Below are 65,962 nucleotides of genomic sequence, written 5' to 3'. Positions count from 1 at the left end.
GTTGGCCCCTGGACCCCTCATCCCTGCTGTGTCCCTAGCTGGTAAGGAGCTGCCCCTTCCTCTGGCCCCAGGGTGGCGTTTTACACGCAAGGTGGCACACCAGTCGTGTAGAGGTGAAGGGCAAAGGCCTGGGTGTGTGGCCTCAGACTTGCAGCCAGTCCCCTCGTCCACCGATGAGAATGACGACCACGGCGCTCTGTCACCAGGTGTGGGGTTATGAGCCACACGGACACAGAACAGCGCCTGGCACAGAGGAAGTGCGATGGCTCTGCTGGGGACGGGGAGAGGCAAGCTTTCCTGAGAAGAGCAGATAGCACCTGTCTTCAGCTTGGCTGCTGTGTGACCTGTGCTGTGACAGCCACAGCCCATCCTGCCTTCGATAAGCAATTGCATTTAAACACAGATGGAGGGCCAGCCTGTGGGTTGGGGCTCTCCGGGAGTGAGGACAGTGGCGATGGGGGCGGGAGGAGGGAGCGCACTTGGGCGCTTCTTGGGAGCGCAGATCCACTGGTCCACGTCCAGCCCGCTGGATCGGAGCTCGGGGTGGGCCCCGGTGTCTGTTTAACACACTCCGGTGGCAGGTCATCAGTGGGGGGACAAGCCCAGATGGGACCCTGCGTCCCACGCCACACTGGCCTGCACGGGAAGGCACTAGGCACTGGGGTGGAAGGAGAGGAGGACGCCAGAGGCTGGAACAGAGCCCAAGACCACGCAGTGCTGAAGCAGACCCCAAAGGTCACTTCTGTCTTGGAAACTTTCTCTCTTGGCCTTTCCTGTCATTTCAAGACTCCTCCTCCGCTGAAGCACCTCACTGGCTCCCCAGTCCCCACTGAACCCCCGAAGGCGGGCGTTGCAGTGCCTGACCCATCTGGGCCCCCGGCACTCTCGCAGGCATCCCGGCTGGGGCCAGGGGCCCCCCTCTGCACACCTGCTCTCCTCCCCCTTCTTCCTCCCTCCTGTCTGGTTCTGGGTCCCAGCCCAGAGGCAGCCTCTCGGCCCGGTGGGGCCTCTCCAGAAAGGTCTCGCCCTCCTTCACCGGGGAAGCCCCTGTGGTTGGGGGGACGGTCTCCTGTCTTCCTTCTCCCCTTAGGTCGTGTTGTTTTTCTCCAAGAACTAGCAGCTCGTCTCCGGCGCGGGCCCCACGGGTCAGCCTTGCTGCTGGTACACAGAGGAGGAGGGCAGGTGGGAGTGGCTGAGCTCGGGAGAGCTGGGGTCCAGGCCGAGCGCAAGCCGGGCAGGGGGCCGCAAGGCCTTAGGCCGGTTCCGGGAAGGCGCCTCCTTCTACCTGTAAAGTGAGGGTGGGGGTCTGCCTCTCAGGATGCTGAGAGGAAGTACAGGAAGCTCTCAGCAGAACCTGGGAACACGGAGGTGGGGCAGGGGTCAGGGCCAAGTGCCAGGCCAGCCCAGCAAGGCTGCCGAAGCGGGCGCAGGGCAGGCGGTCAGGAGTGGAGAGCAGGGCACCCAGAGGCTGGCTAAGCTTGGGGTGAAGCCGAGGTGGAGCTGGGGAGGAACACTGCCCTAACCTGGGCGTGGCACCGTCCAGCAGGGAGCGACCCACTGAAGGTCACATGGGTAGGAGATGGGGCCGAGCTGTCAGAGCTGAGCTGCAAGCTGGCTGACCCTGGACTGTGTGCTGCGTGGGTGTCAGGGAGACCTAATCCTTTCCGCATTTTAGCAACGATCAAACTTCCTAGTTACAAAGGCTGCACCACCCAGGGAGGGAAAAGAGAGAGGCTCGAGGGGTGTGGACACTGTGCACTGTGGGGTCATCTCTGGGCAACGGGATTAAAGGGATTTTAACTTCAGAACTAGATTTCTATATTTTCCAAATTGTCTATGATAGCCACGTATTAATTTTGTAATCAGAAAAGGGTGTTACTGTAAATCAAGTTAAGGAGACCACAAACCACAAACCAAAAACCTACGGACCCACCCCCATCCGCTGGCTCTCTCTCTAGATAGGGGAGGGCTAAAAGGAGGAAAAGGAACAGAGCTGGAAGGAGGGCGCCAGGCTGCGGGGCTCCCCGGAGTGCCACGGGCCAGGGCCACTGCGTCTCTTAGCCCGCGGAGTCAAGTGGAAATCGCGACCCGGGTAACCTCCCGCCCGGCCTCATCCTCTCGCCCCTCCCTCACCACTTCCTCCCGATCACCCCCCCCTCCCCCGCGACCACACTGAGGACGTATTATTTTACCCCAAGAGTTTCCCAGTGCGGCAACTGCACAACCCCAAATAGTTTGCCAGACCTTCCTGTCGCATTGCTGGGCGCAGACGGGCGGTACCCGCTAACCCCGTGGTCGCCGCGCGCAGAGGCGCACAGGTTGGGCCCGGGCTGCGCTGTCCCAGAGCCAAGCGGGAGGCACGCGTGCCCGATTCCCAGAAATTCCTCCTGTTTGGGGGATGCTCAGACGACAAACGGCCCCGCAGAGACCCAAACCGATCATCTTTAACCCCAACGCCGGCCTCATTCTCCCAATCCGTAGCCGGTGGACGGAGCACACTCGACCGCGAGGCCGGCGCAGGCCCCAGCCGCACGCCCTGGAGTCTGGCGCCTCCTTCCCGGAGCCGCTTCCTTAGGGGTCCTCGGGGCGCGCCCGCAGAAGCGCAGAGGGTGGGGAGCCGCCTCCGCCCCCATCGCCCCGGGGCAGCAGGGCGGGGCAGGAAGGTCCTCACATCGAGGACTTTTCTTTGCCCCTGCCCGGCTCACACGCCCCAAGGCCCGCGCGCCGAACCTCCGCCTGCCGCGGGGCACCCTGCCTGGTGCTGACGCTGACACCCCGACGGCCCGCCCCTGAGCCGCCAGACTGCCGGGTTTGCTTCCCTACCGACTTGCTGCCACTGGAATCTGAGCACCGGCTGCCCGCAGGGGCTTCCTGGTGCTTTACCTGACAGTCCTCAAAAAACCCCTGCGGCAACCCAGTGTAGAGATGGGGAAACTGAGGCTCCTACCTTGCCCAAGTCACCTCCAAGCCTGGCCATCTCGCTGGGGGCGCGTGAACCGGGCCTCCTCTCCGGGGAGAGGCCCCGGGGGCTCCCGAGACCTAGACTCAGGCCCGGCAGGGGCTGAGGGGAGAGGAGTGTGGCCAGGGAGGGGGCTGATAGGACGCCTTCCTGGGGCTGAGGAGGGCTAAGGAAGGCTTATCCGGGGCCAGGTTCACCGGGCTGGGCGCTGTACGCGGGAGGCTGCTGCAGCCCCAGGACCACCCCAGGAAGGAAGTCCTGACAGTGGGCACATGGAGATGCGTGGGGTCAGGGCATTGGCCCAGGGTTAGTCAGGGCTGGGATGCAGTGGGCCCTGGGGCTCCACGTCCCAGCCCGGTCACTGGCCAGGGCGGCGCCCACGCCGCAAGGAGCCGCGGGCGCTGGGAGGAGCAGCGGGTCAGAACCGGGGGTCTGCAGCCCCGCTATTCGCAGGTGCTGTGCGCTCTAACGCGCAGCCTGGTGGGGTTTGGGAAACCCGAGAGCAGAGAGCGGGGGCGTCATCCGGAAGTCCTTGCGGAGGGTCCCGAAGGGCCGGGTGGACTGGGATGGGCGGCCGGGTGTTTGCCCCGAGGCTCTCCCGGAAGCCATCCTTCCACGACTTCCTGGGACCACCGGACCCGCGAGGAGGTCCGCGCCCTGCGGAGGCTGAAGGCGCTCGGGGTCCGGGGAAAGGCCCGCGCTGGCATCCCCAGCACGCCCGCGCCTGCGCCTGCGGCGCCCAGCGCCTCCAGAGAAAGCCACGCGGGCCGCGGGCGCCCTCCCGCGACAGAAGAATTAACTCGCGCCTCCAGCACGGGGGGCGTGGCCTGTCCAGAGACCACCAAGGCCGCGAGGTCCCGCAGGGAGGCGGACGGCACATGGGACAGAGGAGACACGGCTGAGCGCTGGGAAGGACAGAGCGGCTGAGGGAGGGGTCCTCCCCTGGAGGCCAAAGCCAGGGGTAGCCTTTCCAGGGCGATCATGGCCGTGGCCCCTCTGGGGAGGTAAGGGCCTCCAGTGAGGAGGCCAGGGCAGGAGCCCAGGTGGGGCTGGAATTTGGGGGGAGTGATAAAGGGGCTCTTGGGTTGGATGTGACAGGGAGAGGGGACGCTAGCCAAGGTGACGCCTCGGTTTGGGGCTTGGGCGGCTGTGTGAGTGCCCGTGCCATTTCTTCTGAAGGGGAATATACTGCCCGGGTAGTGGGGGCAGGTTGGGATGGGAACCAAGAATTCCACTGTAAGATTCTGTGAATTTCAGGGGAGACCCAGAGAGAGGTCGGGGCTGCAGATGAAAGTGTCAGGGTAGCAGGGTGTGGCCTGGTCACGCAGAGGGATGAAGGGAAAGAGAGGGAACGGGCCCCAGGATTTAAAAAACTCATAACAGATCCATTTTGCAGCAGTTGGACGTTCTTTTCCTTCTATTGAGAAAGCATGGGCTGTACAGAAAATGCAAAAAGCAGACCCTGAAATGGAGGCCGCCCAGCAGGCCTTTGGCTGCATGCACCCTGGCAGCACGTGCACCCGGCAGTCATTACCTCTGTGTTCTCCTTAGGTCTGGCGGAACCAGAGAATGACTCGTGACACCCCTTAAGGAAGTTGTAGGTGCCACCAGATGAGTGGGGACACGAGTGGGTGGTGGGCTTGGCCTTCTCCATGCTCCAGAAAGTCTCCCCAGAAGTTCCACTAGTCTGGGTCACAGCCAGGGAACAGGTTCTAGCCAAAGGAAGCTGCTCTGGCAGACGCTGGTCAGAACCAACCTGGCCCTGGGCAGGCAGTGGTGACAGCAGGGCCACTGGCAGAGTCGGGGTGCCGGGTCTGAGAGCTGGCTTCTGGGGTTTCTTCCAGGGACATTTCTCTCTGGCCCCAGCCCAGATCCGTTCTGTGAAGTCGCCCCTATAAATCCTGGCCTGATGCCTCTGAGGTGTTTTACTAAGTATGGGGTTTCCTTTAGGGGTTCCCCAGTCCTCCGATTCTCTTCCTCCCCGCAGGGCGTTTTTGACAGGCACAAGCAAGCACACTCGTGTATTTCAACAACCTTGATCCCCTCCAGCGCTGTAACCATCATTCTCCAGATCCCAGGGAGGCTGCGTGATTCCAGCAATTAGCCACACCTGCCCCGGGAGGCGGGGCGGAGCCCAAGGCGGGACGAGGAGCGCGACCCCGCCCCCACACCGCAGCCCCGCCCCTCTGCGGCCCCGCTTTCCTCCTCTCTGGCGCTTCGCGGCCGGCGCGGGCAGGATGGCGGACTCCAGCCACAACTGTTCTTGTTTCCACCGGGCCGCCAGAGCTAAGGACCGGCTTCCGGCAGCTTGTGCCGCGTGTGCTCTTCGGCTTCCGGCCGGTTGTGGGTCTCCGCCGCGGACATGGGGAAAGTGAGGGGCCTGCGGTCCCGGGTGCACAAGGCTGCCGTGAGGCCCACGGGGGAGGCCGCGCCCGGCCCCACGCCCCCCGCCCGGGAGGCGGCCTCTCTGCAGGCCTCGGCTGGCGGAGTCGGGGGGAAGGTAAGCTGGGGACACCGCGGGCCGTGGGAGTGGGGAAGGGCTGCGGGTGGGGGAAGGGGGCCGCGGGCCGGGGTCGGGGCTCCACACTTTGCGGCCTCGGGAGTCCCGGGCCGGCTCCAGCCCCGCGTGCTTTGTGGGCGCCCCTCTGTCGCCCCCGAAGGGTCCCCGCGACCCCAGGACCGCCCTGGGACTCGGCGGAGTTTACCGCGCGGCCAGCGGGCCTTCCCGGTCCGCGAAGTGTCGTGGCCTCCGTGGGCCCCGAGGCTCGGCTGCTCAAGTGCGCGACGGCCTGGGAGGCGTTGACTTGCTCCGCGTTTGGAGTTCTGCGAGGGAGGACCAGAAACCTCCCATCCCCACGTGTAGAAATGCTGCGCGAAAATGGCAAAAATGCCTGTGCATCGTAGCTGTGCTCCGAGGAAAGGAAAGGGAATTCCCAGGATTAACGGAAAAAACGAAGAGCAAACTGAAGAGACCCTGTACCCTGTAGCAGTCCCCCCCGTCCCCCCATCTTACCTAGCCCTAAGCAACCACTGATCTTTCTGCCTCTGTTCGGTGCATTTCCTATGGATGGAGTCGTGGCCTTTGCGTTTGGCTTCTTGGACTTAGCATAGCGTTTTCAGCGCTCTTGCGGGTTGTATGATGTATATCAGTGCCTCATTCCTTTTTGTGGTGGAACGGTGTTCCACTGTTCGGTTAGACCATGTTTTGTTTATCCAGGTGCTGACCCTGGAGCCTCCTGGAAGCATTTACTGGTGTTTGTAACCAAGGGGCTAGCACCCGGACAGTGGACAAAATCTTGCTGGTTTGTGGGGACTGTGGCTTTGGATCAGTAATGCCCAAGAGAGCAGCCGTGTTTGTTAAGCACTTGCTGTGTGCCAGGCACTTTACTTCTTCATAACAGCCCCAAGCCTCATTTTGCTGAAATGAGGAAAAAGCTGAGAGTTTCAATAAATTACCAAGGACATTCAGCTGCTCGTGGAGGAGCGGATGTTTGAACCCAGGATCTGCATCAGTGCCCTGGTTTTCATAAAAACTTTACTGGGGTAGAATTCATGTCATAAAACTCACCCATTTAAAGTGTACAATTTAATGGGATTTTTTTTTTCTTAGTATATTCACAGATTTGCACAACCATCACTACAGACTTCAGAATATTTTCATCACCCTAAAAGGAAACCCCATACTTATTATCAGTCATTCTGGCAACTGTGAATCTGCTTTCTGTATATATATGCCTCTTCTGGATGTTTCATACAAATGGAATTATACGATACGTGGCCTTTTGTGTCAGGGTTCTTTCACTGGGCATGCTTTTGCAGTTCATCCTTATAGTACTATTTTTGTAGCATCCATTTCTTTGTTGTCTTTATTCTTTTCATGGCTGAAAAATATTCCATTGTATGGGTATACCAGACTATGTCACATTTTATTTATCCATTCATAAGTTGGATAGTTAGGTTGCTTCAAAGTTTTGGCTGTCATGATAATACTGCTGTGTACAGATTTTTCTGTGGATGCATGGAGTGGAATTGCTAGGATGTATGGAACTCTATGTTGAACTTTTTGAGGAATTGCCAGATTACTTTCCACAATGGCTGCACCATCTTAGAGTCCCACCAGCAGTAAATGAGGGTTCCAGTTTCTCCACATCCTCACCAACACTTGTTATCGTCTGTCTTTTTGATTATAGCCATCCTGCTGGATGTGAGGTGATATTTCATTGTTTTGATTTGCATTTCCCAAAGGGCTAATGAATAATGTTGAGGATTTTTTTCATGGGCTTGTTGCCTGTATATCTTTGGAGAAATGTCTATTCAAGTCCTTTGCCCATTTAAAAATTATGTTGTCTTTTTGTTGAATTGTCAGAGTTCTTTATATATTCTAGATAGTAAGCCCTTATCAGATATATATGGTTTGCACATGTTTTTTTCACTTCTATGGGTTGTCCTTTTACTTTCTTGATATTGTCCTTGGAAGCACAAAGTTTTTACTTTTGATGAGGTCCAGTTTGTCTTGTTTTCTCTTGTTGCTTGTGCTTTTGGTGTTGTGAAAAGTCAAGGTTTAGTTGAAAAGCTCAGGGGAGTCTGAGCAGAGTTTGGTCATGGAGAGACTTTTTGTCAGTGGGTGTCCTTTGCTGGTTGACATGGGGCTCACGATGTACATCAGTATTTACATCTTAATTCAAGTGAAAGACAGAATCTTCACTACTGTTTAACTCTATTCCCTCTTATCCCCTTGTGCTGTTATTGTTATGTATGCAAGCTGGTATCATTTGCTTTCAGCCTAAAAAACTTTATTAGTATTTCTTATAAGGCAGGTCTACTAGCAAGAGATTCTCTCAGCTTTAGTTTATCTGGGACTGTCTATTTTACCTTCATCTTTGAAGGATAGTTTTGCTGGATATAAAATTCTTGGTTGACTATAGTCTTTCACCACTTTTATGTTATCCCACTGCCTTCTGGCCTCCATTGCTTCTCATGAGAAGTCAGCTGTTAATCTTATTGGGGTTCCCTTGTATGTGATGAGTCATTTTTTGCTGCTTTCAAGATTTTCTCTTTGCCTTTAAACGTTTTGACTATGATGTGTCTTGGTGTAGATCTCTGTGCTTGTTCTGTTTGGAGTTTGTTTATCCTACTTGAAGTTCATTGAGTTTGGATGTATAGGTTAGGGTTTTCCATCAGCTTTGGCAAGTGTTCAGACATAATTTCTTCGAATACTTTTTCTGCCCTGTTCTGTCTCTCTTCTTCTGGTGCTTCCGTTACATGTACGTAGGTTGGCACGCTGAATGGTGCTCTGAGGCTCTATTTGTTCTTCTGCAAGGCTGTTGTGTAAGGTTATTTCTATTCATTTTTTTCTGTGAAGCTCTATTCTTTTTCCGTCTTTTCTTCACATGGTACAATTTCTATTGATCTTTCTTCATATTCACTGATTGTTTTCCTCTGCCAGCTTAGATTTACTTTTGAATCTCTGTAGTGAAATTCTTCGTTTTGATTAATGTACTTTTTTACTCCAGAATTTTATTTACTTATATATATATTATTAAAATATGTATTATAAGAAACGTATATGTATTTTGTTACGGTATGCAGTAGGAGTTGAGAATCATTTTTTTCCCCATATAAATATCATTTTGTTTCCACATAATTTATTGGAGTTCTCCATTAAATTATCTTGGAACTTTTGTCAAAAATCAATTGACCACATATGTGTGGGTCCATTTATGGACTCTAATATGTTCTGTTGATCTGTTTGTATATCCTTATGCCAATGCCACACTGAATTGATTGCTGTAATTTTATTTATTTTTTTCTGTTTTTAAAAAATTGAGGTATAGTTGCTGTACAATGTTATATAGGTTACAGGTGTACAGCATAGTGATTCACAATTTTTAAAGGCTATATTCCATTTATAGTTACTATAAAACATTGGCTGTATCCCGTGTTGTGCAGTATACCCTGGTAGCATATTTAAGACTTCTGTTTTTGAATGGTTTCTGTCTTTTCCTGACGTTCTCTGTTTGGTGAGATGTTGTCAGCATACTTTCCTGTGGTTCGTTGGACAGGGTCTCTCAGTCCTCAGCACATTTACAGTGGCCGCTCTGAGGCTCTTGGCCCCTCAGAAGCAGCTTCTGTCGCCTGGGTCTCGCTCCCCGGTTTCTTTGCGCAGGCCCGCTCTGTTGCTGAAGACCGCATGTCTTAGGCAGCGCGTGGCGGCGCTGCGGGCGCTCGATGCTGCGTACCTGGCAGTTACTTGCTAATGGGCCTGGCTCCGGGCTGCCGTGTGACTCGGGCTCCGCGCTCTGCCAGTGCGCGGCCTCCCATCTCCCTGCTCCTGTTTCTTGTCTTTATCTTTCAGCCTGGCAGCCTGGGTCAGCACAAGCCTCTTACTGGTCCGACTGTGCTTAAGCCCCCGTGGCCACAGAGATCTCTGCCCTTTACCGCTGGATACGTGTGTGTGGCTGGGAGGCTGCTCTCATAGTTCAGGGAGCTGACGTTTTGACCCGCCTTCGCAGGGACTAGTGGCTTTGCCGTTCTGTCTGGCCACTCCTGAGCCAGTGCAGCCTTCCGCTCACACCACCTCCAGCCTGCCATGGCGCCGCTTCCTGGAAGCTGCCCCCGGGCCAGGGCGGCCTGCTGCCCGGCCAGTGTCTGCTCAGAGGTTGTGCCTACGCCTCGTGTTATTGACGCCCCTTCCAAGGCCCCTGTCCTGGAGCTTGGACCCGAATGAGCCGGCCAGGCCTGGGAGATGGGGTCTGGGTTAGCACAGTGTGATGGGCAGGGTGACCTGGAGGATTTTGAAATCTTGATGTGGGATGAATGGGGCTGGGAGACAGTGAGATTGCTGAGATGGAACAGTGGCTGTGAAACGGGAGGGACAGTAGGAAGGTGGGAGGTTTGGGGGGAAACCTGGTTCCTCTCACAAGGGCTTCTGAGTGTTGAGGGTGTAATTCATAATCATTACTGATCCTGCATCTGGTCTCAAAGGGTCCCGCAACCAGGATCCAGGCCTGGGTGGTGAACTGAGGCTGCAGAAAGGATGTGGCTTGAGAGCTCTGGGGTCTGAGCTGGGGTGGCCTCGGGCTCCTCTCCAGCTCCCGCTCTGGAAAAGCCGGGGTCCGGCCCTCGCCGAGGGGTCTCTGAAGCCACTCTGAAGCAGGTCTTAGGTCTCCTCTGTTTCCATTTCAGGAGTGGGCCTTCATGAATGCCAGTGTGTTTGCTGGGACCACGATAGACCCCAGCGCCTTGGTGCAGAAGCTGGACGTGGACGCGAGGAGCAGCGCCTCCGTCAGGAGAGGTGAGAGCAGGCAGGACGGACCTCAGGGGTGGGCGCCAGGCCCGCTTCCACGTGCTCGCGGGCACGGGTCAGAGCAGACTGCAGGTGCACCTGTGCACTTCAAAGATATTTGTTTTATTAGTGGAAAATTTTAAGGATGTACTAAGCAGAAGTTGGTATAAGACAGTCCATGTGCCCATCCTCTGTTTTCAGCACACACAGTACTGGGTTATTTTGAAACAAACAGCATTTCCCTCAAGAATTCTTTAGTAAGTATTTTTAAGAGCTCTTAGAAGAAAAGACGTAAACACGCCTACAAGGCCATTATCACACCTCAACAGATCAGCGGTAATTCCTTATTTCAGATAAACGAAGTAAAAGAGTCTCCCATCCTCGTACTTGCCTCAGTCAGAACCAGGGGGGAACAAGGGTGCGTGGCAGCCCCCGCTCCCCTTTTCCTTCACGTGCTCATCACGTGGGGGAGGTCTCTTTTCCTCCTGCACCTACCCCACTTGGGGCTTTGTGGTGTTCCTAGCTCCAGCGTCCCTGCTCCTGGAGGAGAGGAGCGGCTCTCCTGCCCTGGGTGGCCACACCGCCACCACTTCCTGGAGAGAAGCTTCATGCCGCACACGTGAGCTGCACATTTACAGATGAGCCATTGAGAATAGAAGCGTCTGTAGCCCTGTGGGGAGCACCCTGGCCTCCGGGGCAGGGCTTCTAGGGTTTCCATCTAAGTTTGTAAACAGCTGTTGCGGTTGTAAGCTGTAGTTATCTCACAGGTATGGCTTACATCAGGCATCTCTCATGAGGTCATGTTGTTTGCATCACTGCTTTGGATTTTTTTTTATTTCACTGGGGAGATTATCGGAATCTCCTTGCCATTCCTTGTATGTTGAAGCTGTAGGGAGGGAAGCCTTCTCCACTCTACCCTCCTAGGTTCTTGGCTAGGACCCTGCAAGTTAGACTAACAGAGAGAGAGTAACAAGAGAAAAACAAACTACTACTGTGTGCAGGTCACATCACATGGGAGAAACCTCAGTGATGAGTAACTCAAAGTGGTGGTGAGGACTTGGGCCTCTGTAGCATCTTAGCGAAGAGCAGTGATGCTGTGGGCTTCCGAGGGCAAACTTCGGGGGGGTGGTGAATACATAGAGGAAGGTTCACGCAGGCCCATGTGGCGCCGGCTCTGGTGTCCTCGTGGCCATGAGACTTCCTCGGAAGAGGGGATGTGTGGTGGCCCTCATTTCAGAATTTTCTGTTTTTGGTCAGATAGGGCAGTTCTGGATGGCTTCTTTCTGCACCTGCGGATTCTGTTTGCCTCCAGCCCACAGTAATGCTGACATCCAAAGGGGTATGTGTGGGTGCCGTATTCCCGGCCTCAGGCTCGCCTGCTGTTTCTGGGGATGATTCCGCAGAGCACATTGCTGCTCTGGCTGCGTGACCTGCCTGAGTGCTTTCCCATGGCGGGTGCCGCAGGGACTTGCCGTCGTTTGGGCGGGCAGGGTGTGCCTGGGGGGGCCGGAGCCATGGCCTCTCAGGTCCCTTTGGGGACCCACATGATCAAACAACTTTCTGTGTGTTCGTTGGTCCTCTTACGGTTTGTGTACCGGGATGTTTTGATGGCTTTTCTGGCCAGCACCAGCATCCCTGGGGTCCCATCCCAGACGTGCGGAACCTTGTTTTCACACCCCCTCCAGGGGTCTCTGATGCTGCCAGGTTCAGGACACTGGCCCAGGGCCTAGTGGGTCCTGCCTCGCGGCTGCAGGAGCATAGAAGCCCCCATCTCCTCTCGGTCCTGAGCTGTGATGGGCTGTCATCCAGATCTCCTGATCAGCCCTTGCGGTCCTGATCTGCGGGACTGTCTCAGTGTGCGGCAGGCAGACCTCAGTTACCCCTGAGCCTTCGTGCTAAATCTGAGGGGTTTTACAAAATTCCAGGCCGCCTCCCACAGCATTGGCTGCCCGGAGAGCATGGCCAGCCAGAAAGGGCAGATGTCACTTCCCGTCAGAGGGGGCACTTAAAATCTGGGTGGTGTGGCCTGAAAAGCACAGGGTGTGGAGGGGGACAGGGAGAGGAGGAAGGAAGGGTTTATTTTCTTCTCTGAGGTGGTCTGTGGGCTGTGACCAGGAGAGAGAGCAGCTCAGGAAGAGGCTCATCAAAGCCCGCAGAAGGCAGTCTCTCTGCAGCCAGAAAGGTGTTTTGTTTTGTTTTTATTAAGGATGTCAGAGTGTCATAATACACAGAAAATTAAAGACGATTTACAGAAGGAGAGGGCCCGGGCTCCGGGGCGCAGAGCGCTGGCTGCTGTGAGCTCTGCGGCCTTGCGGCTGGCAGAGTCCCCGGGGACTGGAGGAAGTGGGTGGGCCATGGTGGTTGTGGGGCGTGTGCTCCGGAGCCGCAGCTGGGGGCTTGGGCGGGGCACTTGGCTCTCTGGCCCCTGGCCGCTCACCTGTAACGGGGTGATACTGGTCCTTGCGTCCTCAGTGCCGCCTGCTTTGGGGTTCAGATGAGTCAGTAAACGTGGAAAGTGGGGAACGGCACCTGGGCCTGGCTTCCATAAGTGCCCGGTGATGCTGGAGGAGTAATCGGCCACGTGTCCCGTTGAGCGAGGCCCTCTGCTGGCTGAGGTGCCCTGGTTCCCGGTGGCAGGTGTCTTTCACCATACCCACGCCGCCCTCTCCAGCTGCTCTTGCGTTTTGGGGTTCCTCAGACCTGCCTCCTGATTGGCCAGTGCCCTGGATCTCTTGGGCTATGGACCTTGTGACTCCCCCGGGTTTGAGCTGGGACCGGTGGCCCGGGGCAGAGGCAGGTCATGTGGAAAGTGGCATCCGGTGACTCGGCTCTGCTCAGTGACCTGCTGGGCCGTGACGGCGAGGGCGCTGTCTGCCTGGATGAGCACGTCCTTGCCCTGGGCTGAGACGCAAATAGCACTGCTCCCCGCGTCCCTGGCCACTGTGCCTGTGTGGTCCATGTGGTCCCAGAGGAGCCTGGTTGTGGGTCTCCCCCGCTCCCCGCCCCGGGGTGGACGCATGTCTGCTGGACTCCCCTCCCAGTGCAGACCGGCGCTCACACCCTGCCCTGCAGCCTGGACGCAGTGGGGCCTGGTTGACCCCGGGGCGGGGGGGCGGGAGGGTGGGGCTTGCTGGTGGCATCTCTTTAGCTTCCTCCGGGAGCCTTTGGGACCAGGTCTGCCCCCCAGTTTTCCTTCTGATTCCAGGCAGGGGCTCTGAGTTTCCTGTGGGGGGACCACTGGGCTCTGCAGTGATGGGCCTCCCCGCCCCCCACCAGCAGCAGAACTCAGCTTCGCCCTGAGCCTTGGGCCCGCGGCCCACAGATCTGCACCTGCAAGGGAGCAGCCTCAGCTCCTCTGCATCCGGACTGGAGGGCAGGTGGAGGGCGGGCGGCCCCCCCCGCCCCCCCCGGGCTCCCGCATCCTGCCCCGCACAGAGCACCGCCCTCCAGTTCTGTGTTCTCTGTGCTGTGGTGCTGCGGGAAACAAGCCCACTCCGTGCTCAGGTAAAGCACCTGCGCTGTTGCCAGTCGTTCGCCTGTACCCTGGCCTGGGCAGTCCTGGCCCCTGGACTCAAACGGGGACGTGAGTGGGTGGAGGACGGACTTGGTTAGGGACACAGGAGCAGAAGGACAGGAGGGAGGACATGGCAGTGGCAGCGCGTCTGCGGGGGCTCTGGGTGGAAGAGGTTGGGGAGGAGACCGTGGTGAGTGGACAAGCAGGCCTCGAGGCCCCAGTGGAGGGACTTGGCCTTGGGGTCACCCGCCTTCATGTCCTGTGGGCTGCGCTGCTGAGACGCCCCCTTCCCCCACCCAGGCAGAGAGCTCTGCCCTGACCTTCCCTTTCCCTGCGGCCTGAGCTTTCCCCCGTTGGCCAACCGCTGCGGTTTCCTCCAGAATTCGGTTTCCTCCGACGCAGGTGCTCAGCAGAGGGCAGCAGAGCTGCGTCCCTGCGTCTCCAGGCTGAGCCCAAACCTGGAGCGGGTCCTGCCTGGAGGAGGAGAGGAGGCTTGGGAGGGCCGACCTTGGGGTGCAGGCGGACCGAGCGCTTCCCAGAGGCTGTCTTTAGGGACTTCTGATGCAGCTCCCCATTGAGGGACTTGCCCCGCCTTTCAAGTCAGGTCTGTGACGCCAGGGCTGTGACCCCAGGGCTGTGACGCCAGGGCTATGGTGCCAGGGCTGTGATGCCAGGGCTGTGACAGAATAATCCACTTCGAGCTTTACTAAGCTTTACTCATGTCCATCCGGCCCGAGTGTAACAGGAACAGGAAGGTCAAGGCCTGGAGGGAGCTGCTGCTCCGTGGAGACCCACTTTGGCCACGGGTGGTTCACTCTCCCCTTGGCCTCCCTGGCCTCTTGAGGCCACTGAGGGGAGTCCTGGAGGTCTCCGGTGGGCAGCGGCATTTGCGGGTCTGGGGGCTGGAGGATGCCTTCCTGGTCTTGGCCGTGGTGCGTGGTACTCGCTGTACTCTGTGGCCGCAGGCTCTGAGCACCCCGCGTGCTGCCCGGGCGCTTGCTTCCTGACCGTGGGGGGAGGCCCTGGGAGGGGTGCCCACTGTCTCCAGGGCCACCTTGACTAGCGGGGCCTGAGCTCTGTGTGCTCGACCAGAGGATGGAAGGCATGGGCCCCTGCTCTGGGCCTGCTGGCAGCTGGGGGACAGGAAGGGCCCCACTGCTGGGCTCTTCTCACCTTGCTCTGTCTGCGTTGAGCCCGTTCTTTTGGACAGACGGAAGCAGGGAAGGGCACAGAGGAGCCTGCCTGCTGGGTTTGGAGAGCGAAGGGTTGGGGCCCTCGGGCCGCTCCTCCTGCTTGCAGGACCGGGTGTTTCCCAGCGCCTTCTTCCCAGCTCTGGACGGGCTCTCGGCTGGTGGGAAGTGCAGGGGATTTGGCCGCAGCGTGGCCTTGTGAGGAGGCGTGTGTGGATGGGCCCAAGGTGCCGAGGAGCTGGGTGCACAGGGACCCCAGTGTCCCGCAGCGTGCCCTGCACCCCAGTTCTTGTGCTGTTTTGTTGCAGGGCCCAGCAGGAAGGGCAGGTCAGAGTCGTGGGGGTGGAGGTGGACGGTCACTCGGCTTATGGCGCACAGCACAGGACACAGGTAGTCAGAGAGGAGAGGTGCCGGACCACTGCCAGAGTCTTCGGGCAGGAGGCGGCATCTTAGCCGGCAGCAGGTCCCCGCGGCTGAGCAGGGGGGCCTCGGGCAGCGCCTCTGGAACAGCTCTCGGTAGCGTGGAGTCGGTTCCAGTTGCTGGGCTCAGGGGTCTCTTCAAGGAACAGCGTTTGTCCCAGGAAGGGGGTCTAGCTTTATCAGTTGTTTCTTCCGTTTCAGTGACGTATGTGCCCCGTCAAACTTCTCATCTAAGGTAATGCTCTCAGTTCATCACTAAGACACTCGCGGTCCTGCAGCGGACGTTTCAGAACTGCTGACACGGAGGTTCACATTGGCCACTGTGGCTCCATTTTGAACCATCTAACGTGTCTTCACAGCTCACATGTGTGTCACACGGGATGAGTAGGAATTATAACACAAAAGAAATCACATCATAGCACTCGCCCTCCGCCCGCTGCCCCACTTCCCATGCTGGGCTGAACAGTGAGAACCCCCATGCCCGTCCCACCAGTGCCAGTGCAGGGGTGGCTGAATTCTTTTTTTTGGGGGGGGGGTACGTGGGCCCCTCACCGCCGCGGCCCCTCCCGCTGTGGAGCACAGGACCCGGACGCGCAGGCCCAGCGGCCATGGCCCACGGGGGCAGCCGCTCCGCGGCATGTGGGATCTTCCCAGACCGGGGCACGAACCTGCGTGCCCTGCATCGGCAGGCGGACTCCCAACCACTGCGCCACCAGGAAGTCTGGGGTGGCTGAATTCTTGCGTCGGGGGAGGCCAGGTGGCCTTAGGAGGTGTCTTTGTGGGCAAAAGCGAAGTCCACGTAGTGTGGTGAACGTTTGCTAAGTGCCCATGCCCGCCGGGATACTGGGCTCAGGGTGGGCGATGGGAGTGGCCCAGCAGCCCCCTGTGTCCCTGCCAGTGGCTGGAGCGTCCCTGCGGACGCGGGGCCTCCCTGCCCAGCTCCAGGGCCTCTCTCGGCACTTCCCTCTCGGAGCCTCAGCCTGGGCCTCTGCTCCCGGTGTTACCATCCCCCCTCTGTGGCACCCCAGTGGCCTGGCTGTAGAGTGGGGTGTGGTCCTCCTCCCACTGACAGGTGGGACCTTGGGCCCTCAGTCCCGCAGAGTAGCTGCCTGGCCCACCCTGCTCGTCCCCCTTCATTCTTCTGAGGGCAGACACGAGTGAACACTGGCCCGCCTGAGTCTACCCTGGGCACTGGCCAGCGACAGCATGACAGGTGGGGCCTGTACCCTGCCGTGGCTCACACTGACCCTCGGAGCTGTGACACGGTAAGTGTGTTGTGTACCCCTGCCCCAGCTGTGCTGTGCTGCTGGCGTTCGGGTCATGGGTGCAGGAGGCCTCAGGTGGGCCAGGATCCAGACCCTGGGAGCGCTTGCGTGCGGCGCTGGCAGGGCGGGCGCTCTACTGCCCTGTGCTCCGCGGTGGCTCTGGGCTCCTGTGTGAGCTCCTGGCTCCACGGCAGCTGAGCCAGTGCCTGGGTGGATGCCGAGTCGTCCACACTGAATGGCCACGGGGCCCCTCCTTGCAGCGCAGCGCGCCACTGGCGGAAACTTGGAAGTTAGGGACCAGCCTCCTGCTAACATTACTTCTGTAAAATACAACATTTCATAGTTGAAAAAGCAGGATGTGCACGTTGTAGAAGAGAGAGAAGCGACATTACAAGTGAAAGTTCTTCCGGTGTCCGCACGTGGACTGTGTGTCTGTGACCCATCCCGGTGCGCAGGTGCTCCCTGACCTGGGGGCGCTGATGCCGCCCGGGAAGGGGCCGCAGGCTGCTCCTTGTCTAGACAGGCCCCCTCACGTGGGCAGCTCAGCGAAGCTGGGGCCCCGCTGGGGGGACGTTGGCCCGCTGTTAGCCCTGGTTGTCTCCCACGAGGTGCACGGAGTGCCTCTGTCCTGTGCTCCACACACTGGCCAGGAGGCCCTCCTGGCCACTAGGAGGGACAGAGGCCCCCCCGAGCCGCCTGCGTGGGGGTGGCGATTTCTGGAGCTGTGTTCTCAGGTCGGTGAGGCCAGGCCTGGTCACCGGCAGGTGCTCCTCCCCTGTCACCAGGTGGGGTGGCCTGAGCACCTGCTCTGTCCTCTCCTCTCCTGCCATTCCAGAACCTTCCTCTGAGGGGGGACACTGGTCTTTGGCCTGTCCCGGGCTGAGTCCGAGGGGGCTTGGTGCTGGGATGGAGAGAAGTGATACGCAGGCTTCAGGAGGGAGCGGACGGGACAGGCTCGACGTGGTGCCGCTTCCTCCTTGGTGCTGGCCAGCGTCCCCCTGAGTGTCCCCCGTCCAGCCTGGATGGCCCGTTCTCACGGGGTGTGTCTGTAATCGAGCGGGACCCACTGGGGCCTTGGGGGGGTGGGCAGACCCCTCTCGCACATCCTCTGCCGTAGCTCCTTTCTGAAGTGCCCAGGTAATAGTACCTTGAGCATATTTCCTGAGTTTTTCAGGTACTAAAAACCACCAAGTGGAAGAAATTAACTACTTGATGACCCTGAGCACGTAGCCCCCAGACCTCCTGGTGCCACATGTTAACCAGCCTGTTACCTCACCATCAACCAGTCAGAGAGCTGTGCACGAGCTGATCACATGCCCTGCCACCCGCCTCTGCCACGGGGCCTTAACGAATGCTTCGCTGAAGCCTTTCGGGCAGTTCGGGGTCTTCTGAGCGCAGACCACCCGTCTCCTTGCTCGGCCCAGCAGAACACTTCTCTGCTCCAAGCTCTGACGCTGCAGCTGTTTGGCCTCGCTGTGTGTCGGGCGCTTGCACTTGGTGCATGGCAGCATGTCCGCAGGTGGGACCCTTCCACAGGGCTGGCTCAGACACCTGGGCACTTAATGTGCCTGCTGTCCCAGAGTCCGGAGGGTGGGCGCTGGCCCATCTAGGGTTGGCTTGAAGTGCCAGGGTCGGGTGGGTGCGGTCAGGACACTCGAGGGCTCTTCACAGGGCCCTCTCTCCTGTGAGTCTGAAAACTTCCATTAAAGCCACTGTGGAGCCAGGCCCTCCTCCTTTGGCTGGACATCCGTGTCCTTCTGCAGCCCTGGAGATGTCCAGAGACAGGATAGAGCACCGCCCCGGGCAGCTGTGCTGCCCTCACGCAGCCCTGACCGCAGCCCTGGGGACGTGGTGGCCCTGCCCAGCTACCGCCGCCTTCTTAAGGCTGGTCCGCCTGGCGCCTCACTGTCCCATTGAAGGGCTTTGCCAGCCTTGGGGGTTGGGCTCGTTGGGCGTTTGGAGCCTCCAGATGCCCTTGGGGTCCCTGGTGGGATGCTGAGGTGAGCAGACCTGAGGTGCCCTGGCCCCGCAGTGCCCGTTCCCGCTTGTTCCCTCCCGTGCCCCTGGGGGCAGCGTCTGTTGGCCGCCCTGGGCCGGAGGCTCCCCGGTACTCGGGCTTGCAGCCTCCGCGAGACTGAAGCTTCCCCAGTCCCCTGGGCCTCACAGGGTCAGCGTGCCGGGTCCCATTTCCTGGGCTGCTGGGCAGGGGTCCTGGGTGGCGCGGGGAGGGTCCCGACCTGCGTGCCAGCCTGCCGCTCGTTCAGATGCCGCATGCGCTTACGGTTCTGTCAGTCTCTGCGGGTCGTAGGCTCTTTTTTCTTTTGAAATTATTTCAGAATCAGGAGCAAGGCAGAGAGGACTTCTCCCTGGATCTCTGAGGGCGTGTGCGAGGCTCCCGTGTGAGGCGCCTCTGCTGCCTCCTGCCGCTGCTGCCCTTGCTAAGGCTCCTGCCCCAGACATGCTGCCCTCACCCCACTGGCGGTTGGGCCCCGCGCCAGCCCGGGGACATCCCCTCCCTCACCCACAGTCCCACGGCCGCTGACGCCTGCAGGGCGCCTGCCATGCAGCCCCTCCCTCCCGTCACCCTCCTGCACACCCGCCCGCATCCCGCCGACCTGGCACAGGGTGACTGACGGCCCTGCGCCTCCCCTTCCTGCTGGGCTGAGAGGTCGGGGTGAGTGGGGAGGAAAGCAGGCCAGCTCCAGGCACGGCCGCAGCGTGTGGGATCTGACTCTTGGGAAAGGGGTTAGATCCCCGTGGGAGTCACGGGTTACGGGCGTTTACAGGGGATCCTGAACTGACAAGTCCAGCTGACCAGGGGCGCCGCCCTGACGGAGCTCGTCTCTGCGCTGTTTCTCCTTAGACGCCATGGGTGTGTTGTATCAGCTCGGGAATCTGCGGGACAGTCGGGTCCTGTACAGAATGCGCCCCGGGTGGAACGTGGCCTGGGCTTAAGCCGCGTTACCTCTGGGGAAACCAGCTAAGGCTCAGCGAGCGGGGCAGCCTGGAGTCGCTCTGCCTGGTGCCCCGCGGCCCTGCCTGGGGGGCCTGGTGCCCCGCGGCCCTGCCTGGGGCGCCTGGTGTCCCGCGGCCCTGCCTGGGGCGCCTGGTGTCCCGCGGCCCTGCCTGGGGGGCCTGGTGTCCCGCGGCCCTGCCTGGGGGGCCTGGTGTCCCGCGGCCCTGCCTGGGGGGCCTGGTGTCCCGCGGCCGGGGCCAGGCGTGGTGGCCGGGCGCCCTGAATAGCTACACCTGTGTGCACACCTTGGGCTCCTGGCTTTGTCCTGCTCACCCTGTGTTCTCTGTCCGCAGGTGCCGAGGCCAAGGCTGTTTTGCCCAAGAAGGAGAAGCTGAAGCTGAGGCGCGAGAGGTGGCTGCAGAGTAAGCTCCCCCGTCCCTGGCGGGGTCCTGTCCCTGGCGGGGCCTTATCCCTGGCGGGGCCCTGTCCCTGGCGGGGCCTTATCCCTGGTCGGCCTTATCCCTGGTGGGGCCTTGTCCCTGGTGGGGCCCTGTCCCTGGTGGGGCCTTGTCCCGGGCTGGCTCGGAGCCCGCTTTGGGTGGTCTGGGGCCCTGGAGGAGGGGGCCTGCGATGTGACAAGTAGGCGGCCCCGTGGGGGGAGGGGCTGGCCCTGTCACCTGTACAAGTGTCCATAAGGTCTTGCCTCAACCCCGACCTCCCCCACCGGGAACGTCGCAGGAAGCTGCTTCTCCCGTGGAAAGCATTGCAAAGGGAGTGCGTGCGGGTCGGGTGTTTTATGATACCTACGAAATTTCCCACTTTCTGGTTCTGCGTGTGTCCCTCCAGGCCCTCTTCCGGGCGTGTGACAGTACAGGGTCCCCAGCAGAGGCGGCTCTTCACCCACCTGGTGGGGTCGGGGACCCCGGGCCTCCGCTCTGCGGGGGTTGGTGGCTCCCTCCTTTCCGAGCACCTGTCTGTGGGGTGGATTTCTTCTTATTAATTTTGCTTGGAAAAGATACTTATATTTCTTGATGCTGAATATCTGCTGAGTTTTTCTGAAGATTTTCTTGTGAAGATTGTTTTGAAATTTTTTTCTTACAGTTGTCTTTTTAGTGTTTTGTTGGCTTTTAAAATTAATTTGAAATGGCTTTTTCTTTATGTTCTCACACAGAACATGATTTGCATTATTTTTTAAATTTATTTATTTATTTATTTTGCGGTACGCGGGCCTCTCACTGTTGTGGCCTCTCCCGTTGCGGAGCACAGGCTCTGGACACGCAGGCTCAGTGGCCATGGCTCACGGGCCCAGCCGCTCCGCGGCATGTGGGATCTTCCCGGACCGGGGCACGAACCCGTGTCCCCTGCATCGGCAGGCGGGCTCTCAACCACTGCGCCACCAGGGAAGCCCTCTGCATTATTTTTTCCTTGATGGTTTTAAAGAAACTGTATGCTTTTAATTTTTTAGAGAAATTTATCAGTTTCTTCCACAATTGTTGATTTTAAGTTTTCTTTCACATTTTGGATGTTTCTTAAGGAAATGATTCATTCATCCATCTTCTTTTTCACAGTCCCTAGCATGGAGTTGTGCAAAATATTCTTTGTAAAATGGATTTGGAAAAGTTAATAGGCCGGGAGCACTGGGGCCCTGAACGTTCCTGGGCTACAATTTTTTTTTTTCGCGGTACGCAGGCCTCTCACTGTTGTGGCCTCTCCTGTTGTGGAGCACAGGCTCCGGACGCGCAGGCTCAGCGGCCATGGCTCACAGGCCCAGCTGCTCCGCGGCATGTGGGATCTTCCCGGACCAGGGCATGAACCCATGTCCCCCGTATCGGCAGGTGGACTCTCAACCACTGCGCCACCAGGGAAGCCCATGGGCTACAATTTTTTGAAGAAGTTTAAGTTTTCTTCCATGATGGTTGGTCTTTTTCTAACTACTTAAGTTAATCTTGGTCACTCATTTTCCTATAAAAACATCTAATCTAATCAGATTTCAACATTTATTAGCAGAGTTGTTGGCTTCTCATTATTTAATATCCTGTTTATCATTCTTTATTTGTATCCCCTTCTCTAATTTCTGGTTAATTTTGTCTCTTCCATGCCAAGAGTTCTTGTATTTAGTTGTCACTTCTACTCTTCTGTTTTCCAAATTGTTAGTTTCTATTGTTTTAGTACCCCATTCTTGGTTTCTTTAGGTTTGTTTTAGTGGCGTATTTATTTTTGTATGTTTTGTTTAGGAATGGAAGGCTGTGTGTCAGCCTTTGAATATAGCTTTAGCTACATCTCCGAAGTTGATTTTACTTAGCATTTCATTACGAAAAGTTTCGTACGGAAAAGTAGGAAGAATTTTACAGTGGGCGTCCTTATGCCCACCATCCACGTTTTACAGTGAGCCCCTCACTTCTTTATCACATGTCTGTTCATCTGTCTATCCAAACACCAACCCATGTTTTAGCTACGTGTTCCAAAGTCAATTACAGACTTCAGCACGCTTTCTCCCAAATAATTCCACTGGAGTTCAATATTTGCTTATGGTTCTTTTTAGTTTTTATTTTGAGGTAAAGTTTACATGCAGTGAAATGCAAATCTTAAGTGTGCTGTTCAGTGATTTATGACAAATGCCTACACCTGTACAACCAGAATCCCTTTCAAGGTGCAGACCATCACCATCACCCAGAGATGCCCCGCGCCCCTCCCCAGTCCCGACTGCCCCCGAGGTAGCCGCCATCTGGTCTTTTTCAGGTCAGAGTTTAGGTTTTACTGCTCTGGACATCGTACAAAAGGAGTCATGTAGGATGTGCTCTTTCTGTGTCTGGGTTCTTCTGCTCAGCTTGGCATTGGGCTCGTCCGTGCTTCGTGTAGCCGTAGTCTGCACCCTTCTGTTGCTGAGAAGTGTTTCTTTATGTGGACGTACCGTTTGGTGTCCACTTTCCTATGGATGGACACCTGGTCTGTTTTCTCTTTTTAGCTGCTGTGAATAAGGCTGCTATGCACATTCTCTACAAGTCTTTTTGTGGACATATGTTTTCATTTCTCTTGGGTAAATACTTGGAATGGAATGCTGGGGCATAGGGCAGGTGTGTGTTTAGTTTTATAAGCAACCGCCAGACGTCTCTCTGCTGTGGCTGTGCGTTTACGCCCCCAGCAACGTGGGAGAGTTGTGGCTCCTCCGCGGCTGTGCCGGCGCGTCTGTCCCTGCAGTCCTGGCTGCTGAGCGTGAGGTGCCCGTTGGCATGGTGGATGGGCATTTTCACGTGCTGCTGCCCATTGGGGCGCCCTCTGAGGCCCAGGGTCTGTTTCATGAGGCTCTTGCTGGGCTCTTTATTGGTGAGCTCAAGGAGTTCCTCCGTCCTGGAGACCAGTCTTGTCAGGTGTGTTTTGCAAATAATTTTCTCCCAGACTGGGACTTGCCTATTTAATTTCTTAACAGTTTTTTTTTTTAATGAACAGAAGTTTAATTTTGAGGAGGCTGATTTGTCTTTTTTCCTTACGGGGCTAGTGTGCGTCTTGTTTAAGAAAATGGCCCAGTCCCAAGTCAGGCGGATAAATCCTACTCTTCTAAAAACTTTGCGGTTTTGGCTTTTTCGTTTAGGTTTGTAATCCATCTTGAATTAATGTTTGTCTGTGGTGTGAAGTCCTGGTTCAGGTTCTTCTTTTTTTTTTTTTTTTTTCCCAGTTCCAGCACAATTTGTTGTAAAGACTTTTCTTTCCTCATCAGTTTTGTGTCTTTGTGAAAAGTCAGATAGCCTCTCAGTACCAGGCTGTCTCAATTGTGCAGCTGTGAAGCAGGTCTTGGCGTCAGATAAGGGAAGTCCCAGGTCCTCTGTTTCAAGACTGCTTTGGGTGGTCCAGGTTCATAGCCTTTCCATATGAATTTTATCACAGGCTTGTCAATGTCTTGAACGTCACCACCACCAACACAACCTATGATAGCAATGACAGGGATTGCTCTGAGTCTATAGGTCAGTTCAGGAGAATGGCCATTTTAACAGTATTGGGTCTTCATCCATGAGCGTGGTGTCTCCCCTTTTATTTACGTTCTCCTTAGTTTCTGTCATCAGTGTTCGTGGTTCTCAGGGCAGAGGTCTTAGGTTTGTGGGGTTTGGATAAGCTCATTGCTGTTTGACAGTTTTTGAAGCTGTTATAAATGAAATTCACAAAAGCTTCATTTTCCGGTTTTCTACTATTTATTATATTATTAATTAATTACTTACGAATGATTATTAATCTTGTATCCTCTGGCCTTGCTAAAATTGTGTTAGTTCTGGTAGTTATCCTGGAGATTCCTTAGAATTTTCTGCATAAATGATCATGCTACTAAAATAGAGACAGTTTTACAACTTTCTTTTCAAACTCTGTTTTATGTCGTCTTCTCATCGTACTGCAGTGGCCGGAACCTTTGCAGTGTTGCTAGAAGGGGTGAGAATTGGTCCCAGTCTCCACGGGCTGAGGACTGGGCCATGGTCAGTGTCCTGTGAGCCAGCGTTGCTCAGGGTCAGTAACCCCAGGCCGTGACGGTGCATAAGGCTAGTGGTCCTCATGCAAGCTCTGTTTCGGGCCCTGTTTATAAGGAACTTCCCTTCGGTTTCTTACAGGTTAGCAGATGTGGGCCAGGAAGCAAGGAGAAAATGACCAGGATGGCTGGGCCTTCAGGGATCTGGCCTGCCCTCCTGGGCAGCACGTAGAAACACAGGTTTCAGCCCATAAAAATTTCCCACACGTGTTCAGCATCCCACACGCCAGTGAAATTGTCTCATTTGTAGTATTCAGTTCTTGCATAGGTAATTTTTAGGAGTAGCGGGAGGGAGGGACCGCCCTCCACTTTACCCAGGATGGCTGGTCGCAAAGCCTGCTCTTCAAGTTCCCACCTCCCTGACGCCTCCTTGTCGGAATTTCCCTCGTTTCATAATTTGCTCTAATATCCAGTAGGCCAGCTCTCTTGTTTCTTGTTCTTTTTCAAAAATGTTTTGGCTATTCTTACACATTTAGTGTTTTTAAAAAATAAGGTTTGGGATTAGATCCCAGGTTCAGTTACAGGCCCTGTTGGAGTTGGAGCTGCGTCAGACCTGAGGCCGGTGTGGGAGCTGCGCTCGCGCCCTCCCTGGGCTCGGAGCCGCCCGGCCAGGTTGGCGGGGGTGTCCGCCATCCCTTCTGTGGCCTGCTTCATCAGAGAGTCTGCCTGATGTACACAAGATGTGGAATTTCTGGTAGATGATCTCTCTCAAATTAAGGAAGTTCCTTCTGTTCTTGGTTTCACTGTAACCTTTACCCTGAGTGGACAGTGAATTCTGTCAGACTCTTCGGGCGCTTCTGTGGTGACTGTAGTCTCTCCCTTTGAAGCAGCAACTGCAGCGGCCACCCGGCACGTGTCCCTGTGCTGTGCTGTCCTTGCGCGTGCTTCGGATGCGTCCTAGGTGGACCCCGCGCGCTTTGAACCTAAAAGACTCTGGCTCTGACTTGCTGGCGTTTGCCTCCGTCCTCCTGTGAGCTGGGCCTGCTTTGCCTGGTCCCCCAGCTTGGGCGCCGGGCCGGCACCCTGTCCCTTCCCCTGCCTGAACCCCCCCGACTCCCCGCTACTGCCTCGGCCCTCCTGGGAGCCAGGGCTCTGGGAAGAGTCACCCGGCTTGATGAGGTACTGAGTAGATGGTTTATCCTGTCAGCATGGAGAGTACTGAATTGTCACCCTATACATCCTAACATCCCTGGCATGGAGGGGTGGCCCGGGGCCCAGGGCAGGAGGACCCGGGAGGACGGGCGGTCTTCGTCCCCAGAGCTCAGCTCTTTGGGGTGAGTTGAGGGTCCCCTGGACTCTCCCAGTCTGGGTGCAACTGGGGGGTGTGTGTCCCTGACTTGGCTTGTCCGGGTGCCTTTCCGAGCTTCTCTGGGCGGCGCGGGCCTTCGAGGGTGGACTCCGAGCTTGGGGACGAGCTGCTCCTGCCAGGCCTCCCACGCACCTTGTTTCCAGAAAGTGTTCTCTTTTGGAAATGCCTGTTAAGGGTCGCTACACATCCCTCACTTCTCATACACCTCCTGGGGCTTGGGTGGACCGGGGCCAAGCCGAGTGCACGCGTGTTCTTTGTACTAATAATCGGTGGGCTGTCCTGAGTCTGTCCTCACTCGTGGGGCCCCCGTCCAGGTCCCCGTCCTCCTGGCCTGCCCCGTGCCTGGTGTCATCACCGCCCTTCTGGGTGCCGTGCCCGCCGCCATCGCCTCCTGCACCTGCCCTGAGGGGTGGCCAGGCGGCCACAACGCCTGAAGGACCGGCTGCAGACTCGCAGCCCCTCGGGAGGGAGACGCCCCGCGCCGGGCCACCTGGGCCGTGGCTGGCGCTTCTCTGCTGGCGTCTCCAGGCCTCTGTCGGCTGGGCTGTGCGTCTGTCGGCTGCTTGTCAGGAAGGTGCTCTCAGTTCCCTTTTTAGATGTGATTCAGAGTCTGCAGCCTGGCTATTTATAGCCCGATAAACCTCGTGCAGTTGGGAGGCAGGAGAGCCTCTCAGGCTCCAGTCTGATTGTCCCAAATCTATCACATCAGAGCCTCGTTTCCAAGCTTTTTAGTAGCAGAGCCTTTTTTTTTTTTTTTTTAAGGAATCTAACGCAGAACAATCAGCAAATCAGTTGTCGCAGATTCAGGCAGTTTCCCTGGAGCAAGGTCTGCACACAAGCTAGTGAGCTGGTGTTTGCCACGAGCCACACTGGGGAAATCATGCCTTTGAGTACGTGTTTTATTAGCAATTTTGAAATACATACATTTTAAAATGAAAGTCAGATCCTGAGGCCACGTCCCCGTCCAGGCCCTGCCGAACCCCTTCTCTGTAGAGGCCGCAGCCCTGCCGGCCGCCACAGCCTCACCCCGGTGGCTCGTCCGTGCCCTGCCCTCTGCTCGGCACCCTGGGCCCCCGGGCCGCGCCGCCCCCTCCCCAGGGTCTGTCCCAGTGCCCATACCCCTCTTCCCAGGCCCCCCCCCACCAGTGCAGGAGCCCCCTCGAGACCCCGCGGTGCATGTTTCCTCTCGCTTTGGACCTGGCCACTCGCACCCTGTTGCCTTGTTGGGGACCCTCCTGCCTGCTGACGTCTCCCGTGGGGACCTCTTTTTCCCTCCTGGGCGTGTCCCTAGGAGGCACAAGGGAAGCAGAGCGGGAGGGGCCGGCTGCTCTGCCTGTGCGGCCCCTCCCTCCGCCCGCCCCGCTCCCGCAGCCGGCGGCCTTCCCAGGGGCCGCTCCCCGCCTGAGCCCGTCTCCTCATCAGCCTGTAATTCAACAGCCACCTCCGGGATTAAGGGCAGCAGACCGCTGGCAGCCAGCCCGCCCCCAGGGTCCGGGCCGAGCTCGGGCTCTGTGGGCTGGGAGTCGGGACCCTCTGTCGCTGAGGGCGGCGGCCGGGCGCTTGTCCTCCTGGGTCCCCTCTCGCTGACGCCTTATCCCCCTTCCTCAGAGATCGAAGCCACAAGGCTGGCGGAGCAGGAGCGCAAGGCGGAGCAGAGGCGCAGGGCCACGGTGGTGGTAGGGGACCTGCAGCCCCTGCGAGACGCCCTGCCCAAGCTGCTGGAGCTGCAGATGGGTGGCCAGCGGTGAGTGTCCTGGCCACGGGGCCGCCGCCTTGTCCAGGGCGGGAGGACGAGCAGGTGGGTGGCTGGGCTGGGCACTGACCCCGGAGAGGCCCGTCTTGACTTGGACACCCTTGTCCCAGGCCCAGCCGTGAGCCAGGGGCCCTGGGGCCTCCTCGGGGGCGGGAGCCCGGTGGCACGTGGGCAGCACTGTTGCTCTCCCGCCGCGTGGCCAGAGCCGCTCAGCCGGGCCGCCGCCGGGCTCCGTGCTCTCCTGCTTGTCTCCGGCAGCCGCGGCTGCTGCCTTTGCTGCCTGCCTCCCAGGACCTGCCGTCCTCTTGGGGCCCTTCCTGCCTCCCTGAGTCCTGTGTGCTTTAGGAGAGCACGTCCCTCTGCTGTGCCCGTTTGCGAGCAAGGGTGAGGCCGCCTGGCCTGGCTGGGAGGCGCCAGCGCAGGTGTGGCCACGACCTCAGCTTTAGGACAAACGGGCAGCAATTGGAGGGCCTTTCTGTTCTGTCACAGTTGCTGGACCGCCGTCGTTTACTGTGTTGTCTCTCATTTTGCCTTTTTGAAATAATTCTTTCTCCTACCGAATTCCCCTCTGAGGAGGAAGGATCCGGGGTTGGCAGGGGACACGCCCAGGGCCCCTTGGCTGCAGAGCCAGATGGTCGGTCCAGGCCGGTTCCAGGATGGAATCGCCCAGAACATCAGGTCCAGACAAGGAGTGGCCAGCAGAGCTGAGATTTGGCGACAGAACCAGAACCCAAAATGCACATTCCATTCCTGGTTCTTGAACAAAAATGTGACCCGGTCAAGCATCCTCTCTCTCCCTGCTTTTAGTTTTCTCATCTGAAAAATGTGCTCGGGGCTCCGCGAGGGGAGAGAGCTGTGTAAACACCGCGGCCAGCAGCCCGAGGAGGGCCGCGTGGGGCTGCGGGGGCCCAGCTGCTCTCCCAGCCCCAGCCTCCGGTCGACCGGGGTCACCGTTCCCCCGTCTAGTGCCTCTTGGCACTGGGGAGCTGTTCGTTTAAGTAAACATTATTTTAGGGCAGTGTTTGAATGTAAATAGAAAAATGACGGAGATAACACGGACAGTTCCAGTGCAACTTGCACGCGGCTTCCTTTCTGTGACGTCTTACATCAGCGTGTGCGTTTGTCACAATTAAGGAACCAACACTGATTTATAAATAATAAGCTTAAAATGATAATTGACTAAAAGCTCACAGTTGATTCACACTTCCTCAGTTTTCCTTGGTGTTCTTCTGCTGTCCCAGGACTGCATCCAGGACCCCACATGGCATGTAGTCATTGTGTCCCCTCAGAGCTCCTCTGGGCTGTGACAGTCTCTCAGACCTTCTTGTCTTTTTTTTTTTAAATAAATAAATAAATTTATTTATTTATTTATTTATGGCCGTGTTGGGTCTTGCTGTGCGGGCTTTCTCTAGTTGCGGTGCGCGGGCTTCTTATTGCGGTGGCTTCTCTTGTTGTGGAGCACGGGCTCTAGGCATATGGGCTTCAGTAGTTGTAGCACGTGGGCTCAGTAGTTGCGGTGCACTGGCTTAGTTGCTCCGCGGCATGTGGGATCTTCCCACAGCAGGGCTCGAACCCATGTCCCCTGCATTGGCAGGCAGATTCTTAACCACTGTGCCACATGGGAAGTCCCAACCTTCTTGTCTTTAATGACCTTGACAGTTTTGAGGACCAGTCAGGCATTTTTCAGGATGTCCCTCAGTGAAGACCACAGAGGGGAAGGGCCTGTCTCATCACGTCCCCTCCGGGGTGCGTGCTGTCACGTAACCTGCACCGTGGACGCTGACCTTGGTCACCTGGCGCAGGTGTGTCTGTCAGGTCTCTCCGCTGTGTAGCTGCTCCCCCCTTCCCCACTGTCCTCTGGAAGGAGGTCGCCATGCACACCCCGCACCCAAGGAGGCGGGACGCTCCCCTCCCCTCCCCGAGGACGGAGTGTCTGCAGAACCACGTGGATTCTCCCGCAGAGCAGATTCCCTCTTCCCCCGTTTCCTTATCACTCACTCATTTACGTCCGTTTGGACCCGTGGGTATTTATTTTATACTTCGGGCCATGATCCAATACGACTTTGTTCTGTTGCTGAACCGGCTCCAGCTCTGGTCCCTGGCAGCTCCTTCGGTTGGCTCCGCTGTCCCCCCGACACACCCATCCGCGGAGGCTGCTGTGTTTTGTTTCCGAGCACTTTCCTCCCTCTCTGGCACGAGGTGCTCCAGGCTCATCCCGGGCATTTCCTGCTCCTGTCCGAGAGTCGGCGTTTCTCCAGGGAGCCCGGCTCCCTTCCGTTGGAAGTGGTGTGAGAAACCAAGGTCTGGGCGCTGGTGTGCCGGCCGCGGCTGCGGTGTGCTGCTTCTAGGCCCTCTCAGCTGACAGCAGGGACATGCGTGCGTGTCCTGACCCAGGTGTGTTCCTGTGAAATTCGGGGAACAGTCTGAGTCCATCCTCACTTCTCATGCCGACCACAAGTCTGGGGTCCCCAAGATCACTCTTAGGTTTGATGATTCTCACAGAGGCCACTATGCTCAGTTACAGTTCATTACGGAGAAGGAGTACAGGTTAAATCAGCGGGGAGGGGGCCGTGGGAGGGCGCGGGAGCGTTCCAGCCTTCCCCCCCTGTGCGGGCAGCACAGGGGTCTTGCCCAGGACGTGCAGGGACCCCACCTGTCGCCACCCCTGGGGGGCATGGGCGAGCAGGCCGGCATGGTTTGCCTGTGGTCCCTTCACTCCATTCCTGTGGCCTTCTGGCCAAGTGACACCTGGCTGGGAGCCCCCAGCCCCATTCACAAGGTTGGGGTCCCCATGTCATCAACCCTCAGTCTTGCAGCTCCTAGAGCAGACCCAGCCCTGGGATGTTTGCTGCACAAAGTGTTTGGCCTCTTCTGTATCTTCACAAGGGCAGGGTTTCCTGGAGCTGAGAGAAGGCGGTGCCCTTCAGGGCAGCTCACGCCAGGGGTGCCTGTTACAAGCAGCAGGTTACACGAATGGCCCAGCTGACAGGTGACTTCAGGACGTGCCCCCAGGCATCCGAGTTGGGTGGAATGTGTTGGGGGCAGCCTTGTGCCTGGGAACCCAGATCCCGAGTGCAAGGCCTCCGTCCCCAGTTGCCATCTGGGACACCCTGACTGAGGCCCTGGGCTGCTCCCAGCCTGTCCCAAACCTGGGTGGCCCTGCAGGGTGGTGGGGGGAGAGCCCGAGGCTCTGAGTGGGCCCAGCGGGTCCAGGTGTTCCCCACAGTCCGGGTGGGCGCTGCCCAGCACTGACGCGGGGCCCCTGAGGCCAGAGCCAGTGAGTGGGCAGTGCCGCTGCCAACGGGCCGCGCTCATCAGGGAAGATTAGACTCCCCAGGACGTCGGTCCTCCGCGGCCCGAAGGTCGTAACGGACGAAGGTGGAGGGCCTCACGCGTGGAGCCTGGACCTGACGTCAGCAGGGCTCACTCGGCCCCTGGGGCCTCCGGGGTTCGTCCGCTGGTGTTGGTTTTAGGCCCCCGTCCCCTTGGGCTGGGTGTGATACATGGGCTCCTTCACGTCAGAGGGGGAGGGGCAGGGAGTGGCCCAAGAGCCTCAAAGCTGGGAGCCACCTGGGCGCACCTGGGCGCTCAGTGCCGGCCGAAGAGAGCCTGTCAGGAACACACTGGCCTGTCCTACAGTTGGGGAAACAGGCTTCGAGGTGGGGCAGCTTCCCTGAGGTTCCTCCCAGGGCAGCCAGGGCTGGGGTCCTCTTCCAGCCCAGGCTCCTCCGTGGACACTTGGGCGGCGGGCAGTGTGCTCCGAGCTGCAGTTGGTCCTGGCAGGAAGGTCTCTACCCCTGTCCACCCAACTAGGCCATGCGGCCAGAGCCAGGCCTGGCCGCCGTAAGTGAGCTGGGGCCCTCCCCGGGGGGACTTCAGAGCGGGCGGGCAGGACCGGGGCCGGCGTCGGGTGTGAAAGCCCTTGCCCGGGCCGCTGGGGTGAGTGCTGGGGGTCAATTCCTTTCAAGCCCGCGGCCTCGGGGAATCCACCCCGCCTGCATCTGTCCACAGTGGAAAATGCCACTGGGGAGGGTCCTGCCTCCCACTGTGAGTGGCCTGACAGGCCCTGGGCGTGCCCTGAGGCTCGGGCGAGGGTCCTGCCCTTCCTTGCCCCCCAACCGTGCCCCCACTGCACTGTGCTTGGCCGCACCTGGACCCTGGGCCCCGAGGGAACTCCTGGGTGTGTGTTCACACCTTGGTGCCCTCGGCAGTGGGAAGCCTTCTTACCTTGTGCTAGACGGGGGTGGAGGCCCATGGCCTCCTGATGCCCCAGCGCGTGGCTGCCTCCTGGGGGTGCTGGCTGGGGGAAGGGAGCCCGGGCCCACCGGTTCGGCAAGGGTGGGGCCTCCCGGGAGCTCTGGGTGGTCGGTGGGGGACTGCTTCCGGGTGGACACCGAGGGTGTCAGCGGTCGGACGAACAGGGCCGCAGTGTCCTGGGACCGAGGCTGACCTGGAGTGGGACGGAGCGCCCCCAGAGCGGCCGGGACCCGGGGAGCGGAGACAAGAAACGCCTTTCATTCATAACTTACGAAGAAACTTGAATACACGATGAGGGCTCCCGGTCTGGAGGCTAAACTTAGGTGTCGACCCAGGATTTCCTGGTTTTCTGGGCCCTCCCGCCCCTGCCGGGTCCCTCCTGCCGCGTGGCGCCGTGAGGCCGCACGTGCCCCCAGGCCCCCAGGGAGGAGAGCCCTGTGTGCACCATGGACCGTGGCCTGAGTCAGGTGCTCTGCTGGAGGTTCCCGGTGGGCGCGTGCTCTCCTGACTGTCTTCTCTGTGTCCCCAGCAGAGTGGCCATCAGGCCCCGGGCAGCCCAGCTGAGCCGGATGAGCGCGGCGCAGAGGTTCCAGCTCCTGTGAGTACGGCCCCGCCTCTGCATGGCCCACCCCCGGGACTGTCAGGCGTCGGGCTGCGTCCCCTAACCCCGGTCCCTCGGGTGCTGGGGACAGCTCAGCTAGGGCCAGCTCTGGGCCCAGCCTGACTCCAGGGGCCCGGAAGCCCCTTCCCCCGGGGCAGTGAGGGGAGCAGCTGCTGGCTATTGGAGGGCCGCTTCGGGCCCCAGATCCTAGGCCTCTTGCGTGTGTGGACATGTGGCCGGGCAGTCAGTCATCCGGTGGAGTCCAGAGTCTCCCCGTTAGCAGCAAGGAAAGCTGGGACCCAGTGTGGTTTGGCCTTGCCCTCGGTCACATACCCGTGGGGGCAGAGCACGGCTGGGCCCTCCACCCCATCTTGCCCGCCCAAGGCCACGGCCGTCCCCACCATGGTGCCACAACGGGCTCGTGTGGGCTTGTGCTGGAGCTGCTGCCCTGCGGTTCTGGCCAGGCCCCCGTGGCCATGCTGGGCTGTGGGCCCGTGCAGCTCCAGACGGGGGCCGGCTGGCTGTAGGGACAGGCACAGAGTGGCAGCCCCGCAGTGGACTCTGCTGTGGAGGGGCGGGCCCACTGCAGCACCCCCATCGCCATGGCCGCCGTGGGGCCCGGAGCCCCTGTGCCCGGTTCCTGCTGGAGGTGCCGCTTACGTGAGGCCTCGTGTGTGCAGGGCGCCTGCCACCTGCTGCCTTTGATAGCCACTCCCGTCACAGTCGGGGATGAGGGGCCTTTGTGACCACGAGGAGGCCCCCGGCAGCCACTCCCGTCCTGCCCAAAGCCCCTGTTGGGCCTCAGACCCCCCTCGGCCCGCCCTCCCCGCCCAGACGCTCCAAGCAGAGCTTCCCAGCGCACAGCCTTCTTCACTCCCCACCCCTCATCCTGGTCCTGGACCACCCTTCACCGGTGTCCCTGCGGGCTGGCCGAGCCGAGGCTGGTCCTGGGGGTGCTGACGGCTCATCGCCAGCCCCCCACTGCGGGCATGGGGTTTGCTGACCTCTGCTCTCCATTCTTTCAGTGAGGAGGAAAGGACGCGGTTTCGGGAGCTGCTGGCCAGCCCGGCCTACAGAGCCAGCCCCCTGCAGGCCATCGGGCGGCAGCTGGCCCAGCAGATGCGGCTGGAGGGCAGTGGGCAGTCCTGACGCAGCGCGGGGCGTGCCTGAGCTCCGGGGACGCCCACGAGGAGGTGCCCAGGGGGCCAACTCTGCCATTGTCGCCCTGCTCCACCAGCCCCTAAGCGACGGGGCTGCTGTCTTCGGCACAGGCGGGTCTACTGAAGTGAGACAGGCAGTTGACGTGGTAGTGTTGTGACTACCCATTTATTTTTGCAATAAAAAAGGTGCTGGAAGAATCCAGGATGTCCGTGGAGCTCGGTGCCGGCCACCCAGGAGGTGGTGCGGCCACTCGGCGGGCATTCTTCACGCTTTTGTCTTGTCTGAGTTTGTCAACAGTGACTGCACGTTGTGTATTATTTTAAGAGAAAAACCTTCTAGCTTCCTGGTGCTCCAGTGGCTCCAGGCTGACCATGGCTGGGCGTGGCTCTGCCCCCTTCTCCAGATGCCCTCGGTCAGGGCCCCCGACCTCTGCCCGGACGCCAGGAGCTTCCCCTCCGCTGTGCTGGGGGGGTGGGGGGAGGGAGGACGGGGGCGCGGTGCCAGACTGGCGCCGCCGTCCACCGCGGCGGACTCGGGCCTCGCCCGGAAAGTGGCCTGAGAAGTTGCGAGCGTGTGGGGACGCCGCCTCCCCGACATCAGGCAGGCGGGCGGGCGGGAGAGACCTCGCCAGCCTGGGAGCCTGCTGGCTGCGGCCTCGGAGCTGGCGGGACTTCCACGTTCACAGCCCTGTCTGTGGTTTTAATCTTTGCAGAATGAACTTGGACTATCTGGTAATAAAATTCAATGACAAATGGTTCCATGGTTTTTGTGTGCATTTTAAATGCACACAGCAGGAGAAGGCTCGCAGGGCTCGTGGGCCTGGGCTGTGGTTCCCGCCCGGCAGGGCCTTGGAGGGGCTCTGGGCCGGGCCCGTGGGAGGGAGTGGGGGGCTGGAGGAGGAGCCCCCTGAGGGGCCGCGGGGGAGGCAGAGTGTCCGGACCAGGGGTGTCATCCGGCGGCCGGAGCAGCAGGTGCCAGGCTCAGGAAGCCAGGGGCTGTGCGGGAGGGTCGAGCACTGCCCTTTGGGGAAGCGGGTGGGGCGGGGTCCCCAGGGAAGAGGCGACATTGGTACACATGCGGCAGGGGGTGCCAGCTGCTTGCCTGGAGGCTGGGGGGCAGGATGGGAGCAGCTGGGAGAGGGGACTTGAGGCTGGGGGCAGCAGGGCCCTGGGAGAGGGAGGACGTGGGTGGTGGTGTTCTGGGTAGAGGGTCAGGGTTGCTCTGGGGCCCCCAGCAAATCCCTCCTCTGCCGCCGTGCTGGGCGGGGTTCAGGGCGGGCCAGGGGAGGAAGGGCCCAGCGGGTGGGAGGTGGAAGGCCTAGGAGCCCTGGGGACTGGAGGGTGGCTTGCGTGGGGGCCACGCCCTCGGACGTCGGGGTTATCAATAGAGGACCCTGCGCGTCTGCTCCTGGCTTTGTCCAGAGGGTCCCGCGTGGGGTTCCCCGTGGCCGCCCACCCGCACCGAGTCGTCGGCGGGCCCGACCCTGTTTGTGTCTGGCGTTGGGTGTCACCAGGTTTGTCTTGAGTGGGCATCCGCTGGGTGGGGCAGGGAGGGGGGCAAGGCCCAGACGTGCTGCCTCTGGCGTGTTGCTCGCGCGGCGATAGCGCTGGTGACGCATCCTGGCCAAGGTCACGGTGCTGAGAGGCCTTCAGGGTTCCCAGGGTCGGGAGGGCGGGCGCAGGCGGGGCTGCACGGCAGCGGCTTCCACGCCTGTGACGCCTCCTCTACAGCGGTTCACATGACGTAGGTTGAAGGGTGATGACAGGCGTGTTCCTGACGTCGGCTTGTGCTCCTTGAGCCTTCCTTAAGGTTAAGAAATCGTTAATTTTGAGATTCTGGGAGAAAGTCTGTGATTACTTGCATTGATGTTTCTGAATCCAAATGTTTCTTCTGATGCCACAGAGGCTGCTGGGTTGTGGGGCCTCCTGCTGGGCCTGGAGCCTTGTCTCTCCTGTCCCCCTGGTCCCGCCCCCTGAAGAGGTCCTGGGACCTTCTCTCCAGAGGGAAACTGAGGCCTGGAGATGGGGAGCCTCCCCACAGCCGGCGCTGGGCTCTCGGGACCCAGAGCTTCTGGCTGCCCCGTGACCTCGCCCTCAATTCAGGCCAGCAGCAGGCGAGCCGCAGCACAGGGCTCGGGTGCCCCGGGAGGAACGGGCCCCGGACGCCGCCCCCGCAGCGCCCTCCTCCTGCCTCGGCATCTGGTTTTCAGCACAGCGGTAGTTATTCCCGAGTCAGCATCTCTCCTGGGTTGGGAGCAGAGTCTAATCACTAGCGATGTTTAATTAGAGAACCAGGCGCAGGTCGGCCCTCCGGCTGCAGGGCTCCTGCGGGGACGAGCGGGCCAGCCCTCCCTCTGCCTCCCTGATGTGCCCTCGTCCCCGTCCCCTGGCAGGGCCCACCTGCAGCTCCGTCTCATTCAGCCAACCCTTTCTGGCCTAATCTGTGGCCGGCCCGAGTCACCCCACCAGAGGGAGAGGAGACCCCTCCACATGGGGAGCTGTGTCCGGTAGGGCAGGAACAACTGTCCTGTAGCCCAGTCCGGGCTTGCCTGGGGCCCACCGGAGGAGGAGGCAGGGGGACGGTGGCAGGTGTGAGCGACGGGGCATCAGCTCCGTGCCAGCTGACTCACACCCCAAGGGCAGACGGGCTCCTCCTGGCTCTGCATCTGCATGGTTGCGGCCCTGGAGGCGTCAGGCTGGGTGGCAGCCCGCAAGGGCGGTTTGCACTGGCCCCCGGATGACCACAGAGCAGGCTGGGGCTGCTGTCTGGCTGAGGCCCAGGAGGAGGAGAGGGGTGCCGTGGTCATCTGCCAGTCCCCACCACAGGCTGCTCGCTCGTGACAGGAAACCCGGGTCATCGTGGCCGATTGTTTAACACGCAGGAGAGTTGTCCCCTCACGGCGAGCATCTGGGAGCGGGCAGTCCAGGTCTGCAGAGTGCCATCAGCAGCCCGGGCTCCACTGTCTCTCCTCATCTTTGTGCTAAAACAGCTGCCAGCGCCCCACCTATCACATCACATTCCAGCCAGGGGAGGGGGGGGGGCGGAGGGCAGACAGCAAGGGGGCCGGGGAAACCTGCCCTGCCCCCATTGTATGTCCTCCTCAGAGGCCCACCCAGGGATGTCCAGCCCCAGCTCATTGGCCAGGGCTGGGTTACGTTCCCCCCCCCCCCAAGTTCCAGGGAGGCTGGGCAGGCAGGGACGGCCCCTGCTGTGGAGAGCAGGCCTCCTGCCCTCTGGCCCTTGGGGCGGCCGCCAGTCCCTGACCACGTGCCCCTGCCTTTGGCCTCAGCGCCAAACCCTGCAGCCTCTCTGGGGGATTTGTCACCAGCGTCCGGGAGGGAAGTTCCCATCCCAGGAGTGGTGATGGCCCGGCACGGGACTGCACGGGAGCACTTGTGTGGAAGTGCCCACTCCACAGCCCAGGCTGGACGAGGCAGGGTGCCCATGGTGTCCCCTCCAGGCCCGGGAGGGGTCCCCAGAGCGGAGGTGGCATCCCACCAAGAAGCAGCTCTCAGGAGGGGGCCGTCCCAGGGCTGTGGCCCAGGCTGCTCTGGGGGCACACGGCGGCTTGGGGGCCAGGCCAGCCCCTGCACGCCCCACACCTGCCCGGAGGCCTCGGGGAGGCAGGGCCGTCCACTTCGGAGTCCTCCATGCCGCTGGGCACGTCTTCCTGTCGGGGTGCGTTGGGCAGGTGGCTGGTGCCTCTCTGGACGTCAAGGAGCAGCCTGTGTCCCCTCGCCAGGCCCTTGTTGCCAGGGTGTCTGCGAGCCGCCCGCAGGCCCAGCAGGGGCAGCAGGTGCTTTCTTTATACTTGCGCTGAGCGTGTGGAAGCGGCTGGGGGAAGTGATCAGCAGGGCGGCGGCTGTCAGCTGGGGGGGCAGGAGGACTCCCCGCTAGGAGCCTGACCCCTGGACCAGGTGAAGGTCAGATGTCCAAGGGCGAGATGCTCGGGGATGAGAAGGCGGCGGAGGGTGTGTTTTGAGCTCCGGCCCTGCAGAGCTGTGATGGGTCCTGGTGCGGCGAGGGTGCGGGACACCCGGTGGGAGCGGGGAGACCCCAAGCGCCGGGGCTGGGCAAGGGCCCCCTGTCGTGGGCAGACCCAGCCCTGGGAGTAGGCGGGGTCCCCATTTTCTGGAAAAGAGCAGGGGGTGACGTGGGGCCCTGGGGGGGATGGAGGCTCTCGGGGGGCTGCTCTGCTGCAGGGCTCCTGAGTTAGACGTCGCGTGCTGCGCGGCCAGAGGCAGCTGGGCCCCGCGGGCCCCAGCCCTGCTTGGACAAGGTCCGGCTGGTGGGTGATGCTGGCGGGGAGGGCGGGGCAGTAACTGCTGGGACGCTTGGCTGTTGCAGCTCCAGAGCCCCGAACTCCCCACTCAGTTTTGCGCTGAGAGGCGAGTTCAGGTTTGGACGCGGGGCAGGTGTGGGACATTCTGGTGGGGGCCTGCAGACACCTCTGCTGCTGCTGGCCGGGGCCACGTCCTGGGGAAGAGCCGGGCACTGCCCTGTCCTTGCCCAGCCGCGCTCGGCAGCCCGGCTGTCTTCCCGAAGGCCCTGTCCCAACCCCAGCCCGTGGCCCAGGCCTCTGCTCACCCACAGACCCTCTGGGCACTGGGCACTGCGACGGTGCCATTGGGCTTTCCTGCCCGGCCACAGGAACGTCTGCCTGCTGGGCGGGGCCTCTCGAGCCCCTGTGAGGCCACCTCTTCTGTGGAGACTGCCCGCTGCCCCCCGGGTGGACCTGTCCTCCTCCCCTCGCGTGGCCGGCCTCCTCCTGTCCCCTGGGTGGGCTCTGGGGCCCCTTTCCCAGAGCCAGGTCAGAGGTCCCTTCGGGGCCCAACTGCCCCTGGTCCCAGAGAAGCTTAGAGACTCGACTCAGCCCTCAGCTCTCCCTGCCCTGGGGCCGCACGTCTGAGCGTCATTAACCATCATCCCTCGGGGGTCGCACCTCCCGGGTCCCATGAATGTCCTGTTTCCTCCGTGGTTTGATCCCTCGGGGGTCGCACCTCCCGGGTCCCATGAATGTCCTGTTTCCTCCGTGGTTTGCTGGAGTCGCTTCGCTGGGTTCTGAGGTCACTTGGGACACGTGCTCGCTCTGCCTGCTGTCAGCTGGGTACAGCCAGCTTCACCTGCTTCCTTTGACTTTTAGGGGCTGCTTCTTAAATATTTAATTTTGTTTCATGATATGTGAACTCCAGCTACGTTGTAAGGGTCAAGTCTGCAATATAAGATTTAATCCTCCTTAACAGTACTTGACAATGGGGGGGGGTTGCTCCTGTTCTGGGGGAGAACGTGTTTAAAAGCAGGGAGCTGTGTTGCATATACAGCTTTTGTCCGTAAAGACTGGGGGCCACACTCACACTGGACAGGACGGCTGGAGTCAGGGGCTGGGCGTCCCAGCTGTCACTCAGGCCCTGAGTCCTCGGTCTGTGTATATGGGAAAAAATAAGCCCACAAGTGGATGTGAGACTTGGGTGAGTGATGCCGTCTGGACACCCTGCCACGTCCAGCGCCATGTCCCCACCCTCCTGGTGCCTGGGGGCCCCACGCTCAGGACAGGACAACCTCATCCCCTTATACCAGCCCAGTGGGAGTCCTGGAGCCCTGGGCCGTGCGGCCCGAATCCCAAACAACAATGATTGGGGTAATTATTACGACTGGGATTAAACGAAGGAGAACAGGGAAGAAAGGCAGCACCCTGGAAAGGGCAGCTCCGGTGGGGCTAGGCTGGCAGCCGCCACCCCGACTCCTGCACCCAGAGACCACCAGCTCCGACGGGGTGGGGCGTCAGGCCCTGTGATGCTGACCTGCCGGCCGTGGGGTGAGTGTGTGAGTGTGAGCGTGTGTGCATATGCCTGCGTGTGTGCATGCATACATACATGTATGTGCACGCGAGTGTGCTTTTAGGAGCAAAGTCTGCAGTTGCAAGGCAGGTGTTTGCTCTCCGGCACGGCCCTCTCAGAATAGGAAGGACACCTATGGTTCCTGACCCTTGAGCGCTTCTGCTGAGGGGAGAAGCCGAGTTTTCTTGGATTCCTTCTCGGCTCCTGTTCAGAGTCATGTGTTTTGTTATTACTTTTCCTGCCGCGGGGGCAGATGGTGCGATTAGTTTTCCATGTGCTGCACGGCTTTGCATTCCTGGGGCCGCAGCCTGGCTCAGGGGTCCCTGGCCGTGCTGTGTCCACTCTGCTCACAAATGAGGGGCCTGCAGCTTTTCCTGGAGACTTCCCTTCAGGTCTGCAGGAAGGTCCACGGTGTCCATGAGCTTCCTCCTGCTGGAGGGGGGAGGGGGTGTTTCCAACCCCAAGGCTGGACCCCACCCTGCTCCCACGCCCCCCAGAGGGAGGAGGCTGCTCCCCAGGCCCCTTTTGCTGCAGGACCCCCTGGAATCCCAGGTGAGGCTTTGTTCTGGTCCTCGTCCTGTCCAGCCCACACCCTGAACTCCTCCTGGGGTGGGATCCTGCACAGGACACATGGGTTCCAGCAGGACTGCACCCTGGCCTGCCCCTCGGATGTCCTGTTGTCCGGCTGGTGTCCTGGTCCCAACATCCCAGAAGGAGCAGATAGCTGGGCCGGGACCTCCACCTGCTCTGGGGTCCCCCGAGGTCCCTGACCAGACGGGCCCTCCCCTCCTGCCTGGCCTCTGGAGCCTGCTGGTGGCTCCTTGTCACCATGTGACAAAACCTGCTTCGCAAGGAATGTGTCCACGTCCAGTGCAAAGCAGACACCCGGCACCCGTGCCCCGCCCCCACCGGGACAGACATTACTAATCAATCACCACCTCCTCCCAGCACGATGGGGCCTCAAACCCTGCCTCCGCGGACCATCCAGAAGCAGCTCCTAGTGACCGGGGTGCAGGTAAGGCGCCCGCCCCCTTCCTGTCCTTGTCTCTGTGGTGGAGGCCACCATGGCCAGTCCCAAGGCCGAGCACAGAGCCTGGTCCTTCCCCGGCTTGCTGTGGGCCTGCGCCCTCTGATTCTCTGAGGTCGCGCACAGCCCCCAGCCTGATCTGGACACAACAGTGAGTGCACGTAACACGCACCACTTTGGGGGCAGCTCCCAGAGTCAGGGCCCCATGCACCCGACGTGCTGGGCTGCGTGGTGACCAGCAGTGCTGCGGACGGTGGCCTGTCCCCCAGCCTGGTCCTGCGTGAGGACGACACGGAGCAGAGCCCCGCTGACTCAGGTGGACTTGCTGTGCCGCGAGAGGTGAACCGTGGTCGTGGAGCCGCTGACTTTTGAGAGTGTTTGTCACAGCAGCAGAACCGGTGCCTTGTGAGTGACACGCCTCCTTCCTGTCCCCCCACCCCCACCCCTACCCCCGGGAGACCGAGGAGTAGAAACAAGTCGCCCTGTCTGTGCTGAGGTCAGGGCAGGCTGCCATCAGCAAGTCGGCCAGAAATACTGAGAAATAAGAATTTTCTGCAGGAAAGAAACAGCAAATCAGATGTGCTTCCAGGGAATAACAACTAAAGAAGAATCTCCCGTGGTGGTTTTCACACCGACATGGTACCAGCTGTTCCTTTTCGTTTCCTCTCTGGAGCTGCCTGGGACGTGGGACATTCAATAAACTCTGCTGGACACGTGACGAGTTCTCCGACAAACGCAGTGGAGCTGAAATTAACCTCTAAGTCACAGTGAGGTGAGTGTAACAACCTGGAAAAGAAGCACGTGCTTTCCAGAGTGACTCGGGCCCCAGAGGAAGCCATGCGGCCCGATGGGAGGTCTGGAAAAGCCTAGCACAGAAGACGCTCCCCAGTGCAGCTTCTAGAAGGCGGCCAGAAATGCACTCGGTGGAGAACTTTCCACTGTGTTTTCATTATACACAAGAGAGAATAAAAAATACATGAACTAAGCATTCAGTTCCAGACTGTGGAGAAGAAAAATAAGGCAAAGCCCGAAGCCCAAGAAAGCGGCAGGAACACGTGAAAAAAGAGAAAAGAAGTGGCTGGTTTGCAAACAGAGAAACAATAGAATCAATAAGCCTTAAATGTGCCCTGGGAGTTGCTTGTGGAGGCGTCTGGATGGCCTGGGGGTCCCCCTTGGGCGGCTGTCAGGAAAGTGGCTCCCCGCCGGCTCCCCCTGGGACCGCTGCGTTGGCCGGGAGCTCTCTGCGCTGCTCTGCCAGGTGCTGGGGTCGGGGGGGGGGGCAGACAGTGGGGTGCGGGTTCTTGGCTTGTCCCGCCCTTTCTATGAAGGACAAATATTCGACCAAGGCGCAGGGAGCCGGGCTCCCAGGATGGAGCAGGGGTCACGGGCCCTGGCGGCCCCAAAGGGGTCAGTCGTTTCCCACGGCCAAGTGATCCCCCAGCGCTTTGGGAAGAGAGCCAGAGCCCCCGATGTCCGGGTGTCTGGAGGCCTGAGCAGGCGCAGCGGGCCTGAGGGCCAGGAAGGACCACTTGCACCTTGTCCAGGGCCTGCTGGGCCGGGGGCCTGAGCCCAGGGCTGGTGCCCAAGAGGTCCCGCCATAGCCACGCCAGGGCGAGTCCCCGGCCCCCCTTCCGCATCCTGTCCAGGACAGCCGACCACAGACGTCAGGTGTCCATGGCAACACAGCAGCCCCCAAACAGAGGGCCCCCAGCCCTGAAGGAAACCAGGCACCACTCTCCTCCCCCCCGACCCCAGAACCGAAGAGAAAGCAGGGGTCTCTCTGGAGCTCTGGAGCGTCGTGGTGCAACACCTTGGCCGAGGGACCCCGCATCCCTGCTGTGGCTCCTCTCACAGCGCTGTCCTTTGCTTCCGCCTGGCTCCAGGGCTGCGAGCAGAAAGACACGCAGCTGCTCGGGGCGAAGGGAAGGTTGTTTGGACGAAACTAAAACAAGACCGTCATATATTAAAGGCAGCTGTAAAACAGGACTTAGCCTTGTAATAATATTTTGGTTTTGTTTGCCCTGTGCGCATCCTGAAAAATGTGACCTCAGCCGGGGGGTGGTCACGCTCCGAGCCCTCGCGAGCACTTCGGCTGCCGTCAAAGACCCCGCGGCCCCCAAGTCCAAAGGCCACTGTGGCGCCCCCGCTCACCGCGGCTGAAAGGGGCTGAACTACCGTCGGGCGTTTTCCACAGCCAGTCCCTGGAACCGCGGCCGATGGGTGTTCATACAAGTGGCATCAGGGCATTCTCCACCCTCAGTGGCGGCCAGCTCTGGGCCGAGTGTCTCCACACGTTGTCTCCTGGAATCCTGCCAACCCCACGACGTAGGTGCCGCTGCTGTCCTGTGTGACGGGTGAGGGCCCCGAGGCTCAGGGAGGCTGGGGCCCCTCGTGCACCGAGTGGAGCCTGAGGCCCTGCAGCACGGAAGTCCTCGGGACTGACAGCCATGCAGCCCTGTCCACGCCCGGGGTCTGGTAGGCCACGCGGCCCCCGCACGACGGGAGGAGATGGGCAGCCCCGGGCAGGCACAGCACGAGGCCTCAGCCAACGTCTCTCCTGGAAGCTGACCCTCCGGCTTCCAGCCTTCGGGCGGTGCAGCCCGAGGGTGCGGCCAGAAACCACGGAGACTGGCGAGCTGGCCAAGTGAAGCCGCTACATTTGGGGAAATTTGTGAGGCAGTGACAGGTAACTCTACACTGGGGTTCTGCTTGGGCGGTCAGATCCCCACCCCGTCCCACCACAGCCCACTCTCCACCCCAAGCAGCCCCTCCCCCGAGCCTGCGGCCGTGCAGGCTCCGCGCGCCCCAGCCCTGCCAGGCCCCGTCCAACAGTTCGCACAGGACCCTGCTCCTGTTGGCCCCGAGCCCTCTGGCCCCTGGCTAGCCCCCTCCCATCTCCTCCTTCCTGCCACACGCCCACTGAGGGGCCCACCTGTTCAGGGCATCATCCTCACGTGTGACCCTAGGCCCCTGTGCTTGCTGACGTCCCCTGGGTCTTGATCCAGGCCTCAAGCATCATGCTCCCCCCCCAACACTGCCCTTTCCAGTGCCTCTCCTGGGACCCAAGGGAGTTTTCCTGGATCCCAGCCCTGCCCGGAGTGTCCAGAATCCAGGCAGGCTCTGCACACCCCTCCCCTCCTGCCCTCCCGACCCCCAAACCTCACACCTGTCCCGTCCCCACACCTGTCCCGTCCCACCTGTCCCGTCCCCCACCTGTCCTGTCTCTCACACCTGTTCATCCCACACACCTGTTTCATCCCTCACACCTGTCCCATCCCTCACACCTGTCCCATCCCTCACACCTTTTCCATCCCTCACACCTGTTCCATCCCCCACACCTGTCTTGTCCCTCACACATGTCCCTCCCTCACACCTGTCCTGTCCCCCACACGTGTCCCTCCCCCACACCTGTCCCGTCCCCCACACGTGTCCCGTCCCCCACACGTGTCCCCAGCCCCTGTGAGTGTGTCAGGTACCCACCCCTGGCAGCTACTACTTAGGTTACAGAACCCAGTCATCAGCCTCCACAGGGCGCCAGCGGGCGACAGGACCCGGGGTGCAGTGGAGTGAAGCATGCAGCCCCTGTTGGTCATGTCCTTTGAAGAGGTGTGAGGCGGCGTGTTGTCGTGAGGCCCGAGCACTGGACTCTGCCCACCGCCATGCCTCCGGAGGACCTCGGGGCTGGGACGCGGTTTCCCAGCCTTAGATGAAGAGTCTTGGGGGTCCTGAGGCACCGTCTGGCGGGAGCCTTGGCCGGCCAGTGACTGGCCCAGGGGAGACCCGGTCCCTCCCTAAGTGTCCCTGTCTGCCCGAGCGCAGGGGCCTGGTCTTGGCACGTGTCGCCAAGGCTGTGGGCTTTGGGGTGTGAAGGCTCAGGGCATCTGGGGAGAGGAAGGGCGATGACTGGGGTCAGCTGTCAGTCACGGGAGGCTGGGCGACGGAGGAGGTGTTTTGTCAGTAATTCTGCATTCCTGCATGTTGTAAACAGAATTCCCACTTGACTTTTGTTTATGAGACTTTATTAATGATTTACATTTCTGCTCAATTATTTATTAGGTGTTAAGCCAGTATTCCTACAACTGCACCCTGGTGCTGAGACGGGGCCTCCACGTGTGTGTCTGTGCACACGTGCATATGTTTATTTGTATGTGTGTGTGTCCAAACATGGGTGCATGGTGTGTTCCCGTGTGTGTGGGCTCACATGTGTGCGCCTTGCACGTGTGCATGTGTGTGCCTGTGTGCCTGTGCCTGTGCATGTGCTTGTTCTTGAACTCCTGGGCCCAGGCGTCCATTTGCTTGAGGGGTGATGGCCTGCAGAGGAAGATCCTGCAGCCATTTGGTGCCCGAGAAGCCATGCCGTTATTTGCTCTGAGGGGGGTCCCCCAAGTTCTACCATCTCCCCATTTAGAGCCTGGTCCCAGCCTGGAGGGCAGAGCGTGCCGGCCCCTCCCTCAGCCTCATGGTGGGCCGTGGGCACCACAGCCTCTGACTGGCAGGCCTGGACAGAGCCTGTTTAATCAGATGGTGTTTCCAGGAACCAGATAACAAACACACTTTCTGGAAGCAGCAAGAATAGCCCATCTCCCAGGAGAGGAAGGAAAACAAGAACCTGCTGGTGGCCACACCCGGCTTGCCAGCTGGCACACGGGAGGCAGCTCTGCATGTGCAAAGGCCCTGCACACGGCAGCCTGCAGACTTGGGGCTGCTGTCTGGGCGCTGGAGGCGCAACCCCACAGCCAGGCCCAGAGCAGCAGGGATTGGGGGCTCTGCCAGCCCATCCACTGGGAGCAGAGGCAGGAAGAGCAGGGACCCGTCAGGACAGTTGGGAGGAGGGCTTCACGAGGCGCTGCTTCTGTGACCTGGGGGCCTTCTGGGCGGGGCCGGGGCCGCTGAAGCACGGGGGCCTGGAGGCTCTGGTGGGGACGGAGCTCCCCCTGCCCAGAGGCCACGGCCTCTGCCTCAGGTACCTACCTGCTCCCTAGACCAGCTCATTAGAGGTACCTCCGTCTCCATCATCCCTCCAGGCCCTGATGCGGGCTGAGGGGCCTTGCCCTCAGAGGTGGGTCTGTGGCCTCCTCCCTGGACCCCGCCCTGCAGGGAGGAGGGCGGGTGGGCTCTCGGAGGAAGACGATGTCCTGCAGGCGGCAGGGGCTCCTGGCCTCAGCCCTGTAGGACTCACGTAGGACATTCTTCAGAAAACCACAGTTTTCCTTCTAAACCTCAGTCCTGCTGGAGCAAGAGGAGGCCCGTGCCCACGCAACGCTCTGCTAATTGGAATTGGATCTTTTCGCATTTTGCATGTGAGCCACTGGTCTGACAGACTGCCCCCCATCCAGCTCCAGGCCATCTGCTGAGGCTGCAGCCCTCGGCAGGTTGAAGCAGCCAGGGGAGGGCGCCTGCCTGGGGACTCAGGTGGCACCGTCGGCTCCGCCCACCACACAGAGACGGGGAGGGGTGAGCGAGGGGCCGGGAGGACCTGCAAACACGGAGGTGCTCTGCACACACTGAGCTCCCAGGGCCAGGTCTCTCAGAGGGTCTCCTGGCAGGGGAGGACGTGAGCGAGGGGCTGCCGTGCCTGGGGGCGGGTAATCGCCGGGCGTCGGCCGGCTCCCTCGCTCTCTGCTGAGTCCACACTCACGGGGAAGGAGGGGATTTCAGGCCCCTGGAGTCTGTCCAGGGCCGCGGCTCCCAGCTGCGTGTGGGCTGCCCCAGCCCTGAGGTCTAGATTCCTCAGGGCTGGGGTGGGGACAGAAATCCAGATCCCAGCCACTCTTCCCGGGTGATTCTCACATGCATGTGGGTGTGAGGCCCCTTGTCTGGGACGCAGGGGAGCGAAGGCCCCCCACCCAGTGGTGCTCCTGGAGAGGCTGGACTGTGGGCTCCAGGGGTGTGGGGCGAGGCCAGGAGCCGCTGGGCTGTCGGAGGCGGAGGTTCACAGCCTCCAGTGCAGAGGGGCTGGCGGTGAGTTCCCTCCGTCGGCCCCTCTGAGACCTGGAGGGAGCTCGGGAGCTCGCTGCGGTGAGGGCATCGTCATGGGCTCAGTGCTGGCCCCTGCAGGAGAAACGCCTTTGATTCTTAGCCTGGGTTTGCAGCTTTGCCGGCAGCCGAGGACGAGGTGCTGCTGTAACCGTGCATCTCGCCTCCGAGCGGGAAGCTGGGGCATCCTCCCTGTGCACCTGCCTCCCCGCCCGGAATCATCTGCTCAAGGGACGTGCCGTGAGCCCTGGGTGAGCAGTGTGTCCACAAACAGACAAAGGCCCTGCGGGCCTGGTCCTGCGGCCGCTGGCTCAGCAGCTGTGTCTGGAGGGTGTGGAGAGATTCCCCAGGACACACCAGAGCCCCTCATTCCCTGCCCCAGGGCGGGGACGCCAGGGAATTGCAGCAGTGGGTCTGCCGGCCTCTGCCAGCCTTGGGCACATCCCTCCCGGGGTGCCCCGAACCCACGGTCCCCCTGGAGCCTGCAGGGGAGGGGCTGAGGCCAGCCAAGTGCTAGGAGCTGGGGAGGGGGCAGGCCAAGGCAGCAGAAGCCCCGTCTCCGGGTGGGCAGCAGGACCCTGGCCTCTCCTGGCTGCTGGAAGCCCCCAGCATGCGGGCGCTCTGGGTGCTGCCGGCGCATCAGAAGGAAGCACAGCTCCGGGTGCCGAGCCAGGCCCTGCTCCCCTGCAGCCCCCGCAGACGGGGCTACGTCTGCCTCCTGGCCCCCCGGGCGGTGCCCAGCCCTGACCACCCACGTGAGTCCTGGGCAGCGGGTAACGCTGTCTGGACTCCAAGCAGGACCTCTCTGCGGTGCCCCCCACCCCACGCTCCCATGCTCCTGGGGCAGCTCCCCCGGCTCCGGGCCCACGTTCTAGGGTCACCCCACTCTTCCCCTGCACACATCCCGTGGGCAGGACTTTGCCTGTGAATCTGGACGCTTCCAGAAAGGACGGTTGTGTGGCTCCTTAGCTGGCTTAGCGTCAGTGCATCTCACTCTGCTCTGTTCCGGACGATTCCAGAAGAGGCAGCTGCCCCGGACCCCCTCCCCTGGGGGTCTGCAGACAGGCCCCTTCCCCCGGGGGGCTACCCTGCCTTGTTCTTGGGCCGGCAGTGGGGCTGCCCAGCCGCAGACGCTGAACCCAGCTCTCAGCCCCACGTGTGCCCGAGGGTCGGCTGGCCTGGCAGAGTCCGTGTCTGCCCGATGGGTCCGCCACCTGTGTCCCAACACCTTGAACGGAGGCCAGGCGCCTGGGCAGTTCCCACACGGCTGCTCTGAGGTCGATGGCCCTGCTTCCCCAAAGCCAGGGCTGTGAGCTCCAGAGACCGGGCCGGGCTAGCACCTGGCTCCCCCCTACTACAGCCCCCCGTGCGTGGCCAGCGCGTGAGACGTGTCCCTCTGGGCAGTGGTGGCAGCTGTGGGAGACACCTGACCACCCTCGTGCACACCTTCCCCTGTCCCCCAGGCGGAGCTGCTCTGCACAGGCCAGTAGGCTGGTGGTGGTGCAGGGACTCGCTGACCCAGGGCTGGGCCTGACGTGGTCCTGAGGTCTGGGATGTGGGGCTGCCAGCCCCACTGCTGCCCCGCTAAGTGCTGCCCAGCTTCCCTGCGGTGGGGGCTGTAGGGGCGGATGGGGTTCAGGAGGGGTGAGCTCAGCCCAAAGGCGATGTCCCCCCTCGGCCTCAGTTTCCCTGATCTACCAGGGCTGGACCACACAGCCCTGAAGCCTCCCCAGCGCCCTCCCCCACCCCCACCCCAGCTACGATGTTCCCGAGGGCCTTGTGGTCTCCACGCCGTCACTGACACCACGGTGAGGGGCCTGGTGAGGTGACAGCCACCTCCTCTCCTCCTGCCGGGCAGGGACACCCCTGGAACGGGGCGAGTGGCTGGTGAGCCGTTTTGTACCGAGTCAGGTGCATCTCGGAGAAAGCGTTTGCTTTGCCCAAGACGGAATGAGGGAGCGACTAGAAAGTGGCTGGGGGAGCAGCTGAGGGTGCGGGGGGGGGGGGCCACATAGCGGGGGCCAGGGTCCGCGGGGGGCCCCCCTCCCCTCCCTGCCCCGCAGAAACCCCATATGGCTAAATGGTGCAAGAAACAGCACCTCAGGGGGTCCTTCGTGTTTATTATGATGAAAATCAGGTCCTTGGCTCTCTTTGTCTCTTGCCGGTTAGGGTTCAAGGCTGTGAGGCCCAGGGGTCGCAGGGCTGTCCCTCCTGAGGCCTCTCTCCTGGGCGTGCAGACGGCCGTCTCCTCCCCGTGTCCCCAGGTGGTCGTCCCTCTGTGTGTGTCTGTGTCCTCATCTCCGCTTCTTCCAAGGACACCAGTCCCTATCGGAGTGGGTGCCACCCTAGTGACCTCACTTTAACCTTATTAGCTCTTTAAGGCCCTGTTTCCAAATACAGTCCCATTCTGAGGCCCTGGGGGTCAGGGCTTCAACATATGCTTTTGGGGACACAGCTCAACCCATAATAGGGGCACTGGCAGCCTTGGGGTTGGGGGGGCACTGGCTGCTCACCCACCCATCTGGCCGCTGGCGTCTCTGGGCTCCAGGGGTGTTTGGGGGTCGCAGAGGCTGAGCATCTGATCTGAGGAGGGGCTGGGCTGTGGTCAGGGGGAATCCTGACTGTGGGCCTGTCCTGGGCTGGGTCCACACGCCCCACCCCTGTCGGTGCCCGCAGCCCTCCCCTCTGTCAGGAGAGCCATGTCCACTGTCGGGCAGCTCAGTGAGCCCAGCCCAGGCAAGGGAGGGCGGGCTGAGCTCACCAGCCCAGGACGGAGCCCAGCGGAGGCTGGCCTGTCCCTGTGGTCCCCATGCTGTGGTGTCACCAGGCCCCCTCAGCCTGGGGCAGGGCCATGCGTCCTGTCACCTCCGCCCGTCCGTCCACCGCCGGCCCTGCCCTCCTGCAGCTGCACTTCATGCTGTTTGGGTGACTCCCCACCTCTGACTCTCCCTCCTGCTTCTGTCTCCAGGCTCCGTGTTCGCTGCTCTCCACTGGGAGAAAGGGTGCCGTGCAGCCTGGAGCCTAGAGGAGCCGAGAGGCATCACCCAGTTTCAAAGTCCTTCCGCTCAGGAGGGAGCCGTCATCAGGAGGCCGGGTCCTGCCTGACTCACCCCCTATGCTGTTACTCTAATGCAACTTTACCCAAGGTCAGTTTTAGGAGTTCTGGGTCGGTATCAGCTACTACATGAAAAACGGGGCTCTTTGGCCAAAATTGTTTGGGGGATGCAGAGTTAGGCAAGGTTGAAAATAGGCCCTACAGCAGGACTTATCAGTGCCTTTAACGGGCTAATATGAACCCTGACCCTCTAGGGATGGGGGGGCGGGCAGCAGGAGATTCAAACTAATTGGTGTTTTAATTTTCATGGAAATTCTCACAGGGTCAGTGTCTTAGGAACATATTTTGAGAACGCTGCTTCAGAACAGCCAACAACAGAAAATATAGGGCAGAGATTTTTTACAAAACGAAACCTTAACTCTTCCTCACGTTCTTCTTATTGTTTAACATCTGAGAAGGACCTTCTCAGTCCATCCTCCCACCTCACCTGGCTCTTTCCTGCAGATGTGGGGGCCTCTGGGCAGGGCCCCCTCCCGCCCAGGAAGAGACGACTCCCTGGCGCACAGGTCCCGGGTTAGTTACCTCCTCACTTCGACTGGGTTCTCATCAGGCTGGTTTCCTTGTCCCTGAGGACGCCCTCGTTGTTCCCTTGACTTCAGGGACCCCAAATGCTCTTTTCTTTTAAATTGTTGCAAGTACAGGGCTGTTGGATTTTAACCAGTCTCCTTACATGTTGGAATGTGGGTGTGAGGACGCTGCAGCCTCCAGCCACTTTCTCCTGCGTGATCCAGGCGGGTGATGGGAACTCGTGCGCGTCCCCAGCTGCGCGGCAGAGACCCCGTGTCCTCGACCCTCACTGTGCGTGGCGTCCTGATTCTGTCTTCGCATCCTGGGGTTTCCCGACACCCACTGACGGACTAACCGTGGGGGACCCCGCGGGCTGGTGGACCGGGAGGGTCTCTGGGTTGCCGGCCAGTGTCAGCTTCAAGGCTCGGCCGTGCCGAGGCAGCTGATGAGAGGCTATGCTGACCTCAGCCCCGGGCGAAGCCCTCTGACAGGCGCCACTGTTCTTGCCCCCCCGGTGGGGGGCTTGTCTCCATTTGCAATGGAAGCTGCGGACAGTGAGAGGGAAAGGACGGGCAGAGAGGGCAGACCCGTTGCTCCGGTCCACGCTGACCTCGCTTTCAAGACGCCCCGCCGTGCGGGGGGGCGGGGTGCGGCCAGGACAGTGGTCGGCGGAGGGGGACCCTGGGACGAATGGCGACGCCCTGTCTCCTGGCCTGTGGCCCTTGTGCCCATCAGGAGCCTGGAGGTGGGGGGTCTGAGCCTGGCGCCGTGCTGGCCGGGAGGTGCTGTGGGGAGTTTTCTGGGTGCCAGAAGAAACGTAACCAAGAAGAAGCCACAGCCCCGCGGGCTCTGAGCTGTGCTCTGCAAAGCTGCAGCCAGATCACCTGTTAAGTTAATTTCCCACTGGCTTGTTGGAGTTTCGGCAACGTTCTCTCTCTCTTTCATTCACGCTTACACTTTGCAGCCGGCAGCGGGCCCTGTGAATGGCAGGTACCTGCAGAGCTGCATGCTGGTTGCGTGTACTCCCCACATGTGACACCCAGAGAAGGTCGTCATAGAGGACTTTCATGAAGGAGGGAGGATTGGGCTGGGAGCGCAGCCCTGGGGGCCGGGTTCCAGTTCTGGGTTGGCCCAGGTCACGTGGGCTCCTCCTGAGTCAGCCAGGCCCCTGCCGCTCAGCGGTCAGAAGCATCCTTCGCGTGGGAAGCGACCACCGTGGGGGGGGAGGATGTGCGCGCTCCCTGAGACCCCACCACCGCCCGCCAGGTGCCACCCAGCCTCGAACCCCGCCTCTCTCCTGGGTCCGCCACGGCCCCCTGACTCTCTGGACAGTTCTCCAGCTGGTGGTCCAGCTCTTTCAAACTGAGCTGCTCTGATCCCAGGACCACGCCACCCCCAGCCCCGGCCCCGTGTACTCTGTCTGGTCCTGGTGGGCAGGGTCCAGACCCCCTGCTGTGCTCGCCGCTCTGGGGGCAGCAGGGGCTCCCAGAGGTCTCAGCAGGGAGTGATTAGGGCCGTCACAGACACCTGGCGATCCCTCCTTCCAGGGCTGCATTTCCTGTCTGCTATGGGGTGGCCACCAGCCTGCTTTGGCCAGCGAGGGAAAGCGTGTCACCTCTGCGCAGAGGCATTCAGGCCTTGTGTGGCCCACCAGCGTCCTGCTCTGTGCGGCTCTGGCCCTAGAGAGACTCCGTAGCTGATCTGCACAGGCAGGGAGCGTGCGAGAGGGGAGCTGATGTGAGATCTGGGGCCTGCTGGTGACGCAACGTGGCCCGTCCCACTTCGACTCCAGGACACACGTAGGAGCTGGGAAGGTGGCCAGGCATGGCTCCCACCTTGGGGGACCGTGGCCCAGAGGCACCGGTGTTTTCAAAGCTGTCCCGAAATGAAACCAGAGCTCACCTCTGCTCACCTCTGCTGTCCTGTGACAGCCCAACCCCGAGTGAGCTGGAACCTGGAGCTGCAGACATTCCTGTGACCAGAGACCCCGTGACCGCAGCTCGGAGCCCGAGTTCAACCCGTGGGTGCGTCCCCTCGTCCTGGGCTCGTGCGTGAGCGGCCAGCCCTGCGGGCTCCGCACCTGGTCTCACCGTCCAGTCCCAGGCTCTTCTTTCTAGAAGCCATCTTTCTGAGTCAGCCTCTTAGGAGGGGAAGCTGGCACAAGCTCCGGGGCTTGGGGACCTCGTGATGCCTGATTCGGTAGCTCTGCCGGGCGGCTGGCACCGGAGATGGCGGCGGGAAGCCCAGAGCGAGTGGGTCAGGGCCGGGACACTGGGAGCCAGGCGTGCCTCTAAGGTCATCCTGTCCACGTGGCCCGGCAGAGGGGACAAGACTTGCTGGATGCAGCTGGCACGTGGCCGAGCCGGGCCCGGAACCCAGGTCTCCTGAGCTCCCACCCCCGCCCCACAGCTTCTGCAGAGGGGGAGGCCCCAGATCCAGCTGGCAGCAGAGGGGGGCTCCTAGAGGTGGGGGCCTAGAGGGCTGGCCTCCTGCAGACGCCTCGGAAGCCAGCAGCGGCCCGTGCGGGAGCTGGCAGTCCTGGCCGGCGCTGAGCTGGGGGGTCAGGACCCACGGCCGCTGCTCTGTACCCCAGACCTTGGTCTCTGGCTTCGAGCCTGACAGGCAGATCAGCGAGTCCTGGTGGGTCTCAGCAAGCCCGGCACGGAAGGTGCTGCACTTGGGGACCTGGGATATGTTGGAACGAGAGCAGGAGTTGTGTCTGTCCGTCCTGATGTCTGTGTGCCCAGGCAGGGTTACGGACAGACCCCAGCCTGCCCGAGCGCCTCCCGGGAGAGGAGAGTAAGGGTCACAGAACCCAAACCCTCTTGGTTCTCCCCAGCCACACGCCTTCTGGATGGGTGGGTGCACCGGGGGGCCGTGCGGCCCTAGTATTTACGAGTCATAAAGATGATTTTTAAATGCGGGAATCTGCAGTGTCTTCTTGCCCAGTTTCCCGTGAGCAGCAGCTGGGAGCCTGGATGCAAGGCAGTTCAAGGCCGCCTCTGCCCCGTGGCGGGAGCCTGGCTGGGCTCCCTCCTACCGCCTCTGTCCCTCCTCAACCCCTGATGCCAGGCCCTGGGACGGAGCTCAGGCTGCCCGGGCATAGGCACGGTAGCCGAGGGCCAGGGCACACCAGCCACCTCCCCGGCCCCGAGGGTTGGCTCCTAGAATCTGCCACAGAAACACGCTCCTCTCACCACACAGTAAACCACAGCACCCTTCGAATTAGAAATCAACGGCAGATGCAACCAGATTAGGCCTCGGAGTGACAGGCAGGGGAGGGGCTGGGGGCCGGCCAAAGCCAGAAGGAACTGCCGCTGCTGCAGCAAGGTGCCAGGGCGCTCTCGGCACGAGAGCATCCACGTCAGGACAGGGCCAGCTGCTCCTTAGACCCGCGGCGGGAGAGCGGCTCTGTGGGCCCTCGCGCCCCTGCGTGTGTACTCCCCCGAAGGCGGGCACAGCGCCACCCAGGCCCAGGAGCACAGTGCAAATGGACTAGCGTGCTGCCCCCTTTAACCATAGTGACCATCTTTTAGAAGAATCATCTCTTACAGAATTAAAAAAGATTGAGATGTAATTCACATACCTTGCAATTCATCCTTTAAAAGTGTCATTCAGCGCCATTTAGTACGTGCACACTGTTGTATGCAGGACACTGTCACCTCTCCCTAGTTCCAGAACTTTTCCACGACCCCAAACACAAACCGCTGTGCCCACTAGCGATCCCTCCCCTCTCCCCTCTCCTGCCAGCCTCACCGCCACCACTCAGCTATCTGTCTCTATGGGTTCCCCTGATCTGGACGTTTCCTACACATGGAGTCACACAGTGTGGGAACTTCTGAGTCTGGTTTCCTTCCCTGAGCATAAGTGTCAAAGCTCCTGCAAGTTGTAGCATGTTGGGGCGTTCCTTCTCATGGCTGAGTAATATTCCGTTGTCTGGATGGACCACATTGTATTTACCCCTTCATCGTTGATGGACGTTTGGGTTGTTTCCACCTTTTGACTATTATGAATACTATTGCAATGAACACTCCTGTCCAAGGTTTTGTGTGGTTGTATGTTTCCATTCTCTCAGGTATGTACCTAGAAGTAGAATTTCTGGGTCATATGGAAACTCTGTGTTTAGCTGTTTGAGGTTACAAATGGAAAAATACATTTGTATTGTCTTTTATATTTACCTTTCCCAATGTTCTTTACTTTTTCATTTCAGTTCAAGTTACCGTCTAGTGCCCTTTCTTCTCCACCCAAAGCCCTCTCTTTAGTGTTTCTTGGAGGGCAGGCTTACTAGGGATGGATTCTCTCAGATGTTATTTACTGTTGTTCATTTTGTTAAAAATATATCTATGTTTATAAATGTTTAATGTTTATGTCACTTTATTGTGTTATTTATTTTGTTTATGTGTCTTAGTTCCTCTTGTATCTTGCAGGGGAGTTTTGCTGTCCATGGGATTCTCAGTTGATCGTCTTTACCTTTCAGCCCTTTGAATATGGCCTCCATGGTTTCTGATGAGAAATCAGCTTTCCATCTTACCCAGGATCCCTCATATGTGCCACGTTGCTTCTCTCTTGCTCCTTTTAAGATCTCTCTTTGACTTCCCAGGCAGTCCAGTGGGTAAGACTCTGTGCTTCTACTGCAGGGAGCATGGGTTCGATTCCTGGTCGGAGAACTAAGATCCTGCGTGCCACGGGATGGCCAATAAAAGAAAAAACAAATCTCTCTCTGTCCGACTTTTACAGTTTAATTATGATGTGTCCAGGTGTGGATTTCTTTAAGTTTATCCTACTTAGAGTTCGTTGGGCTTCTACAATGTGTAAGTGAGTGTTTTTCATCAAATTTGAGAAGCTTTAGGCCGTTAGTTTTCCAAATATTCTCCCTGCTCTTTTCTGCCCTCTATTTCTGGGGCCCTATGTGTGCATTTTGGGGTGCCTAGTAGTGCCCTACAGGTCTGTGTCTCTGTTCACTTTTCTGTCTTTTTCCCTCTGTTGTTCTGTTCCTCAGACTAGGTAGGTTGGCCTAGCTTCAGGTTTTCTGATTCTTTCTTCTGCGGCTCAAATCTGCTAGTGAGCCCCCAGTGAATTTGTTTCAACTGCCGTATTTTCAACTCCAGAATTCCTATTTGGTTCTTTTTGTGTCTCTTTGTTGATATTCCTTATTTGGTGAGGAATAGGGGGAGTGTTCTTGTACGTTGTATACATTGTTCTCATGCTTCCTTTTAGTTTTTTTAACTTGGCTTCCTTCAGTTCTTTGAACATATTTAAAACAGCTGATTTGAAGCCTTTGGTAAATTTAGTGTCCGGGCTGCTCCAGGGACACGTTCCATTGACTGCTTTTTCCCCTGGGTATGGGACATACTTTCCTGTTTCTTTGCATGTCTCTATTTTTTTTTGAAAAACTGGACATTTGGGACTTCCCTGGTGGTGCAGTGGTTGAGAATCCGCCTGCCAATGCAGGGTACATGGGTTGGAACCCTGGTCCAGGAAGATCCCACATGCCATGGAGCAGCTAAGCCCGTGCGTCACAACTACTGAGCCTGTGCTCTAGAGCCCTTGAGCCACAGCTACCGAGCCCAAGTGCCACAACTAATGAAGCCCGTGTTCTAGAGCTGGTGAGCCGGCTACGACTACTGAAGCCCACATGCCTAGAGCCCATGCTCCACAACAAGAGAAGCCGCCACAGCGAGAAGCCCGCGCACTGCAGCCAAGAGGAGCTCCTGCTCACCGCAACTAGAGAAAGCCTGTGTGTAGCGATGAAGACTCAATGCAGCCAAAAATAAATAAATAAAATGAAAAACTGGACATTTAAAATCACATAATGGGGTAACTCTGAAAATCAGAGTCTTTCCCCTCCCCAAGGTTTTTTGTTGGAATTTGTAGTTTGGTTGTTGTTACTAGTGATTTTCTGAGTTAATTGTATAGAGTCTGTACTCTTTGTCTTGTGGAGCTGCTCAAGTGTCTTCTCAGCTACCTTGGTGATCAGCTAAGGACTGGACAGGGACCCCCTTAAGCCCCTGAGCCAGTGCATCTCAGTCTTTGCCGAGGGGCTCTGAGCGTGTGCTGGGCGCCTCCAACCCTCAGCCCGGCAGTTGGCAACTCTGCTTTAGCCTTCACTTCCTCCCTGAAGGTTGGCCGGAGGTGAGAGTGCAGGGCCTCCTCAGCTCCTTACCGAGCAGGTGCACAGCCCTGGGCGTGTGCGTGGCCTTCCAGGCTCCTAGGAATAGGCGGGAGTTGCCCAGATCTCCCCACGGACATCACGTTCCCCAGTGTCTCCTTTTAAGCTTGTCTGTCTGTCTTTTTTTTTTTTTTTTTTGGCCCCAGCTGTTATGCACTGCTTTGGGCAGCTGCAGTGTTAAATGATTGCCTTTGATTGTGTTTTTTTTCTCTTTTGGCCGTGCTGCAGGGCTTTTGGGATCTCAGTTCCCTGACCGGGGATTGAACCCAGGCCACGGCACTGAAAGCCCAGAATCCTCACCACTTGCTTCTGCTTTTTTTTTAACAGAACAAATGCCCTCGGGGAAATGGCTGTTCCTGTTCGGTGAGCTCCAGGTCAAGTTAGATGAAGACAGCCTTGCAAGCGTGGGCTCCAGGTGGTGACGCTTCTCTGGGGATAGGACATCAGGGGGCGCCACCTCCATTCTGCCCCCTCTGTCAGCTGCCAGCCTGTTGGTTTTCAAGGCTACTGGGGAGATGCGGAGGGGAGGGTAGATGGGAGTAGGGCAAGTTAAAATGCCACAGAGCTCACTGTTCTTACCAAGATTCAGCTGTTTTTCTTGAATAAACATTCCTCATTGCAAGTCTTTGGTGAATTTCCAGAGGTCTGAGAAAGTTGATTCTGATCATTTTTGCCAATGTTCCCGTCGCTTTTATGGCTCAGAGGTTTCTGGATGTCCTCATTCTGCCATTTTGCCAATGCCATTACTCTGAATTTTAAAAACAGCCTTACAAAGTTGACATATATTAAACTACACAGCCGTAAAGCCCGACTGACAAGTTTTGGCCTACGTGTGCACCTATGAACCATCACCACAGTCCAGCCACCCACCTCCCCCAGACTCCTCACGCCCTCTGGGGTCCCTCCCACGCTCTGCGCTGCCTTTGTCTCCAGGCAACCGCTGACCTGCTTCCTGTCACTGTAGATCAGTTTGTATTTCCTACAGTCTTACGTAAGTGGAATCATTCTGTCACTCAGCATCAGTATTTGGAGACTCATCTATGTTGCTCTGTGAACCAGACTTTCATTCCTACTTAAAGCTGAACAGAATCCCATTGCTTGGAAACGTTACAGTTTGCATATCCCTTCCCTTGTTGATGGACGTGTGGGTTGCTTCTTGTTTTGGGCTATTACAAATAAAACTGCTATGGACACTTACGTACAAGTCTTTGTGGGGACGTATGCTTCTCATTACTCTTGGGGAGTAAAATGGCTGGATCGCTTGGGAGGAATATGTTTAACTTTTTAAGAAGCTGTGCAACTGTTTTCAAAAGCAGTTTTACATTCCCGCCAGCAGCGTGCGGATGGATCCTTCCCGCCAGCAGCGCGCGGATGGAGCCGTAACCTCATCAGCGCTTGACGCTGCTGGGCCTTTTATTTGTAGCCCTTCTAGTAGGTGGATTGTGGCATCTTATTGCAGTTTTAATTTCCCTGATGGCTAATGATATTGAGCATTTTGGGGTATTAATTTACTCTTTGTATATGTTCTTTGATCATCGTTTGTTCAAACCCTTTGCCCAGTTTTTAAAAAGGGTTATTAGTTTTCCTATTAACGAGTGCTCTGGATTCAAGCTTTTTTTTTTTTTTTTTTTTTTTTTTTTTGTGCTGTACGCGGGCCTCTCACTGTTGCGGCCTCTCCCGCTGCGGAGCACAGGCTCCGGACGCGCAGGCTCAGCGGCCATGGCTCACGGGCCCAGCCGCTCCGCGGCACGTGGGATCTTCCCGGACCGGGGCACGAACCCGCGTCCCCTGCATCGGCAGGCGGACTCCCAACCGCTGCGCCACCGGGGAGCCCTGGATTCAAGCTTTATAGGCCTATAGTCTGCAAACATTTCGTCTCATTTTGTGGCTGGTCTTTTCATTCTCTTCATAGTAACTCTTGAAGAGCAGAAATTTAAAATTCTGGTGAAATCTAGTTTATCAGTTTGTTCTTTTATGGACCATGCTTTCAGTGTTGGAGCTGAGAAACCTTTGCCCAAGCCGAAGTCACAAAGCTTTTCTCCTACGTGATCTTCTAGAAGTTTTATAGCTTTAGGTTTCACATGTAGATCTATGACCCATTTTGAGTTAATTTCTGTATATGGTGCAGGGCATAGATAAACACTCATGTTCTATCCACATGGCAGCCAGTTGTTCCTAGACCATTTGTTAAAAAGACTCTCCTTTCTCGACTGAACTGCCTTTGCATTTTTTGTCAAAAGTCACTCGTTCACGTGTGTGGGATCTGCGTCTGGGCTTTATATAAGCACCTTATCTTGGCCGCTATCTTTATAACGTCTTGAAGTCAGGTGGTTGAAGTCCTCCAACGTCATGCTTCTCTTTCAAAATCATTCTGGCTCTTACAGGTTCTTTGTATTTCCTTATGGAATTTAGAGCACGTTTGTCAAATTCTAATGAAAAAAGAAGAAGAGTCTTCTGGGCTGTGGGTTAGGAGTCTGTTGAATCTATAGATCCATTTGGGGGTTGATAGCTTAAGAACCTCAGGTCTTCCAACTATGACGCAGAGTGACTTCCCATTTCTTTAGGTCTTCTGCAGTTTTTTCTCGGCAACGTCTTGTTTTAGGTGTACGTGTCTTTCACATCTTTCATCACATTTATCCTTAAGTATTTTATATTCACTTGACTATAAATGGGGCTGTTCTTCCGTTTCAGGTGTTGATTACCCATTGCTCACTGTAGAAATCCATGTTGACCTTGATCCTGTGACCTGGTGGACTCCTTCAGCTCCAGCCACTTTTTTGCAGATTCCATTAGGTTTTCTGCATAGATGAGCTCGTCATCTGCCAAAAAAAGACAGTTTCACTTCTTCCTTTCCAGGCATGACCTCAGCCTTCCGTTTCTTTTTTCTTGCCCTGGCTGGGACGGAGTGTGAGAGCAGACCGCCCCCCGGTCCTGATCTGGTGGGGGAAGGCATCCAGTCTCACCCGTAAGTATGATGTCAGCTGTAGATTTTTTTGTAAATGCTGTTTATCAAGTAGAGGAAGTTCCCGGCTATTTCTGGTTTGCTGAGAGTTTTTATCAGAATGGATGTTGGATTTTGTCAAGTGTTTTTTCTGTGTCTACGGAGATAATCATAATTTGTTTTTCTTTCAGTTTGTCGGTTTGGTGAATTGAATTGATTAAATTTTGAATGTTAAATCAACCCTGAATTCTTGGGCTGAACTGGGATGTATTACATTTTTTATATATTGTTGGATTCAATTGAGTAGACTTGTTTAGAATTTTTCATGTATGTGTGTGAGAGATATTTTCTGCATTTTTTTCTGGCAACTTCTTGTCTGATTTTTGTGTCAGGTAACTGCTGGCTTCATAGAATGACTTGGGAATAATTCTTTTCTTTTCAATTTTTTTGAAAGGGTTCGTGTAGAATTGCTATGAATTCTGCCTTAACTGTTGGAGAGAATCCTCCGGGCCACCATCTAGGCCCGGACTTTTCTTTGTGGGAAGGTTTCTAAGCACAAATTCGCTCTGCAAATCTGTGCTCTGCTGTGTACTCACGGGACTCTGCATCTCCCTGGGCTCTCTGGATGCAGCTCTCTCCTCTCTGGTGCCTGGCTGCAAACTGTCACTGCCTTGGTCTCCCTGAATTCTTAAGATCCTGCATTCAGGATGCCCACCAGGCTCTGTTGGGTCACCCCTGCACTGTGGCCTGGAAGCTCTGTGCAGGCAGCTGGCCAGGGTTCCCATCGGGCTCACCCCCTCTGTTCCCATCTCTCTGGCTTCACGGCTCTTTGTGGCCTGATGTCCAGTGCCTTGAAAATCCTGGTGTCATATGTTTTGTCTGTGTTTTGGTGGTTTCAGGTAGGAAAGTAATCCAATCCCTCTGATTCCGTCTTGGCTGGAAGTGGAAGTTTTCCATCTTTTTTCCTTTTATTGGAAAGTAATACTTTGGACCAACTGTCGAGCACAGGAAACTCTACTTAGTACTCTGTAATGACCTATATGGAAAAGAAACTTAAAAAGAGTGGATATATGTATATGTATAACTGAATCACTTTGCTGTACAGCAGAAAGTAACACAACATTGTAAATCAACTATTCTCCAATAAAAATTTAAAAAGAAGAAAGTAAGGAACTTCCCTGGTGGCACAGTGGTTGGGAATCCGCCTGCCAGTGCAAGGGACACGGGTTCGAGCCCTGGCCCGGGAAGCTCCCACATGCCATGGAGCAACTGAGCCCATGCGCCACAACTGCTGAGCCTGAGCTCTAGAGCCCGCGAGCCACAACTACTGAGCCTGTGCGCCACAACTACTGAGGCTGTGCTCTGGGGCCTGCGAGCCACAACTACTGAAGCCTGTGCGCCTACAGCCCGTGCTCTGCAACAAGAGAAGCCGCCGCAATGAGAAGCCCGCGCACCGCAACGAAGAGTAGCCCCCGCTCGCCGCAACTAGAGAAAGCCCGCACGCAGCAAGGAAGACCCAACGCAGCCAAAAATAAATTTATATATTAAAAAAAAGAAAGTAATATGTTTATTGTAGGAAATCTAGAAAATGCAGAGATGTAGGAAGAAAAAAGTAGGAATCACAGCTAATATCACTGGCAGCTAACACATTTGACTTAATGGTATAGTGTGTCCTAGTCTGCTGTGCCCACCCCAGCAGAGGGGTGCCCCACCTCCAGCCTCTTGGCACTGCCAGGCCAGTGCTGGACTCAGAGAAGCCAGGTATGTCCGGGGCTGTAAGGCCGAGGTGCAACCCACTGCTGCCCACTGCCCCTCCAGCTCCGGAGTCCCAGCACCTGTCAGAGACCTTGGCCCTGCCCAGGCCCTGGTGCCTGGCACCCGGGAAGCGGCCCCAGCGGTGTGGGAAACCCCACAGAAAGGCTGGGATGGCTCCCCCACCGGGTCTGCAGAATCTGCGGAGCAGTGTCTTGAATCTCAGATGAGTAGGCGTTAGGCCCCTTCCCTTGTGTGTAGAAGGGTCTTGGTGTGGCATTTCCTTAGAGCGGATCCCAAAAATGGAGCTTCTGGGTCAAGGTGTGCGAGCAGAGGGGGCTCTGACACCCGGCCGAAGCTCTCTGCAGGGTGGTGGTCCCGTTCACCGAGAGACTATTTAAACCGAGACAACAGCGCAGCCCGGAACCCGGAGGCCACGCGGTTTTCTGTCCGTCCGAAGCCTGTCCGGCCCGAAGATGGCACTCTGGGTGTTGCCTGGTCCCCTGCGGGCTGGTGGGCACCCGTTTCCTGTCGCGGGGGCCGCAGTCCTCGGGAACACCCTCCGAGTCAGGGTGAAGCTGGAAACCCTCCCTCCTCCCTTGGGCCCCGCCCCCCCTGGCCAGCCCCCCTCTGTGCCCACAGCTGTCGGGGGGGACCTGGTGGCGGGTGCCAGGGATGCCGGAGGAGGGTCCCGTGGTATAGCTGGGATCACGAGGGTGGGCGTGTCACGGGCTCTCCCAGGAAGGACGCTTTGTCCCAGCCCCAGCCCTGACACGGACATTGATGCGGCACTTACCTGGAGCCCAGGGCCCCCCAACACCATCCCCCGCCCCGGGCTCAGGCATGGGCTGGATGGGCTGAAGTTGGCCGGGGGCGTGACTCAGCAGGAAGCAGCCTCCCTGATGGACCACGTGGACGGGAGAGGCCTGGGGCCCGGGGGGCACAGGGCCCCAAGCTCTGGAAGGTCAGTTTGTCCTGACGCCACCTTCGTGGAGGGGGTGCTTTCAGCGGCTTCATCCTGTCCAGAAAAACCTTAATCAATATTCAGTCTAAGGAAGAAGTGGAGAATTGTATTTGAGAGAAATTGAGGACTGCAACTGCGAAACAGTCTTTCAGTAGCTCTGAGATCTGTTCCGAGTAGATGGGGGGGTCAGCATATGTGTGATTTGGGGGAAGGGGTACGTGTAACCCAGCACGCATGTGGGTAGAAGGCTGCCGCTGGTCACCAGGAACAGGCATCTCGGTTAGTGGTTTGGGTGCTTTTCTAAGTACGGGAAGAGGCAAGAATCCAGCATCATAAAAACTGTCTCCTGAAGATATCATCTGAGGGCCGGTTCTGCCAGTTTTCCCAGAGCCCAGAGGGCCTCATTCCTGATCTCCACCCCGAATTCCTTGTAGGTCAGCGACTGCAGTGGCTGAGGGCTTGATTCTTGTAGAACTGGAGGGTGGGCGGCGTTCTTTATTTTATAATTCCCTCCCTTTCGGTCTTAATTTCAACCAAAGTGTGGGAGGCATTTCTGGACCAATTTATCCCACGGTGCTAGGAATGCTCGTTCCCAGGTCAGGCGAGGACTTCCTTGATCGGCCCCTCAATGCGCTGTTACTGGACTGGGCCCTGTTAACGGTGGCCCAGCGCCTCTGGGTCTCTGGTCCTACTGGTCTGTTACGGTCCAGGAAACGTTTCCCTGTTGCTGCTTCTTCCCATGCCTAGAGTTACACTATTACAATCACTGATCTTATAGAACTATATGTTTGGTCAATTGTTTCAGGTCCCTTAGTCATCGTTAATTTTTATCTGACGCTCAGTCACACATTTGGTAATGCCAGAAACAAAAATCTTGTAAAATAGAATACAAGTAATACAGCCAGTAACGTTAATAAGATCGTAAGTATTTAAGCTAAGAACTTCCACGAAGTGCGGCCCAGTATCTCCCCAGGTCGTCTGAGCAGTCTATCCTAATCGCTGTCTTTAAGGGAAATGATATATCGGCATTTTATGTAAAGTTCACCAAAGACGTCTGTACGTACAAGGCGAGTGGCGGGTCATTGTGACCCCTCACAGGAACGCTGTCTCCTAAGGAGTTACACGGCTGGTGTCAGAAGGAGAAAACTCAGTCTTCGTGGCTGAGCAGGTAGTTGGGCTTGGGGAGGTCTGGTTAGCACAGATGCACAGTGCACACTGGAGGCCAAACGACAGAAAAATCTTTATGTTAAAATTTTTCTCGTCTTGTCTTAAAATGGGGATTGAAAATTTTCAGTCGGCGGGTGGGGGAGCAGTGGCTGCGCTCCGGTGGCCGAGGGGAAGCAGAGTCCACCCAACCCCCCACATTGTCCTCTGAGGACGGGCCCCCCCGCACCCCGCCGCCCCCGGTCCCCTGAGCCCCCTCACTGGGGAGGGTGGAGAGATGGCGGCTGGAGAGGAGCCCTGGCCGGTGAGGAACCACTGGGGTCCGGGGGGGAGGATGTCCCCGTGGGAGCAGTGGGACAACTAAAGGCCAGGCTGAGGGGCTGCGTGCGCAAGGGGGAGGGGGAGGGGGAGGCGGAGGGGAGGGGCAGGAAACGGGCCGTTGGGTCCCTGGGCCCCTGGGAAGGTTTGGGTCGGACTCTGGATGTGACCAGAGGCCCCCGGAAGGTTCTAGCTGGGGTGGGCAGATCCAGCGCGATAATTTAACTGCTCTTGTGCCCACTGTATGGGAAGGAAGAGGGAGGCTGGGAGCCGCCACCTGCGAAGCTGGGGGAGCAGATCGCAACCCCCCTGCGAGGGGTCCCCAGCCCTGGGGTCGTGTCCCCCTGCAGCACAGCGATGCTGTGCTCGTCTGGGTGCTCAAAGCTACAAGCCTCCACCCTTTTCCTCTTTGCCGGCCGGCCAGAGACAGCCTGTCTTCCAGACTGAGCAAAGCCCCAGCCTCCTCGAGGCCGGCAGGCCGGATGTTCAGGGGATCGCCCACCCGCAGACGTGGCCTCATTCACCCAACAGCCCTCCTCAGCCCCAGCCCGTTCCCAGCCCCGCGGCTCTGTGGGGAGGCCCCTCCCTCCACGAATCTCTCGGTCCAGATAGAAGCAGAACCAGCAGGTAGCACGTGCTCTCTGTCAAATTAACTAATTCTGTCCATTTGCTGGATGGATGCCTGAGCAGAGGAATTCAAAACTTAAACGTAAGCAGTGGGTCTGCTTCAACGTGAATTATTCATTAGAAACAGACAAGCATCCCGTGAGATCCATGCTTGGGCTCCTGTTTTTAGTTTTCTAAAAGGATCGCTTAATGCTGGCGGGGGTACAGCAGGGAGACTGGGAGGTGGTCTTGGGGAGGGGCTTTGAGTGGGAGCCCACGGCTGGCTAGCTTTCGGGGTGACGTGCCCCTTGAGTTGTGGGCCCCGGGTGGAGGGGGTGCGTGCGTTTCTGCTGACACAACCAGACCTCTCACCGTTGGGGGCATCAGGGTCGGGGTGGTGGGTCCTGCTGACACAGCTCAGCAGCTGGTGGGGGACGGGGGCAGGGCATCATTGGGGACCTGCCTTCAGCTCAAGTGGGACCGATGGCCCGGCTGGGGGGGGGGGCGCCTGAACGAGGCCCTGGGCCATGGCTGGGGAGGAGGGCCTTTGTGCGGACCCCTGGGCTGGTTGGAGACCCCACCCTTCCTCTTGGAGGGCGACATGTTAGTGGGCACACGGCGCAGCCCACAGGTTCCCGCCGAGAGCGGACCCGGGCTTCTCACCAGGAAGGAAGCCCGTTCCCACAGCCCCTGCTAGGGCCAGGGCAGGGGCTGGGACACCTTCTGACATGCTATTAATAGCTTTTCCTTTTATTACAAAATTAATGTGTGTTCCTTTGAGAAAAGGCAGATTGGCAAAAGGAGGGCAGTAAAACTTGCTGGCATCCCACCCACTCTGATAAAATCCACGTTGGTATTTACTTCCTCGTGTGGCCTTTCGGATATGTGTGGGACCCCACTATTTACGTCTCCTGGCAGCCTGTTTCTCCACGTCACGCTGTGTCTGTCCGGGAGACTACGAGCCTCCCCACGTACAGGCTGTTCCACGTCCCGCCAAGTGTGTGGACCTGAGTTGGTTTAACCCAGCCCCGTGGTCAGACGCTCGGTTATTTCCGGATTTTCTCTCTGTGAATAACACAGCGGTGAACACCTGTAGCCGGCTTTATGCCTTGTATCTGCCTAACACCCAGCGGGAAGCCCCGTTCTCGGACCACGTGGTCTGGGTGGAGCTGCCCGCTCTTCCGGCTCCGGACGTGGGTGAGGCAGGCTTGACCCATCACGCTGGCCAGAGACTGGGTCGGGGATGTCGCGTGGCCTGCGCTGAGCCAGCAGAACCCCTGGGGAAAGGGCCCCCTCTGCTCCTGGAGCTTGCTGGCCATGGGGGTCATCTCTGGGCCACCCTGGAGGGAGAGCCCCTGCAGAGAGAAACAGGTGTGGGAGGGACAGTGGCCTGGAGACTCATCTGGACTCCTGGCTCAGCTGGGCCCAAATCATGGTCCCCTTACCTGTGTCCGTTGCATCAGCCGTGGGTGTATCTGCTGGTCTGAGCGCGAGACACACCTGAGGACAGACCTGGGTCTGCAACCAGAGCATCTGGACAGATGCAGAGGTGGTAGCAGGCCTGGGTGTTGCACGTGGCAGTGCCGGGGGCAGGGGGCCGGGCGGGCGCAGGTTGGGGCGGGTGGAGGGCTCGTCGGCCCCGTGCAGCAGGGTTCCCGCAGAGGGAGGCGGGAGCGCCGTGTGCCCCTCGAGGTGGGAGAGCAGAGACTCTTCCCCAGACAGAGGCGGGGGGCGGGGGTGGCGGGAGCCCTGGCCCAGAACGGTGCTGCTGCGAGGCCCCGCTCCTGGCGCCCCTGCCTTCCGCTCCTCGGGCTGCTGTCTTGAGCGTCCTCTGGTGGCAGCCTGGGGAGTGGGGTGTGGGCCCCTCCTCCCAGCATGTGGCCCCCTCCCTTCCGGGCCACTGGCGTGGGCAGGGCTTCAGGGCGGGTGCTGGAGGTGGACACCCCAGGCCAGGTCTCGGTCAAACGCTGTTTCCTCCTTTGGTTGCCGCACCCTCATCCCACCCCCCATAAGTGAGTGAAAGCAATGAACCCACAGAAATCCCAGGTTCTGCAGACAAGGTCATGGTTGCTCCAACCTGGGCGGCCTTGGGCCTCCCTGCCCTCTGTGGGTACCTGCCGCCTCCCATCTCCCCCAGCTCCTCTGTCCCGCCCGGCGTGTGCCCACCGGGGAAAGGCAGGGGAAATGTTGGGGGACCCAGATCGACTGGACACGGCCCCTCCTCCACCATCCGGCTGGGCTGTCCAGGCTGTGGCCTGGGGCCTGCTTCCGCCCCCTTCTCAGCACTGCCTGGTCCGCTGTTTTTGTGGCCCAGCTGTTCACACGGGGCCTGAGTTGCTCCGTCCTGACCACCTGCGGGGGCACAGGTCAGCGGGGACTGCGTGTGGTGGCCTGTGCGTGGCTGGG

General features: G+C 58.9%; 1 protein-coding gene across 3 annotated transcripts; it reads left to right on the top strand.

The window, feature by feature from the left end:
* The first annotated feature begins 5,316 nt into the window (after window positions 1-5,316).
* On the top strand, window positions 5,317-33,614 carry SLX9 (SLX9 ribosome biogenesis factor). Of its 3 annotated transcripts, XM_082839541.1 has the most exons (7): window positions 5,317-5,459; window positions 10,145-10,253; window positions 19,943-20,011; window positions 27,017-27,152; window positions 29,510-29,555; window positions 31,951-32,016; window positions 33,045-33,159. In XM_082839541.1, exons 1-7 carry the CDS (start codon window positions 5,322-5,324, stop codon window positions 33,045-33,047), a joined length of 567 nt encoding a protein of 188 aa, XP_082695667.1. In that variant the 5' UTR covers window positions 5,317-5,321; the 3' UTR covers window positions 33,048-33,159. The 3 variants fall into 3 exon arrangements, with proteins under 3 accessions (XP_082695667.1, XP_082695666.1, XP_082695665.1); XM_082839540.1 differs by lacking the exon at window positions 29,510-29,555 and having other exon boundaries at window positions 33,045-33,614; XM_082839539.1 differs by lacking the exon at window positions 29,510-29,555 and having other exon boundaries at window positions 31,948-32,016; window positions 33,045-33,614.
* The last annotated feature ends 32,348 nt before the right edge of the window (window positions 33,615-65,962 follow it).

This window comes from Leucopleurus acutus, assembly GCF_964270905.1.
Source record: "Leucopleurus acutus genome assembly, chromosome: 5".
Classification (NCBI taxonomy): domain Eukaryota; kingdom Metazoa; phylum Chordata; class Mammalia; order Artiodactyla; family Delphinidae; genus Leucopleurus; species Leucopleurus acutus.
This window is presented reverse-complemented; position numbering and strand designations above follow the sequence as displayed.

Excerpts from the sequence above, each read along its gene's own strand:
- SLX9 (XM_082839539.1), top strand. The coding sequence starts at position 5,322 with ATGGGGAAAGTGAGGGGCCTGCGGTCCCGGGTGCACAAGGCTGCCGTG. Across the intron at positions 20,012-27,016 it reads GCGCGAGAGGTGGCTGCAGA|AGATCGAAGCCACAAGGCTG; the intron begins GTAAGCTCCCCC and ends CCCCTTCCTCAG. Across the intron at positions 32,017-33,044 it reads GCGCAGAGGTTCCAGCTCCT|TGAGGAGGAAAGGACGCGGT; the intron begins GTGAGTACGGCC and ends CCATTCTTTCAG.